General features: G+C 37.9%; 2 protein-coding genes across 5 annotated transcripts; both read left to right on the top strand.

Moving 5' to 3' along the window:
* The first annotated feature begins 10375 nt into the window (after nucleotides 1–10375).
* Nucleotides 10376–59586, top strand: LOC126723127 (hydroquinone glucosyltransferase-like). Of its 4 annotated transcripts, XM_050426415.1 has the most exons (3): nucleotides 10376–10606; nucleotides 48146–48628; nucleotides 58633–59586. In XM_050426415.1, the coding sequence occupies exons 1-3, from the start codon at nucleotides 10477–10479 to the stop codon at nucleotides 59424–59426; spliced, it is 1407 nt and encodes a 468-aa protein (XP_050282372.1). In that variant the 5' UTR covers nucleotides 10376–10476; the 3' UTR covers nucleotides 59427–59586. The 4 variants fall into 4 exon arrangements, with proteins under 4 accessions (XP_050282372.1, XP_050282374.1, XP_050282373.1 ...); XM_050426417.1 differs by lacking the exon at nucleotides 48146–48628 and having other exon boundaries at nucleotides 10382–11479; nucleotides 59023–59586; XM_050426416.1 differs by lacking the exon at nucleotides 48146–48628 and having other exon boundaries at nucleotides 10383–11105; nucleotides 58649–59586.
* A 3074-nt stretch (nucleotides 59587–62660) lies between these two features.
* On the top strand, nucleotides 62661–64273 carry LOC126723126 (hydroquinone glucosyltransferase-like). Its single transcript, XM_050426413.1, has one exon. The coding sequence runs from the start codon at nucleotides 62728–62730 to the stop codon at nucleotides 64138–64140; it is 1413 nt and encodes a 470-aa protein (XP_050282370.1). The 5' UTR covers nucleotides 62661–62727; the 3' UTR covers nucleotides 64141–64273.
* Nucleotides 64274–70634: the final 6361 nt, after the last annotated feature.

The raw sequence follows: 70634 nt of genomic DNA, 5'->3' as shown, positions 1-70634 counted from the left end.
ACACAATCAAATGCGAAAAATCAAGGGTAAAAGCACAAAATCAAGTAGAAAAGAGTGAAAATCAGAAAACCCATACCTGGAACTCGACGATTTTGGGCTGTAAGAATGCAACACAAGAGATTGGAAAAGGGAGCACGGAGTGTTTGGGAGGAAGAGTGTTTAGAGAGAAGATGAACAGTCACAAAAATTCGAGGGAAAAACTGAAAAAGTTTAAAAACTGCTCCTGTTTCTGCAAAACACGCGATTTTCACGACTGGTTCAAGTCGCCACACAGTCGCCAGCTCAAGCCGCCAAAGCAGTCAAGAACAAAATGTTGAAAAAATTTTCTAAGTGTTTTTCGCGACTGGAAGGTCTACCCGCGAGAGAGTCGCGAGCTAAGCCGCGAAAATCTCTGAGTGAATCTCGCGACTGGACCTTCCACTCGCGAACAAATCGCCAAAACTGACCAGCGAAGATGCGACTGAAGCTCGCGACTTGACATACCCGCGACTGAGCCGCCAAAACAGGGCAAAACTGTATTTTTGAAATTTTCAGATTTTTCCAGCAAAATACTTTCCAAAAACACCTAAAACACTCAAAAATCTTTTTGTGCTTGAATTAACAAAGATTGAGCATGTGAAAACACATTTTATCAAGTACAATCACACAAATGAATATGACATTTATCGAACATAAACTTGTGTGTTGTGTGTGGATATCAACAATGAGATAGTCCTTTGTCTAATGTGAAGCTTCAATGATCAATTCAACCAAGGCATACACAATTAGCACTAGATCATGTGACCAATCTCAATTATAGAAATATGAATATATGACCTCCCACATAACATGATAACATAACTTGGAGCTTTTCATTTGACTCCACTTTCTGCCATAACATTTGATCTTTTGAGGCAATCATCTCTCATTGTGAGAGGGGTATATAACATTTTTCTATTGAAGAACAGGCCTTTGGCCTTTTTTGAAAGAAATTTCACTTTTAATACAAGGTCGCTTACCCTTTTTCCTAGTCAAATACTAGAATGTGCGACAGGCTTTTGCAGCTCAATATCTCTTTTCATTTGGAGATTTACATTTGGTGAGCTCTTCTTAGCAAAAACAAAAATAAAGAGTGGGAAGATATATAGACACAAGTCTATGCATGTTTCAAGATCAACATAACCATTCACTAATCATTCATGACAAGTTTGAAGATCTATTTACAACAATCACATAGATTTCAAGATTTTTCCCATAGTGATATGAGTGCATGAAAACAAGCAATGCTCGAAAATGCACAAAGCCATTAGCACAAAGGTACAAGGCAAAACAAGTTTTGAGACAAAACTCAACAACGTCGATCAAGCTTTTTGATTTTCTACTTTTTATGTGGTTTTGGATTTTTACAAACACAAACCAAAGACATAAAAGTAAGATCAAAACAAAAACAAAACAATGCATATAAAGATATGCATGATGCACAAATGCATGACAATGAAGCATCTAATGCATGAAGGGTCCTACAAAGATCGAAAGAATTAGATCAAGGACCAAAGGAGCAAAAGCTCAACCATAGGGACCCTTCCTCATCCAAACAGAACAATTGTTTGGAATGAGTGTCTCATGAGAAGTGAGACGAGGGTTGGAAGAATGAGAACCGGAGATGCACATAGACAAGGAGTTAAGAGCATTAAACACTTTCTTTAACAACATGCTATTATCACTCAAATCCGGTTTATCCTTTTTAGCACAACTTCCAAGAAGCTCAAGTTTTTCTTTTCTTTTGATTCTTTTAAAAGCATGAAACTTAGAGCATTGAGGTCTTAGATGACCAAAGGCACCACAATGGTGACACACAATGTGTTTAGGTCCACTAGGCCTTTTGGGAAGGGATCTAGCAATATGGTTTTGTTCCCTCTTCAACTTATGACATTGAGGTCTTATATGACCAATCACACCACAATGGTGGCAAGTTGGAACAAACTTAGATCCATCCAAAGCCTTAGGTTGAGACCTAAACAGAGGCTTTGACTTAACAGCCTTTCTCTCCACCTTTTGATTTCTTTTATGTGGAGGAATGTACACCGATTTGTCCTTTAAGGTAGAACACACACTAGGCACAAAATCGGGTATCACAACATGATTGCAACAAATATTTTCATCATTTTTAACAATAGGTTCAGCAATCAAACACTTGGCATGCATCTTAAGAGATTCATTTTCACATTTAAGATCATCAACAAGTTTGTTAGACAAAACAAGTTTAGCATCCAAGTCCATATTCAAACATTCAAACTTTTCAGCTTTTCAAGAGAAATTTCAGCAAGTTTTTTATATTTCTCAACCAATTTGTTGGATTCATTGAGCTTAGCAATCAAATCATCCTTTTCACAAAATAACTTGCTCAAATTCTTTTGAAACTTCTTAGCATTTTTCTTCAAGAGTTTGTCAACAACACCCATGGATTCAATTAACATGTCATCACAATTATGAGGATTAGCACTCATAGAGGCATTTTCACAAACACATGGCATGTTACAATCAACAATATCCATAGAAGCATACAAAGCATTATCCATGGCAAAACACACAAGGGGTCAAGGATCACACTTAGGTAATAAAACCAAAACAAGTGTACCCGCTCTGATACCAATTGAAAGTTCAAAAACGTGTACAAAAACACTTTTGAACGTTTAGACCCCCAAAAATTAACTTAACCAACACAAGCAATATGTTAAACAACAAGTGTGCGGAAACTTAACATATGCTATAATGTGAAATAGGTTAAATACTATCTAAGCCATAACATAATAAAATCACAGCAGATAATATAAAGGCAAAGATAGAGAGGAAGGAAGATGCAAACACAGCGATAACACCAGATATGTTATCGAAGAGGAAACCGAAGACCTCGGCGAAAAACCTCTCCGCCGCCCTCCAAGCGGTAATCAATCCACTAGAAAATACAGTTGGGATACAAGGACAGCAATAGACCCTCCAAGCCTAATCTACCCAATGCACCTAAGCCCTCCAAGCTTCTTGCTCCAACGAGGTTGCGCCGAACCTTTTTCTTTTCTAGCTTTCCGGATTCCGCTACTACACCGTAGCATCAACCAATGAATATTGGCTCCTTCCTAACTGCTTCCCAGAACTCCAAACGTCTGTCTCACAGAGATGATAATGGTGAGAACCAGGTTTGGTATAATGGCCTCTCAAGGATTTGACAATGGAGAGGAAGAGAGTGAGGGATTTTGATGAGACTCTAAGGTAGAGATTGTGGGTGAAACAATCTGGTTTTTCTTTAGGGTTTCTCTCTCAAAATTCTCTCTGGAAGCTCTCTTTCAAACGTGGGTTAAAAGGGTATTTATACTGGAGTGAAGAGGAATGCGAAACGTCAGGTTTTTCCAAAACAGGGGTGGCTCGCGGCTTGACCTCGCGGCTTGACTAAGTCGCGAGTTCCAGTCGCGAGTTAACCGTATGGCCAGTTGTCCTGTTTTGTCCTGTAGTGCTCCAGCTAGCATGACTGTTCATCTTCCAGCATGCTTGGCACGTGTGCATCTTCTGGCGGGTTGAAGCCGCGAGTCCAGCCGCGAGTCCCAGCCGCGACACTCTGTTTTCTTGCACACTCTTGAGCAATCTTCACACTATCTCACTCACTACCTTTACAACAATCCCACCTAAATACAGGGTTACTAAATGCTGAATTACAAGCAAATTTGGCACGGAATAAAGCCAATTAGATGGTTGAATAAATTCAACCTTACACTCTAAGTTTCAAGCTCTTAAAAGAATCAAAAGAAAAGAGAAACTCGAGCTTTTTGGAAGTTGTGCTATAAAAGCAAAACCAGATTTGGAGGAAAATGGTAAGTTGTTGAAGAAAGTGTTTGATGTTCTTACCTTCTTATCTATGTGCATCTCCAGTTTTCATTCTTCCAACTCTCGTCTCACTTCTCATGAGACACTAATTCCAAAAAATCGTTCCGTTTGGATGTTTGGATGAGGAAGGGTTCCTATGGTTGGACTTTTGCTCTTTTGGTCATTGATTTAATTCTTTCGTTCTTTGTAGGACCCTTCATGCATTAGATGCTTAATTATCATGTATTTGTGCATCTTGCATTTCTTTATATGCATTGTTTTTGTTGTTGTTTTTTATCTTACTTTTATGTCTTTGTTTTGTGTGTGTAAAAATCCAAAACCACATAAAAAGTGGAAAATTCAAAAAGTTTGATTGTATATGTTTGAGCACTTATCATATGTGAGTTTGGCTTAGTACTTTCGTACTAATGGTGTACTGCATTTACGAGCTTAGCTTGTTATGTATGCACATTTTACACACTTTTGATCAAAACAATTCAAATTTTTGAGAAATGATGCCAAAAACAATTTGAATGAACTTTGACAATTTAGCCTTTGGCTTTGGTACCATACATTTTTAAAAGCTCGAAAATATGTTAAAAATACAAGAGCTATTTAGACCCCCAAATTATAAATTACGGCTCGATAGATTTTACTCTAACTTAGACTAAGTGCGGAATAGAGTAAATGTGAGTGGATAAATAAATAAACTACTCTAAGCCATATTCAATATAACACAGCAGTAATATGAAAACTAAAAGAATAGGAAAGAAGAATGCAAACACAAGATAACACGCCGATGTGTTATTGAAGAGGAAACCAAAGAACTCGGCGAAAAACCTCCTTACTGCCCTCCAAGTGGTAATCAATACACTAGACAATCAGTTGGGATAAATGGGTTAGCAAGAGACCCTCCAAGCCTAATCTACCCGATACACCTAAGCCCTCCAAGCTCCTACTCCAACAAGGCTTCTCGGAACTGTGTCTTGTCTAGCTCTTCGGATCCCGTAATGCTCCGGATTGCATCCGCCAAAAATCTGGCTTCTTCCAATGCTTCCCAACAGCACCAAAACCTCATTTGACACTCTGAAAGAGTGTGGTAAGTGTTTGAGCTATCAACCTCTTAATGGTATGAAAATGGAGAGGTAGGAGTTGAGGAAAATCCACAAGTAATTATGTAGAGAATTATGGGTATAACAATCTCTAACTCTCAAGGTTTGTAGCTAGGGTTTTCTCTCAGAAGCTCTCCTTAACATATGTGGGTAATGTGGGTATATATAGTGTAGGTACAGAAAGTGTGTATAAAAAATGACAATCTGGCAAAACAGAATGTTTTGCGAGTGTCTCGCGGGAAGGCCTTACCTGCAAGACACTCGCAAAAACTAGCTGTTTCCATCCTGTCTTGACTCTTTGCCTTCTAGTCATATGCAGGGCACATGCATCACTTCGCGGGATGCTTAATCACTAGCTACCCGCAAAAACAACTTCAATCTTCAATTAGCCTTGAGTCTTTACACTCTTTTTCTCTCACACACAACCTTTACAAATAAATCCCACATGAAATACAGGTTACACAAGATTGAATAAAATTACAATCAAATTTGGTATGGAATTAAAGCCAACAAATACATAGTTGTAAATTACAACTTTACAATTTTAATACAAATCACTTTCCCATTTTTCTAGTCAAATACTAGTATATGCGATGACTTTTTCAGTTCAAAATATTTTTTCAAGATTGACATTTGTAGAGCTCTTGAAAAAGAAAAAAAATGTGAGGAGATATATAGGCATAAGTCTACGTATTTATCAAGATCAAACAAGACTGTTGACCAATCATTCATGACAAGCTTGAAGATCTATTTACAACACTCAAAACGTAGATTTCTAGATGTCGCTCCTTATCTAGGTTCCCTCGGTGCCTTGATTTCTTCAACGATAACATTCGTACTTGGAACAAAAACCATTTTGGAAATTTATTCCAGCGTAAAAATCGTATTTTAGCTAGAATTCTGGGACTCCAACTGGCTTTGACTAGGAAACCCTCGGCCTTTTTATATTTGCTTGAGCAACAATTGGCACAGGAATATAACACTGTTCTCCATCAAGAATATTTATATTGGCAACTCAAATCTCGAATCATGTGGCTAAACTATAGAGATGCCAATACAAAAATTTTCACCTAAAAACCATTCAACAATGAAGCCAGTTGTGGGTGGCTACTTTAAAAGATGACACAGGATTATGGATGACTGGAGAGCCCTTAACCCAACATATTAATAGTGCTTTTAAAAAATTGTTTCAAGCTACGTCTCCACATCTGCACCCTACATCTAGGAATACGATGCAGTGCAGTCACAATAGTCCTTTTCTTACTCACGCCCAGTCTTTAGCCGTATTCCCCAACCTGCTGAAATCCTTAGGAACAGCTCAGCCTTTTTATATTCGCTTGAGCAACAGCTGACACAGGAATATAACACTGTTCTCCATCAAGAATATTTATATTGGTAACTCAAATCTCGAATAATGTGGCTAAACTATGGAGATGCCAATACAAAATATTTTCACCTAAAAACCATTCAATGACGAAGCCAGTTACGGGTGGCTACTTTAAAAGATGACACGGGATTATGGCTGACTAGAGAGCCCTTAACCCAACATATTAATAATGCTTTTAAAAAATTGTTTCAAGTTACGTCTCCACATCTACACCCTACATCTAGGAATATGATGTAGTGCAGTCACAATAGTCCTTTTCTTACTCACGCCCAGTCTTTAGCCTATATTCCCCAACCTGCTGAAATCCTTAGGAACCTTAGGGATCTCCCTCCTTTAAAGGCACTGGGGCCAGATGGCTATCATGCTCTTTTCTTCCAAACAAATTGGACCAGTTTGGGCCCGAATATAATTCAGGTTATTCAGGAAATTTTTAAGCATCTTACTATACCTCCAAATTGGGGCATCACGAACTTGGTTCTTATTCCAAAAGTTGCACATCCTGAATTGATCACTTAGTTTCATCCAATCAGTCTTTGTAATACCCTCTATAAATTGCTTTTTCGAATCATTGTGCAACGGCTTAAACCTTATATTGTTGAGGTTATAAACCCCTACCAAGCTGGGTTTGTGTTGGGACGTTGAATGAGTGACAATATTATCCTCGTCCAGGAAGTGATTCGAACTTTAAAATCTAGGCGGGGTCGGGCTGGATATATGGCTCTTAAATGGGATCTTGAAAAAGCTTATGATTGGTTAGAATGACCTTTTATCCAGAAAACTCTAGAATTTTTTCAGATGCCACCAACACTCATTACTCTTATAATGAATATGATCTCCTCAACTCGGTTCCATATTCTGTGGAACGCGACTCCTTTCTTGGAAGTGGTGCCAAGTCTGGGAGTTAGACAGGGCGACTCTTTATCCTTGTATCTGTTTATCCTTTGTTTGGAATGGTTGTCGATCAAGTTGGAAGAGGCTATTTGTGGTAAACTCATCCACCCTATAAATTTTAGGGCTAGGTTACGCCTCTTGCATTTATTTTTCGTTGATGATATCTTTCTATTCACAAAGGCCACGATTAGGGATTGCAAAAATTTATGCCAAATTTTACAAAAATTTTGTGATTCATCTGGTCAGCTTATGAGTGTTACCAAATCGAGATTATGGTTTTCCCTTAGTACCCCTAGGCATATAAAAGAGCAAGTGGCTAGGATATTTGGGATTTCCACCACTGACCGCATTGGTACCTCTCTAGGCACGCCCATTTTCACCTCCTGCCGCACAGCACAATCTTATGAATATTTAGTGGATAACATACGATCGCGAATTGAAGGATGACAAGCCAAATATTTATCGATGGTTAGCCGGGCCACCCTTATAAAAGCCTCTATGACTTCCATCCTGATCTACGCCACGCAAACCACACCCTTCCCTCAAAAAATAAGTCACCAAATAGACAAAATGAGTTGTAACTTCCTTTGGGGGGATACTGATCATCATAGTGGCTATCACACGGTTAAATGGGAGACTGTCACGTTACCCAAAGAGGCTGGGGGGTTAGGCATCCCATCCACCTAGCATAGAAACCATACGATTCTCATGAATCAGGCCTGGCGCCTCTATACTAATCCTACTACGCTTTGGGCCCAGGTGCTAAAAGCAAAATACTTTCCACATGCAACTTTGTTTACTAGTCCACGAAATTCAAGAGGGTTTCATATTTGGATCGCTTTCTTGTTAGAAGCACAATTGATTCTTAAAGGCATGAGTTGGATAGTAGGCAATGGGCAAACTATTCGTATTTGGAAGGACCCCTGGCTCCCCCATAGCTCCCTTCGTAATTATATAGAGGGGCCCCTCCTCCCTCATAATGAAGATAGTAGGGTTAATTCATTGCGGACCATTCATTCTTAGTCTTTCGATTCTCTTACCATCTCTCTTCCCCCCCACCCCCCAACTTTAAAACCTTAATCAGGGTATTCCTGTGGCATGGTTAGCTTGACTCATTGATACTTTCTTATGGCCCCACAATTGTAAAGTTGTGATTTACAACTATGTTTTATGTTGGCTTTATTCCATGACAAAAAGTGTTGTAATTGCTTTAATTTTTTCCCTTGTATTTTGTGGGATTTTATTGTATTGGGTTTAGTATTAATTTGGTGAAGACTCAAGCTTAATTGAAGATCAGTGCATTTCACGACTAGCTTGTGAGAAGTTCGTGAGAAGGGTTCCCGCAAAAAGGGCATGTGAGGAGCACATGACTAGAAGCTGTTATTTAATATAGTTAGATTTACGTTATTTTGAATGTATATGAATAATATAATATATTATTTGTATTATACAAATTTAGAAGATTAATGTTTGTTCTTATGTTGTAGCTAGGGCTTTTCATAAGTTAAGTTGAATCGTGTTTGGGCTCAACCCGCAAGGGCTGCAACCAATCAGACCTAATTAGTCGAAGCAAAAATAAACCCACAACCAATTTGACCACTCGAGTGGATGATAGTCTGTTTTGGGCGAAAACAACAAAGCAATAATAGGCGAAATCAACAAAGCACGAGATTTTGATGTATCTCAATGAATTTGGTCTAGATCTTGGCGAGATCTTGATGAATTGGAGGGAGAGAGAGAGAGGGAGGATGAGAGTTAGGAGGACGGTCGATTCGATTTTCATCAAATTTCAAAACCCAAAACCACTACTTGCCTGCACCTCTAGATTTCTAAGGCTGGAGACCTGCCGTTGTCTGCTAGCTACTCAACTCCAGTTAGTTTCAATTTGGATGGCAATAGGTCGGGTGGTCCATTGGGTTGCTGGTTGGTCTGGTTAGTTCTAGTAGTAGCATATAAGAGCATTCACAACAGTGGTGCTATATAGGTATATTGGTATATTCTAGTAGTGGAGCTAAATCTATTTTTTTTAGCTCCACTACTACAGTGTACATCTAAAAATAGATGTGCACTGTTCATGAGAGCAAAAAAAAAAAAAAAAATTTTAATCAACCGGTGATTAAAATAATGCCTCTCTCTCTCTCTCTCTCTCTCTCTCTCTCTCTCAAGCTCACTCTCTCACTTTGATCTCTGACTCTCTCAACTTCGGTCTCTGACTCTCTCAACTCCGGTCTCCCAAGCCGCTGATCCACCCCTTTTGTCGACCTAGCTCGCCGACGTGATCGGAGTGCTTGCTCGTGGTGGGTTTTTTTTTTTTTTTTTTTTTTTTTTTTCTACTACTATGGACTATGGTGGTGGTGGTTGTGGCTGTGGCTGAGGAAAAAGATTTGAGATTTGGTTTTTTTTTTTTTTTTTAGGCTGTGGATTGGTGGTGGTTGTGGTTGTGGCTGATGGTAGAGGTGGTTGTGGTTGGTGCTATGGATTTTTTTTGGGTAGTGGGATATATTATTTTGTTGTAGTGATTATAATATTTTATTGTGATATTTATATTATTTTATTATGTTGAAAGCTAAAATAGATCCACTGCTGCAGCATGTGTGTAGATAAAATAAATAAAATAATTTTTGATAGAGCTAAATAGCTAAATATGTAGTTCCACTGCTGTGGATGCTCTAATAAACCATTATTTAAACAAAATTATTGATTACATTATATAAACAAATTTAGAAAAGTAACGTTAGCACTTACGTCACACTAACGCATGCCGGTGCATTTATGCCAATTAAAAACTAAAAATTAAAATCTTCTTTTGAACTTTCCTGTAGTTTCCAATTATTTGAAACTCTTGTTCAGCCGCCTGAAAAGAAAAAGAAAAAAGAAACTTTCCTGTAGTTTCCAATTATTTGAAACTCTTGTTCAGCCGCCGCCTGAAAAGAAAAAGAAAAAAGAAACTTTCCTGTAGTTTCCAATTATTTGAAACTCTTGTTCAGCCGCCTAAAAAGAAAAAAAAAAAAAAAGCGTACGCATATACAATTCTAAAGAACCCAGTAACAAATGAACTTTAATAAAAAGAATAAATGTCCAAAATTTTAAATTAGAGAAAGAAAAGAACCAAACCAGTTGCATTATTCCTAAGTCCTAAAACACTTATATAAACCATGCAACCTCCTAAGTCCCTACCATAAAAACAAAACATAGTATTCTCTTTCAATCCCCATCTCTTCAAAACATTAATAGAATTATATCTTTGTCCATATGGACCAAAAACCCCACATAGCTCTTTTACCAAGTCCAGGGATGGGGCATCTCATCCCTCTTGTTGAGTTTGCCAAGCTTCTTCTTCATCATCACGACTTCCACATCACATGCATCATTCCCACAACAGGTTCTCCATCCAAAGCGATGAAAGAAGTCCTTCAAGCTCTCCCTACTAGCATAGAGCATGTCTTTCTTCCTCCAGTGAACTTGGAGGACCTCAAAGGAGCAAAGCCTGGACTACAAATTAGACTCACCATGATTCGTTCACTGCCATCGCTTCGTGATGTGTTAACTTCACTAGTTGCAACTACTCGGTTAGTTGCTTTACTGGTTGATCCTTTTGGGATTGATGCTCTTGATGTTGCTAAGGAGCTCAATGTCTCGCCCTACATTTTCTTCCCATCAAATGCTATGGTTTTGTCGTTGGTTTTGAATTTGCCAAAGTTGGATGAGACAGTTTCATGCGAGTATAGAGACCTACCTGAACCAGTGAAACTTCCGGGGTGCATACCTATTCACGGTCGAGATCTTATAGACCCGATTCAAGATCGAACAAGTGAGTGGTACAAATTGTATCTTCGCGGAACAAAACAGATGCGATTAGCTGAGGGTATTGTTATTAATACCTTCATGGAGTTGGATGGAAATGCTATAACAGCTTTGGAAGAAGAAGATAAAAATCTCTCACTTTATACAATTGGACCCATCATTCAAAGTGGTTCAAGCAACCAGGTTGAAGGGTCAGACTGTTTAAGATGGTTGAACAATCAACCAAGTGGCTCTGTACTATTTGTTTGTTTTGGGAGTGGTGCAACCCTCTCATATGACCAAATGAATGAGTTAGCTTTAGGATTGGAATTGAGTAAGCAAAAGTTCTTATGGGTGGTAAGAAGCCCAAATAATGAATTGGCTAATGCTGCATACCTTGCTGACCAAACCCTCGACAACAACCCTCTTGCTTTCTTACCAAAGGGTTTTATAGAGAGGACCAAAGAACAAGGTCTAGTGGTGCCCTATTGGGCACCACAAGCCCAAGTCCTTAGCCACGGTTCCACAGGTGGGTTCTTAAGTCATTGTGGATGGAATTCAACCTTAGAAAGTATCATGCATGGAATACCAATAATTGCATGGCCGCTTTTCGCAGAACAAAGAATGAATGCTGTATTACTAACTGAGGATCTAAAAGTTGCGCTAAGACCAAAAGCTAACGAGAAAGGCCTAGTGGATCGAGAAGAAATTGCAAAAGTTATAAAAGGTCTCATGGTTGGAGAAGAAGGGAAGAAAGTTCATAATCGTATGAAAGATTTAAAGATTGCTGCTGATAAAGCAGTAAGCCCAAATGGATCTTCTACAAAGGCACTCGCTGATATTGCATCCCATTGGACAAATGGACCTGACTTTAGGACATGAAACATTTCTTTCTTAATTTTCTACTTTATTCATCGTTGCTTTTCTGCTTTATTCCTCCGTTGTTTGTCATTATTCATCAGTTGTCTATTCTATAGCACTTTGCTTTTTTTAATAACAAGTATTACTTTTTTTTTTTTTTTTTTTTTCAAGGGATAACAAGTATTACTTTGTGATGTATTGTTTAACAATATCATGTCTTTATCATATAGTTTATTTTGATAGTGCTCATTTTCTAATTTCTACGTGGCCGTTTATGTGACTTGACATATTATCACATACTAATTTTAAAGGGTATATAGTTAAAAAAATTACGTGTGAATAAAGTTCTACTTTGAATAAAAATAATAACAGGGAGTAGTAATTATAATATAGTTGTGCCTAAATTCAAAAGCTTATATCTTTTAGGCTAGGTGGTGGACATGGTATATTAACTACTCAATTAAAGATTTCCCAAGATATTATCCCCATAAAGATTATTAATTTGACCCTTCGGACATGGTGGGTCTAGCTTGAACAGAGAGATGAACTTGTACGTAAGTGTAACGTCTGCAAAAGATGAACTCATAATAAACTAAAAAACAAATCCTTATTTTATTTGAATTCAAAATAAACTAAAACCCTAAACTAATCAAACTACAGATGAAATCGAATTTAATAAGGTGCGATGTCCTCATCATCTGGTCTTTGCAATTTTCAGTTTTGCTTATATTGCAATTTGGACTAAAACGCATGTACTTTTTCATTTTTAATGCATTATAGGAAAAAAGTATTGTAACATTATTCTTGAAATTGGTGAACTATTTTATAATTCGATAAAAATTCAAGGTTTTGCTTCATTTTCCTTATCTTAAATTAAATTTTGTGGAAACTCTAGGAGGATTGAGCTAACATTTTAAGACTTGAAATAAGAAATACTAAATATCTCTTAGTAATATATATTAGATTTCCCCCCCTATTATTTCTAAGAATGATGGCCAAAAATTTTGGAGCACCTAATTGTTCTGTTAAATGAGTAGTCTCTCATTCTAAACACACTAGATAATTACAGGAAGAAACCCATTAAGAATGGTCCCAAGATGTTGATTAGGAGTTTTTTCTTACCTTTAAAGTTACGTCACACTTGAAAATACATGTACATCTAGGCCACTATTTAAACAAATTTTAAAGTTTTACATCTCTTTTTTATCAGATTAAGGCACCAATCAGTTTTTGGTGTACGGAGAGATTGAACCTCGGATCTCTTATTGAACCATTAGAAATTTTACCAGTTGAGTTAACTGGAACTCACAGAAGCAATATGATTATGTGCGAACTATAATGGGAAAAAATTTTCGACGTTTACCACCAATTCACTACCACAAAATGTATTTTTAGCGATGAAAAATTTCATCACTAAAAGTCCAATATTTCGTCGCCTAATACCTTTAGTAACGAATTCTTCTTTTTGGTGACGAAATTTGTTTCATAGCTATAGCTCCATCACTAAAAGTATTACTTTTAGCGACGAAAACTTTCAACAAATTTCGTCACTAAAGATCCGAGTTGTTTTAAAATAAAAACACTTTTAGCGACAAAATTATTTTGTTGCTAAATGTTTTCCTCATTAAAAATACTATTCAGTGATGAAGCTATTTTGTTGCTACATGTACCTTATTTTATTAGATAATTTTTAGCGACGAAATATTTTCATCGCTACAATTATTTTAAGAATATTCGGGTACTTATAGTGACAAATATTTTCATCACTAAAACTATTGTCTGAAAAATTCAGCTATATTTAGTGACAAAAATTTTCGTCGCAGAAAGTGATTTTTATAAATTCAGTTACATTTAGCAACGAAAAATTTCATCGCTAAATGTAGCTAAATGTGATGGAAAAATTTGTCACTAAAGCTATTTATCTGTTTTTGTTTTTTTCCTGTACGTAACTTGTCATTACATTATTAACTCCTCACACTTGAATAACACATTTATGTCAATTACACATCTATAAGAAAATGATCTATACATTCCAAATGTAAAAAATAAAACAAGCATTCTATTCAATCCATCCATACAAATTGTTTCCAACACATTCAATACTACAAGATGCTTTATAACATACAATAATGTAAAATACTAAGGGCTAAAAGAAAATGTCCTCAAATGTCTTCAAGAAGTGCCAAAAGAAAATGCCCACCACTGATTGCATTGGTACCTATCTAGGCACGCCCCTTTTCACCTCCCACTGCACAGCACAATCTTATTAATATTTAAAGGAGAACATAAGATCGCGAATTGAAGGATGGCAAGCCAAATATTTATTGATGGCTGGCCGGGCCACCCTCATAAAAGCCTCTATGACTTCCATCCTGATCTACGCCATGCAAGCCACGCTCCTTCCTCAAAAAATTAGACACCAAATAGACAAAATGAGTTGTAACTTCCTTTAGGGGGATACTGATCATCATAGGGACTGTCACACGGTTAAATGGGAGACTGTCACGTTACCTAAGAAGGCTGGGGGGTTGGGCATCCCATCCACCCAACATAGAAACCGTGCGATTCTCATGAATTAGGCTTGGCGCCTCTATACTAATCCTACTAAGCTTCGGGCCCAGGTGCTAGAAGATAAATACTTTCCACATGCAACTTTGTTTACTAGTCCACGAAATTCAAGAGGGTCTCATATTTGGATCGCTTTCTTGTTAGGAGCACAATTGATTCTTAAAGGCATGAGTTGGATAGTAGACGATGGGCAAACTATTCGTATTTGGAAGGACCCTTAGCTCCCCCACAGCTCCCTTCGTAATTATATAGAGGGGCCCCTCCTCCCTCATGATGAAGACAGTAGGGTTACTTCATTGCGGACCACTCATTCTTGGTCTTTTGACTCTCTTACCATCTCTCTTTCCCCCGAACTTCAAAACCTTGTTCAGGGTATTCTTGTGGTACGGTTTGCTCGACTCGCTGATACTTTCTTATGGCCCCACAATTGTAAAATTGTGATTTACAACTATGTTTTATGTTGGCTTTATTCCATGACAAAAAGTGTTGTAATTGCTTTAATTTTGTTCCTTGTATTTTGTGGGATTTTATTGTATTGGGTTTAGTATTAATTTGGTGAAGACTCAAGCTTAATTGAAGATTAGTGCATTTCGCGACTAGCTCATGAGAAGTTCATGAGAAGGGTTCCCGCAAAAAGAGCATGTGAGGGGCACATGACTGGAAGCTGAAGAGTTGTACTAGGCTGTCGTTTTCACGAGTGTCTCGTGGGTAAGGCCTTCCTGCGAGGTAGTCACGAAACATTCTACCTAGAGGATTATTGAGTGTGACTTTCTTACCCTTCACCTATACTATATATACTCTCATAACCCACAAATTGGAAATAGGGCATTCAGAGAGAAAAACCCTAGATAGGTTTTCTACAACACACACACACACTCATCTTTTAGAGAGAGAGAGCTACCCATCTTTAGTGAGAAATTATTGTAGCCTCTTCTCTTTCGCTCTTCCATTGTCTTACCTTGAGAGGAGATTTGTACCCAAATACAACCCATACTTTTCAGAGTGTAGAGATTGTTTTGGAGCTTAGGAAGCTTTGGAGATTTGCCAAAAGAAGCCGGTGAGGCTTGACAAACGCAATCGGGCATATTGTGGGATCTAGAAAGCTAGACAAGACACGGTTCCGAGAAGCCTTGTTAGAGTAGGAGCTTGGAGGGCTTAAGTACATTGGGTAGATTAGGCTTGGAGTGTCTCTTGCTATTCGTGTATCCCAACTTATTGTCTAGTGGATTGATTTACGGCTTGGAGGGTGGCGGAGAGATTTTTCGTCGAGTTTTTCAGTTTCTTCTTCGATAACACATCAGCATGTCATCTGTCTTCCCTTACTCTTGTGCTTTACTTTTATTGTTTGTTGTTCATGTTTAAGCACTAGAGTAGTTATCGGTTTATTGCACCTCATTTACTCTTGTTCTGCACTTAGATAAGTTAGAGTAAAAGCAATCTAGCTGTAATATTTAATTGGGGGTCTAAACAAACTCTTGTGTTTTTAACACATTATCGAGCTTTCAATAATAATGGTGCTTGTTCAGTTAAATCCGCTTCAAAATTTCTTTTTCACCAACAACATGCACCTTGGAATAAACTGGTGTGGAACTAGATTTGGGGAGATTCTGGCATTTTACCCTTAATTTTTTTAAAAATTGGCAATATGCCCCTGTTTGCAAACTATATAGGAGCATGCCCCTATTTCGATACTCGATTATGCTAAAATCGAGTTCAATTAAATACTCGATTTGTAGAAAATCGAGTTATGCCTGATCAAACTTAAAAAAAAAAATAAAAAAAATTGCATGGAACTCAAGTTTCTGAAACTTGAGTTCCATGCAAAAAAAATTTTATAAGTGTGATCGCCCCATATTCAGGGATCCCTATAGTGGCGTTTTCCTGCAAATTTTTTATAAGTGTGATTGGCCCATATTCAGGGTTCCTTATAGTGGTGTTTTTAAGTCCTATAGTGACGTTTTAAAACCTTATAGCGGCGTTTTCCTGCAAATTTTTTTTTATAAGTGTGATCGCCTTGTTCTGGGAGTCTTATAGTGGCGTTTTTAAGCCCTATAGTGACGTTTTAGAGCCCTATAGCGGCGTTTTACTGCAAAATTTTTATAAGTGTGATTGGCCCATATTCAGGGTTCCTTATAGTGGTGTTTTTAAGCCCTATAGTGACGTTTTAAAGCCTTATAGCGGCGTTTTCCTGCAAAATTTTTTTTGTAAGTGTGATTGCCTTGTTCTGGGAGTCTTATAGTGGCGTTTTTAAGCCCTATAGTGACGTTTTAGAGCCCTATAGCGACGTTTTAGAGCCCTATAGCGGCGTTTTACTGCAAAATTTTTTATAAGTCCCCATACCAGGTTCAAGGGGACCTATAGTGGCGTTTTAAAGCCTTATAGCGGCGTTTTTAAACTCGACTTCCCTAAAATCGTGTTCTATACTTTTTTTTTTTTTAAAATGTTTTAATCAGCATAACTCGATTTTCTACAAATCGAATATTTCATTGAAACTCGATTTTAAGGTAATCGAGTATTGAAACAGGGGCATGTCCCTATATAGTTTCGAAATAGGGGCATATTGCTAAATTTTTTAAAAATTAAGGGCAAAAGGCTAGAATCTCCCTAGATTTGGACACTAACATGCCCCAAAAAGATCCAAATTTTCTTCTGGAAGGCTATGCGTAACCGGCTACCCACCAAATAATTCCTAGCATTTGGGTGTCCCTATGTGGATAACCATTGTCCCCAGTGCTATACCCTGGAAATGACCATTCACATTTTACGAGATTGACCCTGGGCAAAAGAGGTCTGGAGTCAATCCCCAGGAATTTTGCCCCTGTCCTTCTTTTGAATGCCGTTGCAAGACTGGCTACGATGCAATGCAACGACGAATGCTGTTATCCTACCCCATCAACTCCCTTGGCATGTTTATTTTCCTTTCACTTGTTGGAATCTTTGGTTAGCTCGCAATAAGTGGATTTTTAGGAATCAATCTCGATCTAACATAGCCTTATCTACTCCATTGTGCAAGCTGCTACAGAATTTTAATTCCTAGCTGGCACCGCTAGACGGACCCAGGTCAGACTCTCCCAGATTATGCGATTGCATGCGTCCCTAAACCCCTATATTAAAATCAATATTGATGGAAGTTCCCTAGGTAATCCAAGTATAGCCGGTGTTGGGGGAATATTGAGAGATCACTTGGGACAATGGATATTTGGTTTTTCTCTTCACTGGGTCTAGCATCGAATAATATGGTTGAATTAGTCGCGGTCAGGTAGGGCTTGGCAATGGCGTGGACTATGGGTTTTAAGTATATTCAACTTGAACTTGATTCTAAAGTGGTTCTAACATGGTTAACAAATCACAATACGAGTTACCCTACTAATATGATGCCTTTAATTTGTGATTGCAGGAGCCTCTTAGATCAGGACTGGGAAGTGCGGGTGCAGCACATTTATCATGAAGCTAATGAATGTGCGGATGCTTTGGCAAAGCGGGGAACTCACCAACGGAACCTTTTGACTATTTATAGTAATTGTCCAAATTTTGTATATGTATGCTATGTAAGGGATTTGGCTGGCCTTGGAGTGACTAGACTATGTGCCCAAGGCTTAGATGTTGGTGATGTATAAACTTTATATTATATAAATAAGACCTCCCGTTTTCCACCAAAAAAAAAAAAAAATTGTTGGTATGATAAAAAAAAAAAAAGAATATTTGTTGGGAAATTAAAACTTTAGTTGTGTCAAATTAATTAAGTCAACTTAATTAATTTACCACTTGTACTTGCAAGTTTTGTTATGATTATTCAGGCCAAAATGGGCAAATGTCCCTTTCACACAAAAAAATCCAGCATTTTTCCCTTTTTCTCAAACTAATTAGGGAAATTCCCCTGTTTTGAAACTCGATTTTCTAAAAATTGAGTTCTAAATGTAAAACTCAATTTTTGGAACATCGAGTTATAGTGAATGTGTACTTAGGAATTTTTTTTTTTTTTTTTTGGAATTCGAGTACCATGTGAAGTACTCGAGTTCCACTTGAATTTTTTCAAGGAACTTGAGCTCCATGGACTCAAGTACTTCACATGGTACTTGAGTTCATGGAACTCGAGTACATTACATGGAACTCGAGTTCCAATTATTTATTTATTTTTTAGTTTGCTATAACTCGATTGTCCAAAAATTGAGTTTAAAATTGAAACTTGATTTTTAGAAAATCGAGTTTCAAAATAGGGGTATTTCCCTAATTAGTTTGAGAAAGATGGCAAAATGCTAGATTTTTTGTGTGAAATGGGCAAAGCCCATTTTTGCCTGATTATTCACAAAATAAACCAATATCATAAAAAAAAAAATATATATATATATATATATATGTGTGTGTGTGTGTGTGTGTGTATATTTATATGGAAAATAAAGCAAACAAGAGATATGATTACGTGCAAACTCTAATGGGAAAAACTTTCTAAGGTGTACCACTAACTCTCAAGAAAACAAATCCACTATATAGAATTGAGGTTTTACAACATTTATCATAATTTTGCAACTACATTAACTAGTACTTACTAATGTTATTACATACAGATCCAAATCCTTTGACAGTTCTTCCGTGCATTCTATTCATATGGAACGTCTCATCTCTGACTTCAAGAACCTTATTAAAGATTCTCATAGCAACAATTCTCAATGAATTATATGTAAAAACTTTACGTTGATCATTGGTCTTTAGATCTTCTTCTTTGGTTGACAATATGAGAGAACGTGGCTACAATACGCAACTCTCAAAACCTCCATTTGGTTGTTTTTATAATTCCTTTTATACTCTAGCAATTAAGCATGAAATAGTAGAGATTGGATGACACAATGAGCCTTAATTGAATTATAGACCTGTGATTCTTGATTGATTGGCATTTGATAATGCTGAAAATCGTCAGTAAGCCACACAATACTCACGTGCTTGAAACTAGGCCTACAAAACGACAACAGAGAAAACCCTAGGAGAGTACCGGTGTGGTACTAGCCAAAGACCCTTTGAAGGTTAAGTCAAAAAACCTTTTTACAACTCTAGAGTGCCAGAGCTGGGGTGAATTATGCAGACCTTGGTTTATGAGGGTCTTGAAGTTTTTATAGTAGTGTAGGATTGACACTAGCTCCTTGGCTAAGAATATGTTTCCTTGTGGGAAAGAAACTCTTTATTTTGTGTATCTTGCGGAATTCTTTCCTTGTAGGAGTCTTCTTGATTAGGGTTAAACGTGGGGCACAAGATATTTTCTTATATACTTCTGCATGTAGACCAAGTTAAGCTAAACCTGTCAGCTTCATCTCGTCAGCTTCGCTATCTGTCAATGCCTTCTGATTGTTTCTATTCCATACATTGACGACCTTTAGGTGTGTTTGTCAGTCTTTGAGATGGATCATTAGTCTTTTAGAGTCGTTTATGAGCATGTAAGCAAAGTTGTTAGCTACCACAAGTTCGTCAGCTTTACTTTAAGAATTTCTACCCATCAACATTTGTTAAGTATGTGTTGAAAACTTAAAAACTTCAATCTTCTTGAGCTAGTTTGGGTAGAAATCTTAGACATCATCAAACTCTTGAAAACTCATTCTAGATTTGATTTTAGTTCATAGTTTGCCAACTTATAAACTATGTACCTAGCAGTATTTATGCTATAAAATGTTTTTTAGCTCATCTGGTACTTCTAACGTTTTTGTTGGATTTAGACCCCTCTAAAAACACCATATTTAACCAATTTTAAGGCCAAGTTTATTATTAGATTTAGATATGTTATTGATACTTTAGGTTAAATCATCATCAATATCATGCAAGTACGGAAATTTTAAAGAGACATGATATGATGACCTAGGAAACCAATGAAGCAAAACAGTTTCACATGAAAAACTTTGGGGGGGGGGGGGACTTGAATTTGTTAATCCCGAGGTGAACAAATTCACTATTAGATAGAGATTTACATTTAGAATAACGTAAATCTAACTATAGTTACTGAACTAAGTACTAGATCTCACAGACATCTTTGATAGTAATCTTCTACAATGTGAATCTGCAATCCACAACTCTAAGACTACCCTTGTAGGTTTTCTCCAATGTAGACCTCTAGTTTATGATTTCAAGATCACACTTGAAGATTTAGATCTAGCACTCTTGATGACTGGTATGAGGTAGCAACTTTCACAACACTGAATCTTGAGTTTCTTCAAAGAATATCACCAGTAGAAGATCTGAGAGAGTTTTGGGTAAAAAAACCCTAGATACAAAATATGAGGCACACAAGGAACTTTTTCTCTCTTCTAAAAGCTCTCTAGGGTTTGCTTATACAGTCTTAATATTGCAACAAACAGATCACCAATTGAGCTTGGAACGGACAAGTTATGGACCTTTTCACATTTGCTGATTTTTATGATTTTGTGATTTTTGATAGGTTGAACACCAATTGAACACTAATCGACAAGTTGACACAAGTTGCTGGGTTTTTGCAAATCTGGGTTGTGACTTCTATGCCGATGATGGTTGGGTATAAAGTTGATTTGGAAGATTTTAGTTCATGATTTTTGTGATTAAAAATTGATGAAGGAATTTGTGTGGTTGATGGACCTGATGAAGGAATTTGTATGATTCTTTTACAATATTTGTTTGAATCTGTGCATTTGATGCAATGAGTTTAAATACATGTTTGAAATGCTAAGACATTGAATAAATTTTTTTTACCAACCATCTTTTGATCTTATTTTCTCTTTTATATATATATATATATATATATTTTTTTTTTTTTTTTGTTTTTGGAGGAGAGAAACATAAAAGTGGAATAAAACTACAAATTTAGCCATGTTTTTAATTGAGGTGGGTTACGGACCTTTAACTGAGCTAATTTTAGGTGGGCAAAGTTTCAAATTTCAAACCATAGGTAGGCAACTTAAATTTCAGCCAAACCACAGGTAGGTAAGTTGTGATTTTCCCAAAAAAAAAAAAAAAAATGAAAAAAAGATTCACATCTTTCTTTATTTGGGACTTGTGTCTTTGTCTTGGACTTTGGACGTGCACATTCTAACTCAACAAGACTTACAATTTGTCATAGTTTGCCAACATTGCAAACTTAAATCCTAACAGTTTCCAATTAAGATATCTAATGTTCAAATCTCACCACCCTTAACTATCAATTTATTAAAATAAAAATGTGAAAATACTATCTTGATTCCTACATTTTGGGGTCATAGTCAATTGGTCCCTATATTTTGAGAGCAGCCAATTTAGTCCATGTTATTTTCAAGTCACAATCAATTTAGGTCCGTTTGGATTGAGAAAGAGGGAGGGGGAGTAGAGTAGAGTAGAGTAGATTTAGCACAAAATTAGCTTATTTTTAGCAAATTCTACTTTACTCCCCTCTACTCCCCCTCCTTCCCCCCCTTCATCCAAACAAGCCGTTAGTCTCTACCATTAGATAACCAACAAATTCTGTTTGTGTGGCAGATTGAATGTACATGTGGCACAAATTAAATTAAAATATTAACCAGCCATCCTACATATCTATAATGGCTCTACCACGTCAGCTTCTAGCCTCTTTTAGTCCCACGCGACCCACAAGTGACCAACTTATCAACCACCCATCCCCATTCCCAAGGTCGTACGGAAACAGCTCATCTCGCCTAATTCTCACGATCAAAACTACAATGATAATACATACGTCTTCCGAGGAGCAACACCTACAATAAGGGTCTCGGAGGTGGTCTTCTTTAAGTACCTCATATCAGGGTACATTTTGCATCTGCACCATCATTATTCAAAAATTTCATTAATATTCCATAACTTCACAAATGTTTCAAGAGATAATATATTTACTAACAAAAGTTGTTCTACAAAATGGTAAAGAACAGGAGAAGGAAGTTGCATGCTCTTCTAATGGTGGAACCAACAAAAAAGAAAAAGAAAAAGAAATTACGAGTTAATTCCTAATTTATATTATATGCAAGAACCCATCAAAGCACTTAGTAAACCCCTTTATAATTTTCCTCTAAGAAAAAAAGTTAAAAACTTTTTCTCTATCATTATTTTATTTTATTTTATTTTTTTTACAAGATAGAATTTCTACTCTAGGCTAATCTAAGTGTATATGTGTTTGAAGCTCCCTCCTGGAGACTTGAACCCCGGCCCTTTCCCCCTACACCCCCACAAGCACTTATACTTGTGGAGTGACTATCGCACCAAAGGTGTGCGGTGATTTCTCTATCATTATTAAAATGTTATCAAATTTTAAAAATAGGGGAAAAAAAACAACATTAATTTCTACCACAGCAAACAGAGGACAGACATAATGAAAAATTCTCGAAAGTTTAGGAACTTTTGGAAGATTACCCTCCACGGCCGTTGTTGCACTTGTAGCCAAATCCATAGCCATAGTTTATTGATTGTAATGGGGGTTTCGGTCTAGAATTGGCAAGAGATCTTGGTTTGACCAGTGGGGATTGGGGGTTGATAAGTTGGTCGCATGTGATTCACGTGGGACTAAAAGATGTTGAAAGCTGACATGGTTGGAGCACTTAAGACATGTAAGATGACTGGTTCATATTTTAATTTAATTTGTTTTATGTGTGCTTTCCATCTGCCACAGAAGCAGATTCTGTTAATAATTTAATAATAGAAATTAAATTGACTATAACTTCAAAATGTAGAGAGCAAAATGGAGTTTTGGCCAAATAAAAAAAAAATTATGCCATTATTTATTTTAAACAAATGTATTGGTTGCAATATTTAAACAAATTCAGATGATTAACGTTTCTACTTTAGTAGTAGCATGTAACAAGCCGTTATTTAATCAAATTTATTGATTGTCATTATTTAAACAAATTTAGAAGAGTAACGTTTGCACTTACGTCACGCTAACACATGCAGGTGTGTTTATACCAATTAAAAAATAAAAAATAAAAATTTTCTTTTCAACTTTCCAGTGGACAAATGGACCTGAGTTTTAGAACATGAAACATTTCTTTCTTAATTTTCTACTTTAATCATAGTTGCTTTTCTGCTTTATTCATCTGTTGTTTGTCATTAGTTGTCTATTCTATACCACTTTTCTTTTTTTGATAACTAGTATTACTTTGTGATGTATTGTTTAACTGCTATATCATGCCTTTATCATATAGTTTATTTTGATAGTGCTCATTTTCTAATTTCTACGTGGCCGTTTATGTGACTGGAAATAATATCACATAATAATTTTAAAGGGCATATTATTGGAAAAATACGTGTGAGTGAAGTCTTACATTGAATAAAAATAAAATGAAGGAGTAGTTATTATAACATAGTTGGACATAGTGGGGCTAGCTTAGCAATTTGGCTAGCTTGAATAGAAAGATGAACTTGTACGTCAGTGTAACTTCTGCAAAACTAATCCTTATTTAATTGTCTAGTACTTATTTTATTTAAATTCAAAATAAAATAGAACCCTAAACTAATCCATGTAAATCCCTTAATCTAGGAGGATTGAGCTAACATTTTAAGATTTGAAATAAGAAATACTAAATATCTCTTAGTAATATATATTAGATTTTCCCCCTATTATTTCTAAGAATGATGTCCAAAAATTTTGGAGCACCTAATTGTTCCCTTAAATGAGAAGTCTCTCATTCCAAACACACTAGATAATTACAATAAGAAACCCATTAAGATTGGTCCCAAGATGCTAATTAGGAGTTTTTTCTTACCTTTAAAGTTATGTCACACTTGCAAATACATGTACGTCTAGGCCATTATTTAAACAAATTTTGAAGTTTTATGTTTTTAGTTATGTCATAGTAGTAGCATATGAAAGTATATTTGTTGGGAAATTTAAACTCTATTTATGTCAAATTAATTAAGTTAACTCAATTAATTTAACAGTTGTACTTGCAAGTTTTGTTATGATTATTCACAACATAAACCAATATTGAAAAACAAATAAATGTGGAAAGTAAAGCAAACAAGCGGTATGATACCAAGACACTAATCGGTTTTTGGTGTAGGCGAGAATTGGACCCCAGATCTCTTATTCAACCATCAGAGACTTTACTAGTTGAGCCAACTGTAACCCACTCAAGCAATATGATTATGTGCGAACTATAATGGGAAAAAATTTCTGACGTTTACCACCAACTCTCAAGAAAACATATCTACTATATAGAATTGAAGTTTTCCAACATTAATCATAATTTTGCAGCTACATTAAGTAGTACTTAGCAATGTGGCTACATATAGATCCAAATCCTTCGACACTTCTACCGTGCATACTATTCAGATAGAACGTCCTATCTGTGACTTCAAGAACCTTATTCAAGATTCTCACAACAACAATTACTAATGATTTATACGCAACAACTTTACGTTGATCATTGGTCTTTAGAACTTCTTCTTTGGGTGACAATATGAGAGAACTTGGCTACGATACGCAGCTCTCAAAACCTCCATTTGGTTGTCCTTATAATTCCTTTTACACTCTAGCAATTAAGCACGAAATAGTAGAGATTGGATGACACAATGAATCTTAATTGAATTATAGCTAGACATGTGATTCTTGATTGATTGACATGTGTTGATTATGTGTTGAAAACTTAAAAAATTCAATCTTCTTGAGCCATTCTGGGAAAAAATTTTAGACACCATCATACTCTTGAAAACTCATTCTAGATTTAATTTTAGTTCATAGTTTGCTAACTTATAAACTATGGACCTAGGAATATTTATGCCATAAAAATCTTTTTAGCTCAACTAGTACTTCTAATGTTTCTGTTAGGTTTAGACCCCTCTAAAAACACTATATTTAACCAATTTCAAAGCCAAGTTGATTGTTAGATCTGTTATTGATGTTAGGTTCTAAAAGTTTAGAACAATTAGCAAATCGTGAACACAAACTTGTCTAAATATAGATCCTAGAGTCTATAAGTATTATTAGACAATGCTCAAGGTGATACAAGTCAAGATTCAAGAACATACAAGCTGCAGGAAGAAGATTTCATAATCTGCCTGGTTTGACTGATCGAGAGACAGGCTCGACCGATTGAAACACATATCTGCAGAATTCTAATTCAGCCCAAACTCTATTTAAGCATGTTGGGTTTCAAGTAAAACACTACTAGTATATAAAGGAAATCCTAAGCATGTTTTTATAAGGCTTTTCAGAGAGAGAAGAGTGTGCCTTGTAGATCTAGGGTTTGTACCCAAAAAGCTCTCTCATGTCTTCTACCGGTGTTATTCCTTGAAAAATCTCAAGATCCGATGTTGTAGAAGTTGCTGCCTTCTCTAGTCATCAAAGGTGCTGATGATCTAAACCTTCAAGGGTGGTCTTGGAGTCATAAACATGAGAGTTTGTATTTTTTATCACAAGTGTGGGTGCTTGTGTTGCAAAGGCCAATGAAAGAAGTAGTCTGTGGACTCGGAGCTATCATGGGGTCATGATAGTAAGTTTTCTACTCGAGATAGTAATAGGATGTTAGTGATCTAAGTTTTATTATACAAACTTCAATTCTTTCATAGTGATTTTACTTTTTACCTTGAGGATAGCTAGGTTAAATATTCCCCAGGTTTTTTACCAGTTTGGTTTTCCTAGGTGATCATATCATTGTGTTCTTTATTTTCTGCTGCTTTATATGATATGATTTATGTTTGTTTGAACTAGATCTGAATAATAAACCTAAGTATTCACTTGGTTAATTAATTAGGTTAAACAATCTAGTTTACAGGGGTCTAAAAACTTACAAGTGAAATCAGAGAGGGTTAGCTCTTGATGTAGGTTATTATACATAGAGTTAATCCTTGATCCCTGTTATCATGGATAATTTTAAGTGTCTTATTGTTTTTGATTGTGATGTTTTGAATAAAAATGACACTATTGTTTCAGTTGATCTTTTTGAGGCTTGTGAAAGGAACTTGCAGGATTTCAGTCTTTCTCAGAAGATTGGTGTAATCCCTCGAATACACTCTGCTTCACATGGATTTTCACCTACAAAGCTGAAGACTCGTGCTATATGGGTGAGAAAAGATTCTCTAAGGTGAGTGTTGTTTACTTGTCCTTGATTTAATTCTTTCAATTAATTGTGGACTTGTTTTCTTTTAGTTTTTGGTTGTTTTATTTTCTTAGGTTGTTTGATTATTCAGAACTCCAAAAACATTGAAAATTTTCAAAAAGACAAAAATATTTTATTTTGTGTCTAATTTTTTTTTTTTTTTTTGAGGATGACATGAGTTATAATATCTCTCTCTTGATTTAGAACATGCTTGACATTGTGGAGAAACTTTAATAGTATGTATTGCTCAATTAAGTGCATGTTTATTTTGAGATAAATATGATTTTGTATGAGTATGTACTAGTTTGTACATGCACTCATGGGTTAATTAAGAAATTGATATTTCTTGTTTGTGTACCCTCTATAGCTTAGTTTAGCACTGTCATGCATTGTTTTTACATTTTATTCATTAAGCATAATGTGTGCTTTTAGTTTTTGTCATAAATTTTCTTAAACCAAAAGGATTTTAATGTGTTTTGTATTACATATCATGGATGTGTAGTTAAGGTTGGCCATATTATCTTGACATAACATACTTGTGTACCTTGTTTAGCTTGGATAAGCTTATTTCTCTGCACTTTGCTAGTTTTAGCTATGTAGTGCATGTTGTGTGGGAGTGTTTATAGTCTTTGATCATAAGATCTTGATTTTGAAGTCACATGCTTTTGATTGTAAGGACTAAAAAATCCTAAGAGAAATGCATAAATAACCATCTCACCACTGTTTACTAGCTGTTGAGGTACAAATTTTCGGTCCTTAATTCCATCATTTCTCATGTGACATAAAGTAGAAGTGATGTGACAGAAAGTTGGGAAACTTCAGCTAGCTGTCACTTCTTTCTTCTCCAGCACAGCTAGTCAAGAACCAAGAGCAGCCATAACTAGGCCCTCAAAGCTGCTGAAACCACTTGAAATTAGTCTATTTTCATACTAAAAATGTGTATTCTCTAGTTCATGGACCAAGCACATGAACCCTTAATGGGAAAACTTAGGGAAATGTGGTTTGAAGTGCACCAAGGGGATCCCAATAGAGTTCCCAACAAGGGCTCCAAGGTTGACACCTGGCTTGGAGTGATTGAATCTGCCCTAAGGAGTTCTGATTCTAGTTGCAGCATTACCAAGATCATTAGCCTTAAGCATGCTCTAATCCCATCAGCCAAGGCCAATCAGCATTCAATACTAAGTCAGAATCTCACCTGTTATTACCCAAAATAGTAACAACCTTCTAAAAGCTGAGCTTACCACTATTAGCTAAAATCCCAAGAACGATTCTCTAAGGATTTTCTGAGGATTGAAAAAGATTTAGCAGAGATTATTTGCTAATCACCCCCTAAAAACCCAGATATAAATGAAACTCTCCATTAATGCTTAACCAACACACTAAGGAGACCAAGATACACTAAAACATACACAAGGGAAGACTTTTCCTCAACCTCTCTGCTTGAGCCTCCTCTAAGCTTTGAAAAGTTTACTGAGTTCTTAATTTCAAGCCTAGAAACTAAGTCCCCAGCTCCTAGCTCAGAAACACTTCTCATAGCTCTATTCATATACACTTATCTGTCCCCCAATAGAAAGCTCTAGCAGCTTTACTATACACTCTCACTTATTATTCATACTACTCACAACTGACTCTCTCTACTCAGTACTCATTATATATTCATGAGCATGTCTTGGCACCATAATGATCTTGCTGCGCTAGTTGGGATCTCTCTCTCTCTCCCTTCATCTCACACTAAGTTTTTCTTGTTATTTGTCATAATGGAACCTATGATATTTACTTATTCATTTACTATTAATGGTTATGATGTAACTGTTATTATAGAATTCTTCCCTCATATTGTTGTATTAGAAGACTCTTCTCTAGAGCTAACAGATGATGAGTTTAAAAGTGTAGATATTTCCCTTAATCTGTGAAATAGCTAAAAGTTGGAGGTTTATCCTGTTTCATCTCTTTTACTGCTGAGACACTTTACTGCTGGGCCATTTTCTATAGGAACACTTTATTGCTAGGCCAGTTTTTGCAGAAACACTTTACTGCTGGGCTATTTTTTGTAGAAACACTTTATTGCTGGGTTATTTCTTATAGTATACTTTTTAACCAAGCTGACGTGTTCACTGTAGGGATTGTATGTGGGCCACTCTTGTCAATCCCAATCTAGGCCCAAGGAATAAAATATATTGGACTCCTTGGATCTTCACAGATAGCATTTGGGTCGTGCATCAAGCCCATCGTTGAGTTTCGATTTGGACCCCCCAGCCCATCATAAATCTCATTTGTCAGAAAGGAAACTTTTCGCCCCCGACATTTTGGCGACTCCACTAGGGAGTCTACTAAATCCAAGAGTTCACCATGCCTCCTAGGTTGCGGAATAGCCAACAAAAGGGGACTAGAAACACTAGTCTCCTAGCAGCACAAAGCTATCATAGTCAAGCTCCACAAGAAGAACAATCTGACCAACATGAGGTCAACCAAGAAGATTCTGACTGTCGATTCTCTTTCCTCTTGGAAACGATACAAGGAATGTAGTAAGCTCAGTTTGAACTTATTGAATCTTTAAGGGTCTTGAGAGAGACTCAAGGGCCAACACCTCAGCCATTACATGAAGGACCAGATCCTAGAACACAACAAGAAAGAGGATTAGTTGCTAGGAATCCTCAGTCTGGTGAGCAAAATACCTCTCTTCCTCAGTGTGTTACATTATCTGATTTCACTGCTTTGTTGGAAAAGGAAAGGCTTGGCCAACCAAAGAAACTAAGACACTTTTTCCGTAGGCCACCCTACCCAGCTGAGCTACTAAGCAAGCCGTACCTGGAGAAATATGAGAGTCCCACCTTCACTCTTTATGATGGGAGGAAAGGAAATGTGATTGAGCATGTCGACAAGTTCCTTGACTCTATGGGTCCTTTTGCTGGAAATGGTGATCTTTGCCTAAGGGAAATCTCAAAATCTCTTATCGATCGTGCTTATACATGGTACTTCACTCTACAGTCAGGTTCCATTGCCATATGGGATGACATGGTTGAAAGTTTCAGCTCAAAATATTTTCATGGGGAGGAAAAGGTTACCATCCTCACTCTTCACAATACTAAGAAAAATTCCTCTGAAGGACTCCTTGATTTCATTCGACAGTTTCGAGATGCTGCTCTTGATTGTTATGGGTAATTCAAAGAATAAGAACTGGTTCAGATTTGCATTGATAACATGTCTCATGAGTACCGGGCCCATTTGGAGAATCTTGATATTATATAGTTTGCCCAGCTGCTCCAAAAGGCTCATAAGATAGCCGTATCAGTCAAAGCTGAAAAGCCTAAGTCAGAAAAGAAAAATGCCCCTCAAGCTTTTGTAGTTTCCACCAAGGAACCAATGGAGGGAGAGAAGCGAAAAAAGGAAGAAGAGGAAGACTACCCTCCTATTCCATGCACCGATGAAGAAATGAATGTTGTTATCGACAAATGGATGGCTAATGGAGTGCTTAGGCCCTTTCAGCCTAACCGAGAACCTACGCCTGAAGATACGCGAAAGCCCTTTTATTTTCGGTACCATCGATATATAGGTCATGGAACTAGAGGTTGTAGAGCAATCCAGAAAATGTTTCATAGGAATATTTCAGATGGCACTTTAGACCTCACTTATGAGCAAGAGGTCTAGTAGAACCCATTGCCTCAGCATCATGGGGGAAAGCCATAGCTGCTATACTTTTTCATAATGGGGCTGATGAGATTGAGACTGCCAGCGGTACAAGCACGCCTCCCGCAACTATCTCTGCTCTCCAAAGAAGCCCTACCTTTCAAACTTTGTTCAATTAGTTGGGGCTTAAAGATGAGTCAAGGAGACCAGCAACTGAAGCTCTTGTATCCATCGTTGCTAGCTCTGGAACACACTGCCTCACAGCTGAAGCTTGTGCTAGTTGTGCCTTCTTAGAGACTGCTAATGTTATTTCCTTCACTAACGAGGATATGGAGGTACGACACCCTGATCATAGTAAACCATTATATATTGTTGGTCAAATTAATGATGTTCACATAAGAAGGGCACTAGTTGACACTGGTGCATCGCTTAACCTTATTCCAACTAGCACGCTGAAAGCAGCTGGGATCCTACTCAACAGAATAGCTGGGGCTCCCATTGAGGTTTTTGGTTTTGTTGGAACTTATGAATGCGCTATTGGGAGTATACAGTGAGTTCTTAAAGTAGGGTCTATTGTTGCTCCTACCAGATTGCTTGTTATCAATTCACCTGTTTCTTATCATGCTTTACTTGGGAGGCCATGGCTCTACAAGCACAAGCTTGTGCCATCTACTTACCACCAATGTGTTAGAGGGAGGTTCAGTGGTAAGCCTGTACGCATCCCTGCGAATCCTACACCATTTGATTTATCTGAAGCACACTACTTTGAGGCTACTTTCTATGATGAGCTTGCCCTAAGTGGAGAAGATTCTACTTTAAGGCTTGTTGGGATCCCTTACCCAACCAGCAAGACATTGAGAATAATCTAGAAATAGACATGAGGTCTTTTCTTGATCAAAAGAAAAAGAAAAGAGAATGTGGGGAAACCTATAACGGTGCCTCCCAGCCACGTTGTGTACAAGTCCAGCTGCCAGGTGGTCATTTAGGATATCGTTTATGACGGTACGCAAGGCCTAGCTGTCTCAAACAGAATGGTCCCAAACTGAATGAAGCAAACACTACACCAACATGCTATTATACTCAAGAAACAAAAACCTCGGCGGTAGAAGAAAATCTGCACAGTAGCTTGGCAGAACTGTCTAAAGAGCCCCCAACGAAAACCACTTTTTCACCTAATGTGAAGCTGGAAACCATTAATCTTAGTGATGATCCTAATGTCCAGTGACCAACTTCAGTGAATGCAACCTTGCCACCGTTGGAAAAGGCTCAGCTCATTTCACTATTAAAAGAGTACATTGATCTCCTTGCTTAGGAGTACCATGAGATGTCTGGTTTGGATCCTAACCTAGTAGCACATGCTCTTAACATGGAACCAGAGGCAAAGCTAGTAGTATAGCTCATGCATCCCGATGTTGAGGCTCAGGTTATCCAAAGAATTCAAAAACTCCTCATAGCTGGGTTTATCAAGCCTATAACCACACCCAGTAGTATCAGTGACAGATGGCCAATGCTTACAACAAGGCCGTGAAATCCAGGGTTTTTGTCAAAGAACATATGGTTCTAAAGGTAGCAGATCATATTAAGAGGAACCTCTCAGCACCCTCTAAGTCTGCCCCAGGTTGGGAGGACCCCATTGGGAGGACCCCATCTTATAAGGAAAACCAATGATGGCAGTTATTATTTTCTAGCTATGGCAGAAGGTGAAAGTCTCACGTAACCTATCAATGGCAGATGGCTTAAGTTTTACTATGCTCACCTTTCAAGTATATACCAAGTAACTCTATTTTGTATGGTTTTAAACCGCTATTATGTGAATAAGAATTAAGCATTGCCTTTTGCCTCAAAAATGAATTTCCTATATTTACAAGTACTCTAATGCTATTTTCCATACATAAATATGCTTACTCTAAACTGTGAATAAGATTATAGCCCTAATAGTTGGGCATCTTGAGTCAAAATAGTCATGACCACAATAAGTATTTTCAAAATTATGTATATGATTCCCATGACTATATTTTAGCTTGAATATACTATTATTTGATAGATAAATCATTTTTCACAAAATAAATTCATGTACTTGTGCATAAACAAAGACACAGCTTGCATAGCTGGGAAAATATTGAATTAACACATAAAGTTCATATGGCTGGTGCACCTCTGCACAAAACACAGCCTACCTAACTAAATAAATCTAGAATACATAACATGTCTCATTACATCATAATTTAAAAGCAAACTGTCTAAAATACCAAGCTACTAATAATAATGAGAAAGCTAGTCAAATAAGCCATCGCCAAAGGTTTCTACTGAGGAAGAAGCACCTCCAGCTGACGATGACTACATCAATGCATCTTTCTGACTCAACAAAAGTGAAAGCTCAGCTCTCTCTGCTGCAATTTCTTTCTCGAGATCAGCTATCTTTGTTGTGAACTCATCATCTTGAACAATACAAGTCTCGGCAGCAGCTCGAATCTTGTCATGGATAAATTGAACTCCAAACTTCATGAACAATAAGTCTTTAAGAGCATTTTTCCACTCAAGTACTTTTTGCAAGTTTGAACTCTCAAGCTTTGTGCGCTACATGTCTAGCAGCACTGCAACCAAAAATTGAAGTCCCAATTTCCTCAACAAAGCCCCTAACTTGCATCCAGCCATGAAGTGTGGGTGTTTCCTTATAATTGCCACCAGCAGTGGCTGACCTTCTGCTGGAATTTCAGATTGCTGGAACATCACAATATCATCTGAAAAAGGATAAAAGTTAGCTACCACTTTTTCATTCTCTTCATCCTCTGCAAAATTTCTCCAAGAATTCTTGAAGGCTCATTCCCTTGATAGCAGCACCAGAAGACTTAGCCCATAGCTCTGCAAAAAGAGAGGCATGGTTATGTCCCCAGTAGTAATAGAAAAACATTCATACAACCAAATATTATTGAGCATAAAGCTTGCCTTACTAAATAAAAGCAACTCAAAAATATCATACCTAGAGTTTCTTTGCCATGATGAACAGTGGGAGAAACGACATGTTCTTGACTAGGTACACCAGCAATAGTTCCTCCAGTAGTAACAGCAACCTCAGGACTCTTGCCAATAGCAGCCGCTCCAACAACGATATCAGCAGTTGGATTCTTACCAGCCATCTCTACATCCTTATCAGCTGGACCTAGAGAACAAAGGACGTCAGAAGGGGAAATGTGAGAAGAAACCGAAGCGAGGAACAGTAGTTTACCAAAGTCAGCAGTTGTATGCTCGAAGTCATACCCCTCCAATGGTGTCTCTTCACTATCACCAGACTGTTGCAGCCATGGAAACACATGGTTAGCACCAAGAATGAAGACAAAGAAGAAAAGAAAGAGAGAGGAAAAATAGAGAGATTGTAAAAGGATAAGAATTCTGTAAGGATACCTCTTCTGAAGTCTCAAGCATCCGCACTCTGCCAGCACTGGTTTTCCTTCTGTATTGCTTCAACGGTGAGGATGAATTGGTAGATGCAGTAGCTGGGACAATGGACTTAGTGGCTGGAGCTGCACCAGAACCAAACTGGACTACAGTTGGAGGCTTGGGGTTGCCAGCCTTAGACTTCTCAACACCTATTCTTTGTTGCCTTACCTTCTTTGGCTTGTCTTCAGATGAGGGTGATTTGCCACGAGACCTCTTGGGCGCACCGGCTGCTGGGTTAGACTCAAGGGCTTTTGCAATGACATTCTTTTCACTCCACTCTATGGGAACATCACCCCCATAGACCACCCAGCCATTAAGATCAGCCTTTCATTTAGCAAACCCCAAGTTCTGTCTGGTAGCCCAAACTGAAGCTGCCCTTGTATTTGGAATGAGCCGGGTGTTTGAAGAAATTTCCTTTAAAGGAGGACCTATTACCACCCACTCAACTTCTCGGCTATTCACATAACCCTTAAAGGTACTCATCAACCTTTTCCAATACAACTTCATGTTTGGGGTAGCATATCCCTCACGATGTCTACTTGGGACCAAAACTCTTTCTTCCTTGTCGGCCCAATACTCTAGGGTTGTGCCATGCATTAGTGGCTGCATTGCATCACTCAAAGCACAAATTGTGGTGTTAATATCTGGAACATCTTGGTCAAATCCAAACTGTCTTATAACTCTATGCGGACTGTATTGTGTTAAGCCAAACTCATCAGCTCTTGGATATGGAATGAATGAAGGTGATGTGATAAGTAGGAAATTGGGGATTTTCTCATGCTTATTCAACCCAAACTCCTGGGATCCAGGTCTGGCATTCAGAAAAGGATTTGGGCAGCGGAACCCAGCTGCAACGTATGAATAAGGCTTCCAAGCAAAATGCCCTCCATCATCCAGCAGAGTAATGGAAGGGAGATTCCACACTTTCAATCCCATCCATTTCATCAACAAGGGTAAGCCATCTTCAAACCCAAGGAATTGGAGCTCACCATCAAGACCAGCAGGTCCGACCACCTAGTTGGTCGCTTTCACATCACCAACATCTTTACCAACATCAACATAATCTTTCGAGTGCTCCCACATAAAGGTTTGCAACAATACTACATTAATGCTAGACTCAATAATGTGATAGGGTGATCCCTCGAGCTCATCACTACATAATCTATCAAGCTCAGAATATAGAGTGCCTAAACATAAAGTACCTAAAGGTAATGACACACCTCTACATAATACTACGGCTAGAGGAAAAGTAAAAGGCTCCATGAACTGAACCGGGGCAGAGTTGAATACACACTTGCTCATCCATAAGGCTAAAAATGCGGCTCTTCTGATATCAACATTCTTAGACTCTAAATTCATAAATCCAAAAAGAAAATCTAGCTCTATTACCTCCCCAAGATGTAGAGGTACCTTTGAAAGTTTCCAACAGTTTTCCAGCAATCTTAAACTCTTCATCAGATAGCTCTACCGCTAAAGGGTTGATGTCTCCCATACTGGGTAGCAAAAAAATCCTTTCCACGTCCTCTAGGGTGACCGTAATCTCACCCCAAGGAAAAAAGAAGGTATGGGTATCGGTGTGCCAACGTCGCACCATAAAACGGAGTGCTCTCACATCTTTGTACGTATTCCACCCACGGGATAGGACCACGGCTTCAAATATTTTGGCATCCTTCAAAATCTGACAAAACCCTTCATCAGCAACTTCTTGCTCCACCTAGTCGAACCAATCACTAGTTGTACCACAAGGACACAGGAACTGAATTGGGGCTGGCAGAAGTTCCTTCCGCTAAAATCGTAGGTCAAGAATACTAGGAGCAGCTGGGACCCACAATGTCTCGTGGTTGGAGGCTTCACCTTTCAGGATCCATTTCTTTGGCACCCTAGGTGGGCTAACCTCAAGGGCCCCAACTATTGGGAACAGAGGGGATGAACAGTACCATGGGTCCTGTAACGGCAGCAAGGACTCCCCTGGCTCGACCTCAACATTGTCACCCCCAGCGGCTGCCTTAGCTACGCCCCCAGCCATAGCCTCTCTTTCTGGCACAACCACCCCAATAGTACTGACATCACCAGAACCCAATGGTTCTTCTCCTTCAGCCATGACTCACCGAACCAGAGATATTGTTTCTCAAAGAAAAGAGAAAAAGAGCAGAAGAATACCCACGGCCACCACGCGAAGCAAGAAAAAATTGTGGGTCTTTCTCTCACTTTGTTGAAATTAACAAGGGAAGAGAGAAATAATGTAGTTTCTCACTAAACCCTGGCCACTGCCCACTGTCTCTCTCACCCTTGGTTGAAGACAATGAACAGGAATAAGAAAAGGCTCCATTTCTCTTTCTGCTTTGCTGAAAATCTCAGTCACTCTCTCTCTACCTTGGTTGAAGTTGGTGTTACTCTCTCACCCTTGGCCGAAAATAGAAAAAGGAAGAAGAAAAGATGCACTCTCTGCGTTTCTCCCTCTATTTTTTAGTCCAAGCAAAAAATAAAAGAAGAAACAGCTAAGGCCATCCTTTTACTAGTAAACGTGAAGGTTGCAGATGACAAGACATGGGAGAGAGACCAGCATTTAATGCAATAAACCTGGGAAGTAACTAAAGACCCACTATGTGCTGAACGTGGGAAAGTGCTAAACATGGGGGAAGTTGTAGAAGCCCATTATTCACAACTGCCACCAAAATTTCAAACTCACATGTGTGACCAAGCAGAAACTGCTTACACGTGACTCAGGGGGCTAAATGTTGAGGTACGAATTTTCGAGTCATAATTTCATTAGCCCACTCACAAAATACCCACATAAGCCCACACATTATTTTAAAACTCACATAAATATTCCCCATAGATATTGCCCAAGTATTCTCCATGTTATTAGGCCTTCACAACTACTCCATACTCAAAACCCATAAATTGCCTTGGGCCCTCTCACAAATATTACCTTTTATAGCCCACATATTATCCAACTTGGGTTTTCACAAAAATACTCACCATATTGGGCCACAAAATTACACCATCTCTATAAAAAGCCCAAAAGCATTTACCTTGTGGGAAAATCCAAAAAAAACCCGTTGCTAAACGGCACCCTAAAGCCCATTGTTACATGGCACTATTACAAAGTCCGTTGCTACATGGCACTATTACACAGCTCGTTGCTACACGACACCCTAAAGCCCATTGCTACCCGGCACTCTTACAAAGCTCGTTGCTACACAGCACCCTAATGCCTGTTACTACATGGCACTTTTACAAAGCCCGTTGCTATGTGGCACCCTAAAGCCCGTTGCTACAAGGCACTCTTACAAAGCCCGTTGCTACGCGGCACTCTTACAAAGCTTGTTGCTACATGGCGCCCTAAAGCCCGTTGCTACACGGCACTATTACAAAGCCCGTTGCTACACGGCACCCTTGCAAAACCCGTTGCTAAACAGCACTCTTACAAAGCCCATTGCTACATGGCACTCTTACAAATCCCGTTGCTACACGGTACCCTAAAGCCCATTGCTACACAGCATTTTTACAAAGCCTATTGCTACGCGGCACCCTAAAGCCTGTTGCTACACGACACTCTTACAAAGCCCATTGCTACACGGCGCCCTAAAGTCCTTTGCTACACGGCGCCCTAAAGTCCTTTGCTACACGACACCCTTACAAAGCCCGTTGCTACACGGCAATATTTTTACAAAATCCTACAAAGCCTAAATACTAATTTGGCAACTATCTCTAAAAAAGCCCAAATAATAATTTGGCACTATTTTCGTAAAGCCCAAATATTAATTTGGCACTTATCTTACAAAGCCCAAATACTAATTTGGCAACTATCTCTAAAAGCCCAAACAATAATTTGACACTATTTTCATAAAGCCCAAATATTAATTTGGGACTTATCTTGGAAAGCCCAAATACTAATTTGGAAACTATCTCTAAAGCCTAAATAATAATTTGGTACTATTTCTACAAAGGCCTAAATCTATTTTGGCAACTATTTCACAAAGCCCAAAACACTATTTTGGAAAAAACAATTACTTTACACTCAAAACCCAAATGCTATTTTGGCACATATTTACAAAATGCAAATATTATTTTGACACTTGTTTTACATACCAAATCCCACACTAATGGGAAATATAAATATTCATCCCTCAAGAAATACCTCTCTTACAAGATTTATAAAAGCCCATGAATATCACCTATGGAAAAACTATTCATTTTGTAGCGACAACCAAGCCTATGGAAGCTTAAATACAAAGCCCAGCTCACACACAAATGCCAGCAGCAAAAGGTCACGTGGGCTGACCAGCCAAAATCCAACAGAATTAAACAGCTGGAGCCCTTTCCCATAAAGTCCCAACTTGCCTAAATCAGATCAGAAGAGGACATGTGTCCATCAGGGGTTAAACCCTTCTTCTGCAAGCTGAAATTCCATCATTTCTCATGTGACATACAGTTGAAGTGATGTGACAGAAAGCTGGGAAACTTCAGCCAGCTGTCACTTCTTTCTTCTCCAGCACAGCCAGTCAAGAACCAAGAGCAGCCATAACTAGGCCCTCAAAGCTCCTGAAACCACTTGAAATCAGTCTATTTTTATACTAAAAATGTGTATTCTCTGGTTCATGGACCAAGCACATGAACCCCTAATGGGGAAACTTAGGGAAATATGGTTTGGAGGGCACCAAGGGGATCCCAATAGTGTTCCCAATAAGGGCTCTAAGGTTGACACCTAGTTTGGGGTGATCTAATTTGCCCTAGGGAGCTCTGATTCTAGTTGTAGCATAACCAAGATCATTAGCCTTAAGGATGCTCTAATACCATCAGCCAAGCCCAATCAGCATTCAATACTAATTTAGAATCCTAGCTGTTAGTAGCTAAAATCCCAAGAACGATTCTCTAAGGATTTTCTGAGGATTGGGAAAGATTTAGCAGAGATTATTTGCTAATCACCCCCTAAAAACCTAGATATAAATGGAACTCTCCATTAATGCTTAACCAACACACTAAGGAGACCAAGATACACTAAAACATACACAAGGGAAGATTTTTCCTCAACCTCTCTGTTTGAGCCTCATCTAAGCTCTGAAAAAGTTACTGAGTTCTTAGTTTCAAGCCTAGAAACTAAGTCCCCAGCTCCTAGCTCAAAAACACTTCTCATAGCTCTATTCATATACATTTATCTACCCCCAGCAGAAAGCTCCAGCAGCCTTACTATACACTCTCACTTATTACTCATACTACTCACAAATGACTCTCTCTACTCATTACTCACTATATATTCATGAGCATGTCTTGGCACCATAATGATCTTGCTGCGCTAGTTGGGATCTCTCTCTCTCTCCCTTCATCTCACACTATGTTTTCCTCATTATTTGTCATAATGGAACTCATGATATTTACTTATTCATTTACTATTAATGGTTATGATGTAACTATTATTATAGAATTCTTCCCTCATATTGTTGTATTAGAAGACTCTTTTCCAGAGCTAACGAATGATGAGTCTGAAAGTGTAGATATTTCCCTTATTCTGTGAAATAGTTAATAACTGGAGGTTTATCCTGTTTCATCTCTTTTACTACTAGTACACTTTACTACTGGGCCATTTTCTACAAGAACACTTTACTACTGGGCCATATTTTGTAGAAACACTTTACTGCTGGAGGTTCATCCTGTTTCATCTCTTTTACTGTTGGGATACTTTACTGCTAGGCCATTTTCTGCAGGAACACTTTATTGCTGGGCCATTTTCTATAGAGACACTTTACTGCTAGGCCATTTTCTGCAGGAACATTTTACTACTGGGCTATTTTTTGCAGAAACACTTTACTGCTGGGTTATTTCTTATAGTATGCTTTTTAACCAAGCTAACATGTTCGCTGTAGGGATTGTATGTGGGCCACTCTTGTTTGTCCCAATCTAGGCCCAAGGCATAAAATATAGTGGACTCCTTGGATCTTCACCAATAGCCTTTGGGCCGTGCATTAAGCCTATTGTCGAGTTTCAGTTTAGACCCCCCAACCCATTATAAATCTCATTTGTCGGAAAGGAAACTTTTCGCCCACGACACTAGCCAATCACGAACGCCTTAGTGCATATCGTATGATTTTGTGCTCGAGTAAGTGTAGCACATGCACAAAAAGAAAAAAAAGTGTAGCCTTGGAATAAAAATAATAACATAAAATAATAAAAATGGTGTGTACATTATAAGGCTAAAATAAAAAATAATTTTTTTTTTTACATGATTGCAAGCTTGTTTTCTTGAATATGTGAGAGTTATAGGATATAACTCTTTAGGTGATAGTCACTTTCAAACTTATGTGATGAATAATGTAGAAATTGTGATTGATTACTATCTACATATCATCTCACATGTATCTCATGCTTTTACTAGTTTACACACACTTAGCAAGTTATTCTTTGCTAAGCTTTGTACATGAAATTGTGTGTGAATCTAGTTTGGCCATCCAAGATTATGTTTTGTATGATGTTTGATACAAAATATGTTTAAGGGTTGGCAAAAATTGTGTTTTTGATGATTAAAAACCTTGTTTTGAAGTTTTGAGTTGAAAACTCATGTTTTTGAAAAACATTTAAACTCATTCTCATGCATTTCATTCATGAAATTACTTGGGTTGAGTTGTTTTTTGCAGTTTTTCAAAAATTCAAATTTCCAAAATTTCGATCTGTCAAATGTGTTTTTCGACCAATTGAAAATCCCTTGATTTTTAGTCATTGCTCTTTGCCTGACTCGAATGATGTTTGATTGATGCTCGATTGATTGAAACTGGAAAATTTTCAGTTTTTAGATTTTTGACCAATTTTTTTTCATGCATCATTTATGTTTAGGATTCACATGCATTGCATTTTTTCTGTATCCATCACACATAACATGCATACACTTTGCTAAATTGGGTACTCAACTTGATCTAAAAATTGATTGATTAATTTTTTAGTCCTTTGTACATTTTAGTATATGATATTTTTATGTGTGAACTGTAAAAAATATTTTTCTTAAGAGATATGATAGATAATAATGTGCAAATATTTTCTCTACTCCTGCATATATTTATGGGTCACATAGTGTCAAGTTTGCATTTATTGAAAGAGAGATTTTTTTTTTTTTTTTTTTTTTTTTTTTTTTTTTTTTTTTTTTTTTTTTTTTTTAAGTGTATCCTCAACTTATGTTTCTTTTAGTTTTTCCCCACCTCCTAAATTTTCCCCAAAATTGTTTTTTCCCAAAACTTGTTTTGTTTTTCCTATTTTTATTGGGGGGAGAAGCTTGTTTTTAACCTTTGTTGTTCATAGGGGGAGTTGTTGCTCTTCATAGGGGGAGTTGTTTCTGTTTTCTATAGAGTTGAATTATTTTGTGTTCCCTTAATTCTCTATTTTCTTTTTACTTTTGTTGCGTATGTTTTCTATTTACTCTTTGTTTGAGTTGTCTTTGTCAATACATGACAAAAAGGAGGAGAAATAGATGAAATGTGGGAATCATGTTTGTTTTGTTTAAGGGGAGTTGATATTGTTTTTGAAAGGGGAAGAAAATACAATTTTTTGATGTATCTAACGTAGGGGGAGAGTTAGTTTACTTTTGTTTTTATATTTGTGTTTCATAATGTTTATATGCCTGTCTTTCCACACATGTAGTGATGTGTTCTTTTGAGTGTTTTCAGGAAAGACAGGTACATTCTGATCAAGACCTTCTACCTCTTCTTGCAACTTCTAGGTTAGGAATCTTAGATTGGGATTTGTGATGTAATTAAGCATTTTATTGTATTGGGTTGTTCTTGTATTTAAGCATTTCATTTTGTATATAAGTTTTGTCACGAATTGCCAAAGGGGGAGATTGTTAGGTTTTAAAAGTTTAGAACAATTTGCAAAACGTGAACACAAACTTGTCTAGATATAGATCCTAGAGTTTATGAGTATTATTAGACAATGCTCAAGGTGATACAAGTCAAGATTCAAGAACATACGAGCTGCAAGAAGAAGATTTCATAATCTACCTGGTTTGACCGATCGAGACACAGGCTCGATCGATCGAAACACATATCTGCAGAATTCTATTTCAGCCCAAACTCTACTTAAACGTATTGGGTTTCAAGTAAAACACTACTAGTATATAACGGAAACCCTAAGCACATTTTTATAAGGCTTTTCAAAGAGAGAAGAGTGTGCCTCTTTTCTAGATCTAGGGTTTGTACCCAAAAAGCTCTCTCATGTCTTCTATTGGTGTTATTCCTTGAAGAATCTCAAGATTTGGTGTTGTAGAAGTTGCTACCTTCTCTAGTCATCAAAGGTACTAATGATCTAAAACCTTCAAGGGTGGTCTTGGAGTCACAAACAGGAGAGTTTGTATTTGTTATCACAAGTGTGCGTGCTTGTGTTGCAAAGGCCAAGGAAAGAAGTAGTTCATGGACTCGGAGCCATCATGGGTTGTGGTAGTAAGTTTTTTACTCGATGTAGCAATAGGATGTTAGTGGTCTAAGTCTTATTGTACAAACTTCAATTCTTTCATTGTGGTTTTGCCTTTTACCTTGAGGATAGCCAGGTTAAATCCTCCCCAGGTTTTTTACCGGTTTGGTTTTCCTAAGTGATCACATCATTGTGTTCTTTATTTTCTGCTACTTTACATGATATGATTTATATTTGTTTGACCTAGATTTGAATAATAAACCAAAGTATTCACTTGGTTAATTAATTAGGTTAAACAATCTAGTTTACAGGGGTCTAAAAACTTACAATTGATACTTTAGGTTAAGTACATCAACATCAATATCATGCAAGTGCATAAATTTAAAAGAGACACGATATGATGACCAAGAAAACCAATGAAACAAAATAGGTTCACAAGAAAAACGTGGGGGGAGTTGACTTTATTAATCCCAAGGTGAACAAATTCACTATTAGAGAGAGATTTATAGTCAGAATAATGTAAATATAACTATAGTTACCGAATTGAGCACTGAATCCCATAGACATCTTTGATAGTAATCTTCTACAACGTGAATCTCCAACCCACGACTCCAAGACCACCCTTGTGGGTTTTCTCCAACATAGACCTCTACTATACGATTTCAAGATCACACTTGAAGCTTTAGATCTAGCACTCTTGATGACTGGTATGAGGTAGCAACTTCCACAACACCGAATCTTGAGTTTCTTCAAAGAATATCACCAGTAGAAGATTTGAGAGAGTTTCGATACAAAATCCCTAGATATAGAATATGAGGCACATAAGGAACCTTTTTTTTTTCCCTCTTAAAGCTCTCTAGGGTTAGCTTATACTGTGTTTTAAATACTGTAACAAACAGATCACCAATTGAGCTTGGAACGTACAACTTATGGACTGTTTCACGTTTGCTGATTTTTTATGATTATGTGATTTTTGACAAGTTGAACACCAATAAAATAAAATAAAAAATTCACATCTTTCTTCATCCTGGACTTGTGTCTTTGTCCTGGACTTAGGAAGTACATATTTTAACTCAACAAGATTTACAATTAGTCATAGTTTGCCAACACTACAAATTTAAATCCTAATAGTTTCCAATTGAGATATCTAATATTCAAATCTCACCACCCGACTATCAACTTATTAAAATAAAATTTTAAAAAAATTATGCCATTTGAAGAATAACGTTTGCACTTATGTCATGCTAACACATGCCAGTGTGTTCATGTTAATTAAAAAATAAAAATCTTCTTTTCAACTATCCTCTTTTCCAATTATTTCATCTTCTAGGGGGAAAATGGGCTTTTGCCCTTATTGTTTTAAAAATCTAACACAATATCTCTGTTTTGAAACTATTTAGCAGAATGTCCCTGTTTTTGAAACTCGATTTTAACAAAATAAAGTTTTGTATAAAACTCGATATCCTCAAAATTGAGTTATATGTAAATTTTTAAGTAAAACTCAAAATTACTAATGTCAAGTTTCACTTAAATTTTCAAAAAAAAAAAAAAAAAGTGGAAAAATATGCATAGAACTTGACTTTGTTAAAGTCGAGTTCTACTTGTAACTCGATTTTGTTAAAATCGAGTTTCAAAAGATAGACACGGTGCTTAATAGTTTCAAAACAAGGACATTGTGCTAGGGATATATATATATATATATATATAAATTTTTTTTTTTAAATTTTAAATAAGGGCAAAAAGCCCATTTCCCCCCATCTTCTGGTACTGTAACTAAGTCAAATAAGGAAAATGTTTCTCTCCTCTTATATTTTTAATTGGATGTGAATTTTGAAAATCTAACTACTGGATTACATTTTCTTATAGTAATTTTTTGTGCTAAAAAATTATGTATAAAAAATAATTTTATAGATCGAAAAGTAAAAAACACCAAATTTGAACGAAATTTGACATGTGTGTTAAGAACAAATATAACATATAATCCAATGGTTTGATTTTCAAAATTCATATTTAATAAAAATATATAGTAGAAGTTTGGAAAGTTTCACTCCAAATTAGTTTGGAGAAAACATTTTTGGTCAAACAATGGTGTATTAATAAAATCTAATTTATTTGTTGAATAAAAAAAAAAAAATCATACGCATATACTAATTCGAAGAACCTCATTAACAAATGAACTTTAACAAAAAGAATATATGTCCAAAATTTTAAACTAGAGAAAGAAAAGAACCTAACCGGTTGGGTTTAGTCTTTTAGAGCACCCACAATAGATGTGGGATATGTGCCAAATGCTAAATATTTGGCACATATCCCACACCAAACCCAATTTGAGCCCATTTAGCAGATGTGGGATATGTTTTTTTTTTTTTGCAACATTGAACAGTACCGTGACAAATTTTCCACGGTACGGAAGATGTGTGGTATATTATTTATTGTTTGTTTATTGTGTTGATGAGTAGTAAATATTATTTTAATATATAGAATTGAATTATAAAACATTTGATAAATGAGATGTTGTAAAATGATGTGGTAAAATAATAAAGTAGGCATTTGATGTGGTAAAATGGCATAATTTTTGGAACATCTGCTACGGATGCTCTTAATGGGTAAGGGGTTACATCTTTCCCGTCCCTTGCATGGTTTCCAGATGCTGGAAATAATCTATTACTATTATTGCTAAGTCCTAACATCTATATAAACCTCATAAAAAAAAAAAAAAAAAAAAAACATACAGTTGGAGATTAATATTTATTCTTATGTAGCATCTAGGGCTTCCAATAAGTTGAGTTGAATCGTGTTTGGGCTCAACCTGCAACCAATCTGACCTAATCAATTGAAGCAAAAATACACTCGCCACTGGTTGCCACTGACCATGAGTCAACTAGTTTTGGCTCGGGTGGACGATAGTTGGTTTTGGGCAAAAACAACAAAGCAGCAATAGGTGAAATCAACAAAGCATGAGATTTTGATGTATCTCAATGAATTTGGTCTAGATCTTGGTGGAGAGAGAGAGAGAGAGAGAGAGAGAGAGAGAGAGAGAGAGAGAGAGAGAGAGAGAGAGAGAGAGAGAGAGAGAGAGAGAGAGGTTAGGAGGACGATCGGATTGGTTTCCATCAAATTTCAAAACCCAAAACCACTACTCGATCTGCACCTCTTGATTTCTAATGCCGGAGACCCACCGTTGACTGCTAGCTGCTCGAATCCAGTTAGTTTCAATTCAGGTGGCTACAGGTCGAGTGGTTCTGTTGAGTTGCAGGTTGGTCTGGACAGCTCTAGTAGTAGCATATAATAAACCATTATTTAAAAAAAATTATTGATTACATTATGTCTGTTTGGATATCGCTTATTATACTGAAAACTGAAAATACTATAACAAAATAATTTTTAAATATGTGAATAGTGCCGTGAGATTCATTTTTAATGAAAATTTATGTGAAAAAAAAGGTTTTTTTGGTCTTGGAAACAGTATATGAAACTCACTGAAAAAGCATTTCAGTCCCAAAATGCGCTAAAAAAAAAAAAAAAAAAAAAAAAAAAAAAAAACAAAAACGCAAACGCAAACGCAAAATTCTGCCTTTTCTTTTGTATCCAAACCCACCTTCAACCGAATTTAGAAAAGTAACGTTAGCACTTACGTCACACTAACGCATGCCGGTGCGTTTATGCCAATTAAAAACTAAAAATTAAAATCTTCTTTTGAACTTTCCTCTAGTTTCCAATTATTTGATATTCTTGTACAGCCACCTAAGTCAAACAATGGTGAATAAATAAAATCTGTTATTTCTCAAAAAAAAAAAAAAAAAAACTATTTTATTCATTTTCTCAAATTTCATCTGCATCGAAAAGCGTACGCCTATTCCATCAAAAACAGGAAAAAAAAAAGAAAAGAAAAAAAAAAAGCGTACGCATATACTATTTTAAAGAACCCAGTAACAAATGAACTTTGATAAAAAGAATAAATTTTAAATTAGAGAAAGAAAAGAAACAAACCAGTTGGGTTTAGTGGGTGTGGGGTTGCATTTTTGCTGTCCCCCGCATATACTACTTTGAAGAACCCAGTAACAAATGAACTTTAATAAAAAGAATAAATGTCCAAAATTTTAAATTAGAGAAAGAAAAGAACCAAACCAGTTGCATTTTTGCTGTCTCGCGTATAGGCTGCATTTGAGATTAGAGTTTAAAGTCAGCTTATTTTACTATATAGTTTATTTTTTATATTATTTATGAGTTTTACTATATTATTTCAACTAATTTTTACTTTTATTTATCATACTTTTAACAATAAAAATTTAATTTCAACTAAATAAGCTGTTTCAAAACCAATCAATAGTTTCAGGTGACATAAATAATCTAATACTATTATTCCTAAGTCCTAAAACACCTATATAAACCATGCAACCTCGAAGTCCCTACCATGAAAAAAAAACAATAGTATTCTCTTTCAATCCCCATCTCTTCAATTGTATTCTCTTTCAATCGTATAGTAGACCTCTACTATACGATTCCAAGATCACATTTGAAGCTTTAGATCCAGCACTCTTGATGACTAGTATGAGGTAACAACTTTCACAACACTGAATCTTGAGTTTCTTCAATGAATATCACTAGTCGAAGATTTGAGAAAGTTTTGAGTACAAAAATCATAGATATAGAATATGAGGCACATAAGGCACTTTTTTTTTTTTTTTTTTTCTCTTCTAAAAGCTCTCTAGGGTTAGGTTATATTGTCCTATAAATACCATAACAAACAAATCATCAATTGAGCTTGGAACAAACAAGTTATGGCCATTTTCACATTTGCTGATTTTTTATGATTCTATGATTTTCGACAGGTTGAACACCAATAAAAAAAATTAAAAAAAAAATTCACATCTTTCTTCATCTTGGACTTGTATCTTTGTCATGGTTTGCCAATACTACAAACTTAAATCTTAATAGTTTCCAGTTGAGATATCTAATGTTCAAATCTTAGCACCCAACTATCAATTTATTAAAATAAAATTTTTAAAAAATTAAGCCATTAATTAAACAAATGTATTTTTTTAAGAAGATATTAAACAAATGTATTGATTGCAATGTTTAAACAATTTTAGAAGATTAACGTTTCTACTTTAATAGTAGCATATAGTGTGTGTTTGTATTGAGCTTTTGCGTCTACGTTTTGCGTTTCCTGCGTTTCAGTTTTTTTTTTTTTTTTTTAGCCGCACTTGTTGACTTTTTGTCCGTGAACAGTGCATTTGTGTACTGTTTATGGACCAACAAATTACATTTTTCAGCAACTTTTTCATTAAAAATGGGTCCCACGATACTATTCACACATTTAAAAATTATTTTGCTACAGTGTTTTCAGTTTTCAGTTTTCAGTTTCAGCAAAATAAGTTCTATCCAAACACACCCATAATAAGCCATTATTTAAACAAATTTATCGATTCCATTATTTAAACAAATTTAGAAGAATAACGTTTGCACTTACATCATGCTAACACATGCTAGTGTGTTTATGCTAATTAAAAAATAAAATTCTTCTTTTCAACTTTCCTCTTTTCCAATTATTTCATCTTCTGGTATAGTTAACTGAGTCAAATAAGGAAAATGTCTCTCTTCTCTTGTATCTTTTAATCAGGTATGAATTTTGAAAATATAATCATTGGATTATATTTTCTTATCGCAATATTTTGTGCTAAAAAAATTATGTTTAAAAATAATTTTATTAATCGAATAGTAAATAATCTCTACTTTGAACGAAATTTGACATGTGTGTTAAGAACAAATATAACATGCAATCCAACAATTTGATTTTTAAAATTTACATTTAATAAAAAGATATAGAAGAAGTTTAGAAAATTTTACACTAAACTAGTTTGGAGATAACATTTTAGGTCAAACAATGATGTATTAGTAAAATCTAATTTATTCGTTGTATAAAATAATAACAATAATAATAATAATAATAATAATCATGCGCATCTAATACTATTATTCCTAAGTCCTAACGCCTATATAAACCACGCAAGCTCCCAAGTTGCAATTGGTATTCTCTTTCAATTTCCATCTCTTCAAAACATAATTGAATTATATATTTGTCCATATGGAACAAAAACCCCACATAGCTCTTCTACCAAGTCCAGGGATGGGGCATCTCATCCCTCTTGTTGAGTTTGCCAAGCTACTTCTTCATCATCATGACTTCCACGTCACATGCATCATTCCCACAACAGGGTCTCCATCCAAAGCCATGAAAGAAGTCCTTCAAGCTCTCCCTACTAGCATAGAGCATGTCTTTCTTCCTCCAGTAAACTTGGAGGACCTCAAAGGAGCAAAGCCTGGACTGCAAATTAGACTGACCATGACTCGTTCACTGCCATCGCTTTGTGATGTGTTAACTTCACTAGTTGCAACTACTCGGTTAGTTGCTTTACTGGTTGATCCTTTTGGGATTGATGCTCTTGATGTTGCTAAGGAGCTCAATGTCTCGCCCTACATTTTCTTCCCATCAAATGCTATGGTTTTGTCGTTGGTTTTGAATTTGCCAAAGTTGGATGAGACAGTTTCATGCGAGTATAGAGACCTACCTGAACCAGTGAAACTTCCGGGGTGCATACCTATTCACGGTCGAGATCTTATAGACCCGATTCAAGATCGAACAAGTGAGCGGTACAAATTGTATCTTCGCGGAACAAAACAGATGCGATTAGCTGAGGGTATTGATAAGGATAAAAGGAGTCTGGCCTCGGACCGACGGTTCTGTGCGATCTTCCATACATAGAGCCGACGGAGCCATAGCAGACGGTCTCTTAGCATGACGGTCTTAATAGCTGACGGTCTAAAAGCTGAAGGAAATGAGTTGAGGCTGACGGACAAAGTAATATGACTTGCTCCCCACGCTACAAGTAAGGGATTGGCTTGTTTCCCACGCTATAGAATATTCAAGAAACCCCTATAAGGAAAGGATCCCGAAAAATACGCCCAAAAAGGACTCCTATAAGGAAAAGACTTCTACTCTAAGGGAAAAGGGCATGACCCTTGCTACTATAAAAACCTTAACACCCTCATGATCCAAGGTACGCATAATTTTACCCTCTCTAGCACTCTAGAGCAGTGAGAATAGTTCTAACTTGACCTTCGGAGGGTATTTGGCCGGTACCACACCGGTACACTCCGCTAGGTTATTCCTTTTCGTTGTGCAGGTGCCGTTTGCGATCGAGTGAGGAGCGTGTGACTCATTGGTGGTATTGTTTTCAGTATCATCAGTTGGCGCCGTCTGTGGGAAAACGCTTTAGCACGTTCTCGCTTTCAAGACAAGAGAGTTACATGGTACTCACTCGCTCAATGGCGACCAACAACGACATTCAAGAAGAAGAAACTCCTACAACCGCGCTTGAAAGACAGGTGAGGACGCTCGCCGCCGCCGTGGAGCGCCTCACAAAGCAAAATCACGACCTAGAAGAGCAACTGAGACAGAAGAATGCAGCTCCCAACAACCAAGGGGCAGAGCAGGAAGGAACCAGCGCTGACAGGAGAAACCAGGAAGGACCCCAGGCCAGCAACGCCCCGAGCAAACCTGAACGACAGAACACGAGCATCCCCTCCCTCGCGGAAACCACTCCGCCTCTCGTTCTCGCAGAGATGCAAGCCATGAAGGAACAAATGGAGGTCATGATGAATGCTCTTAAGGGACGAGTATCAAGCGACCTTGACGACCTTGTCAACCGAACTGACTCGCCGTTCACCGCCACCGTCAACTCCTACCCCTTACCAAGTAAATTCCGCATGCCGCAGATAGACAGTTATGACGGGGTCAAAGACCCACTGGACCACCTGGAGACCTTCAAAACCCTAATGCACCTTCAAGGAGTAGCGGACGCCATCATGTGTAGGGCCTTCCCTACAACGCTAAAGGGCGCAGCAAGAATTTGGTTCAGTCGACTGACCCCAAACTCCATCAGCACCTTCAAAGAACTCAGCGCTCAGTTTACCGCACACTTCATTGGAGGCCATCGGTACAAGAAGTCTACGGCTTGCTTAATGAGCATGAAGCAGCGAGAAGACGAAACTCTAAGAGCCTACATCTCTCGCTTCAATAAAGAGGCGCTCTCAATCGACGAAACTGACGACAAGATACTTGTCGCGGCATTTACAAATGGTTTGAAGAAGGGCAAGTTCTTGTTTTCCATATACAAAAACGACCCAAAAACCATGTTAGAAGTACTTTATCGCGCCACGAAGTATATGAACGCTGAGGATGCACTGTTAGCGCGAGAAGAAAGGCCCAGGAAGAGAGAACGGCAGGAAGACAGTCGGCAGGACCAGGGCCGAAAGAAGACAAGAACCGCGGACCGAAGAGACGAAAGACGCCCTAAGCCCCTGGGAGGAAGGTTCACGAGCTTCACTCCGCTAACAGCCCCGATAGATCAAGTCCTTATGCAGATCAAGGACGAGGAGTCGCTGACATTCCCAGGAAAGCTGAAAAGCGACCCCAGCAAACGCTCCCGAGATAAGTACTGTCGATTCCACCGTGACCACGGCCACGACACAGCTGATTGCTATGACCTCAAGCAGCAGATTGAAGCCCTTATCAGACAAGGAAAGCTGCAGAGGTTCGTTAGTAAGGAGAGAGCGGATCCTCCCGCGCAAGACCAACACCCCCGACGGGACAATGAGCGGCCAAGGCCCCCGATTGGGGATATAAGGATGATTGTAGGGGGAACGACCGCCGCCGGGTCATCCAAGAAAGCCCGCAAGACCTATCTTCGGATGGTACAAAATGTTCAACTAACGGGGGCCGTGCCAAAAATGACACGAAGAGAAGGCCCCGTAGTCGGATTCTCGGAAGAAGACGCACGACGCCTTCACCATCCACATGACGACGCACTCGTCGTCAGCTTACGCGTAGGAGATTACAATATGCACCGGGTGCTGGTCGACAACGGCAGTTCAGCAGATATCTTATACTACACCGCGTTCCAGCAGATGAGGATCGATAGGGGGCGACTGATCCCGACAAATGCCCCACTTGTCGGCTTCGGCGGGAGCCGAGTATTCCCACTAGGCGCGGTCACCTTATCCGTAATTGTGGGTGATTACCCCCAACAGATAGCCAGGGACGTGACATTCTTGGTTGTTGATTGCTCATCCGCCTACAACGCTATCCTCGGGCGACCCACGCTCAACTCATGGAAGGCAGTAACCTCCACCTACCACCTGATGATTAAGTTCCCAACTGACTACGGAGTAGGGGAGTTGCGTGGGAATCAGATGGCCGCGCGCGAATGTTACATAGCCATGATGGAAATGGAGGATCAGGTTCAGACTTTAAGTATAGAAGAGCACCGGACGGTAACGGAGCCGGTTGAGAAGCTAGAAGAAATACCCCTTGACAGTTCCGATCCTGGCCGAACGACCAAAATTGGAACGCTCGCTAACCCCACGACCCGTCAAGAGCTCATAACATTCCTTAGACGCAATCAAGACGTATTCGCATGGGGTCATGAAGATATGCCAGGAATAGATCCTTCAATCATGGTGCACAAGCTGAATGTGTCGCCCGCCTTTTCACCCGTCAAACAAAAGAAGAGGGTGTTTGCCCCGGAGCGAGACCGAGCCATAGCAGAGGAAGTCAGAAAGCTACGGGAAGCAAGCTTCATCAGGGAAGTGTACTATCCCGACTGGTTAGCAAATGTAGTAATGGTGAAGAAAGCAAGCGGGAAATGGCGGATGTGTGTGGACTTCACCGACCTTAACAAAGCCTGCCCCAAGGATAGCTACCCCCTACCGAGGGTCGATGTCCTAGTAGACTCCACGGCCCGACACCAGATGCTGAGCTTCATGGACGCTTTCTCGGGATACAACCAAATCCGAATGCACGAAGCCGACCAGGAGAAAACGTCGTTCGTAACCAGCCAAGGCCTATTCTGTTACAAGGTCATGCCCTTCGGCCTAAAGAACGTAGGCGCAACGTACCAAAGGCTCATGAACAAAATGTTCGCGCAACAGATTGGGAGGAATGTCCAGGTCTACGTGGACGACATGCTAGTTAAGAGCCGGAGGGAGGAAGATCATCTAGGAGATCTCAAGGAAACATTTGATACACTCCGCTCCTACAATATGAAGCTCAACCTAGGGAAATGCGCCTTTGGAGTAACGGCAGGAAAATTCTTGGGATTCATGGTGTCTCAAAGGGGAATCGAGGCGAACCCGGATAAAATCCGAGCCATTATGGAAATGACACCGCCGAGAAGTGTAAAGGAGGTACAGAGCCTGAATGGAAAAATAGCGGCACTTAACAGGTTCGTGTCGAGAGCAACGGACAAGTGTTTGCCCTTCTTCCGGACATTGAAAAAATCCTTTGAATGGACCGACGAATGCCAGCAAGCATTCGAAGAATTGAAGATTTACCTCTCCTCTCCTCCGTTGTTGAGCCCGTCACAGCCGGGAGAAGAGCTTTTTCTCTATCTGGCCGTCTCCCCCGCAGCTGTTAGCGCAGCCTTGATGAGAGAAGAAGAAAGGATGCAGAAACCCGTATACTACGCAAGCCGAGCGCTTCGTGGCGCCGAGGAAAGGTACCCGCCGATGGAAAAACTTGCCTTCGCATTAGTTACGGCAGCCCGAAAGCTCAAACCGTACTTCCAAGCTCATACGGTAAATGTCCTGACTGACAAACCTTTACGGCGAGCAATGAGCAGCCCCGAGGCCGCGGGCCGACTGGCATTATGGGCGATCGAGCTAAGCGAATTTGACATTCAGTATCGTCCGCGGACCGCCATCAAGGGACAGGCTGTCGCCGACTTTATAGCTGAGTTCACCCATGACGAGGACCAGGGGGCAGCAGAGTCCCCTCAATGGAGCATACATACGGACGGATCATCCAACAGGCAAGCCGCAGGGGCCGGCATTGTGTTGCTATCACCTGAAGGAGACACCATTGAATGTATGGTCCGTCTAAACTTTCCCGCCACCAACAATGAATCAGAATATGAGGCTCTGATAGCAGGACTCGACCTTGCCAAAGCAGCAGGAGCCGCAAGGGTAGTCGTCTACTGCGATTCACAGGTTATCACCAACCAGATAAATGGAGACTACGAGTGCAAGAGCGAAAAGATGAAGAAATACCTTGATGAAGTAAGGACAAGAGTGGGCGACCTAGAAGCCAAAATCATCCAGATTCCCAGAGAGGAAAACGAGCGAGCAGACCGTCTCGCGAAGGCCGCCTCAGCAGAACGAATGGTCGTCCCTGGTAATGTACTCTCCTTTGTACAGCTTTCCCCGCTAATAGATCTCAGCAATATGCAGGAAATATGCTCCGACAGCGGCTGGGCAGCGCCGTTGGTTTCATACCTAAAAAGCGGGGTCTTACCGGATGAAAAGGAAGCCGCAAGGAAGCTTAAAGTCCAGGCGGCAAGGTTCGTCCTGATAAAAGACGTCCTATACAAGAGAGGTTTCTCCCGACCATATCTAAGATGCTTGGGTGCGGAAGAAGCAGACTACGTCATGAGAGAAGTACATGAAGGAATCTGCGGAAACCACTCAGGGTCCAGATCATTGGTACACAAGCTTGTACGAGCAGGGTATTATTGGCCCACCATGCAGAAGGACGCCGAAGCCTATGTCAGGGCCTGCGACAAATGCCAACGGTTCAGCAATATGATTAGACAGCCGACCGAAGAGCTGACCCCAATAACAGCCCCATGGCCGTTCGCACAATGGGGATTAGACATTATGGGACCTTTCCCTACAGCTATGCGGCAGCTGAAATTCCTGGTAGTAGGCATCGACTATTTCACGAAATGGGTGGAAGCTGAAGCTTTAGCCACGATTACGGAGAAGAACGTTCGCAACTTCGTTTGGAGATGCATCGTATGCAGGTTTGGCATTCCTAGAGTCTTTGTCTCGGATAACGGGAGACAGTTCGACAACGACCATTTCCGGGACTTTTGCTCACAGTTGGGAATAAAGAACCACTACTCCTCCCCCGCCCACCCTCAAGCTAATGGACAGGTCGAAGTCACAAACCGATCCTTGCTCAAGATCATCAAGACTCGGCTCGAGGGGGCAAAGGGTATATGGCCCGAAGAATTGCCAAGTGTACTATGGGCATACAGGACGACGGCAAGAACACCCACAGGAGAGACACCGTTTCGCCTGACGTACGGAAGCGAAGCAGTCATCCCGGCCGAAGTTGGACTCGCAAGCTACAGGGTACACAACCACGATGAGAGCAGAAACGATGAGGCTATGCGACTACAGCTTGACCTAGTGGACGAGATCAGGGCAGCAGCAGAACAGAGGCTCGCTAGGTACCAGGATCGCATGGCCAAATCCTACAACTCTCGGGTCCGACACAGAGACTTCCAAGTCGGAGACCTTGTTCTTAGAAAAGTCATGGGCGCCGCTAGGGACCCTACCCAAGGGAAACTCGGCCCCAATTGGAAAGGTCCTTACCGAGTCTTGTCATGGCAGAGAAAAGGTACTTACCACCTTGAAACATTGGAGGGACAGAAACTACCACATCCTTGGAACACCGAGCACCTACGGAAGTACTACCAATAGGAGCAGCAGCATGAAGACCAACTCTTTTTTTTAACTCCTCAGATTTATCGTTTATTTTAGTTTTTTCGCAACAACTTTTTTAGCCCAAGGGGCAGGATTTGTTTTTAATTACTTTTATTTAAATGCATGGCAATAAGAGGAGTTTTATTCAGAAATTGCTGAAGTGTATTTTCCTTCCGACAGCCCACTGAGTTTGCAGCCCAAAAACGACTAAGTCCTCAAAACTGACGGACCAAAAAGATGTCAAATGACATCAAGGCCAAGGCCAAGAAACCGACGGCCCAAAAAAGGGCTAAAAGCCAAAAGGCTGACGGAATAACCATCGTAGAAAGTCCTCAAAACTGACGGACCAAAAAGATGTCAAATGACGTCAAGGCCAAGGCCAAGAAACCGACGGCCCAAAAAAAAGGCTAAAAGCCAAAAGGCTGACGGAATAACCATCGTAGAAAGTCCTCAAAACTGACGGACCAAAAAGATGTCAAATGACGTCAAGGCCAAGAAACTGACGGCCCGAAAAGGCCAACAGCCAAAGGGCTGACGGTCCAATAGATGGAAATATTATATAACAGACGGTCAAAATGTTGACGATCTTACCAAAAACAAAAAATAATAACTACTTACAAATAAGTCTCTCCAACCCACAAGCTTGTAAAGATGACGAGCTAATCGAAAAAGGCTAAATAAAAAAAAAAGAGATAACGGTCTCATTAAAATTAGTCATAATCAATGTATATGTTTAAAGTAACGGACAACGGGGAGTAAATAGAGTTACAAGTAAAAAGCCCAACAAAACATAAGGGCACTTAAATACATTGTTCAAAAATTACAATTAACAACAAGGATTAAGCGGCAGGAACGTCCTTGGAGACCCCGTCAGCTTTATCCTTAGCAATGTGATCTGAAGACTCAGCAGGAGTAGGAGCAGCAGGCTGGGCCAAAACGACCCCAGCGTCGCTAAGCAAAAAATCAAAACTGAGGGGTTCGTCATCTCTGTCAGCAGCAGGAGTCATGGGCACGGAGGCATCCATGGTGATTCTAGAAAGATCCAGCTCCGGATAAGCTGACGCTACTTGCTTCAGACAATCATCAAAACCTGTGCCGTAATAGTCAGCACAGGAATCAATGAAGGACTGGGTGGTCTTGAACTTTTCCACTGCGTCAGTCCCAGCCGTCAGTACTTGCGCGCGCAGAGACTCAACCTCCTCCTCAAGTTTCTTTTGAAGGCCCTCAGTTTCTCCTAATTTCTCCTTCACCTCCTTCAGCTCTGTGTTTAGGAGACGGACGGCCTCCTTGTATTGCGCCTGCTGGTCCATCAGGGTGGAATTGTGCCTCCTCACCCGAGAGACGACGCCTTCTTTGGCCACGCATCGGTCCTGAAGAGCTTTGACACGGACCAAGGCCTGATGGAAACACGACCGTCAGCTATTAAGCAAGGAAAATATCAGATTGATCAAAGTAGGAAACGTACCCGTGCAATATCGAAGAAAGCCGACGCTCCAAGGTCCTCCGTACCAAGCTGGGCACAAGGATCCAGATCCGTCTGTTTAATGAGGGATTCCACCCCCTCGACAGCGTAATCCTTGTGAGTCAGCAAGGAACGGGGGCCCTCAATGACGGGGCCAGAAGAGGTCATCACCCCTTTCCCAGCACCATGGCCAGACTTGGAGGGCGACTTCTTGGAAGGAACGTCCATAAGGCTGACGGTTGGCTTCTTAGAAGGAGGATCATCCTTTCCGTCAGCTTTTCTCTTGATCGGACCCTTCAAAGAAGAATGAGGGGTTGACGTTCCCTCTTTCCCCTTGGCCTTATCCTCTTCCTTCTTACGGGCAGCAGCGGCCCTCACTCTCTGTTTCGCAGCCTCCATCTCTGCACGAAGTGAGGTGACGGATAAGTGATAACAGACAAAATAAAATACCAACGGATTAAAATACTACATTTACTTACGCTTTCTTGAAAATTCTTCCAACTTCCGAGCTTCAACCGTCGGCTCCGGACCACCGCAATACAAATGTAGAGTGTCCAAGGTTATCAAATCCCTACACCTACGTTGCTCAAGTGGGATGGTAAGTATCCGACGGATGAAATCTCTTTGTTCGTCAGACACCTCCGGACGAGCGACGGCTGAAACAAAAGAAAATAAACGGTGTTAAAGAGACGGTTAAAGTTCCCTGAAAGATGAAAAGCGACGGAAAAAAGAAAGAGACGGGGGCAACCTGACTCCTTAATATAAGCCCAGGTGTTATCAAAATAACCCCCGGGCAACTTATCCCATTCATCTGGGCGACACACCCAGTCCGTCCCTTTAACGAAGAAAAATCTATTTTTCCAGTTCCTATTCGAATCCGGCATATCAAACACTAATCTTAGGTTCTTTTCACGAGGTGCAAAGTGATATGTCCCCTTGGCGGATACTTTATGCTGAGGACGGTAGCAGTAAAAGAACTCGTCTATCGAAAGTTGACGGTTCCCCCCACTCAAGCGACCCCAAAGAACCTCAGCTCCAATAAAGATCCTCCAGGCATTCGGAGAGATCTGGTTGACGGATAATCCTAAGAAATCCGCCAGCTGACGGTGTAAAGCCGTCAGTGGAAGTCTAAGGCCAGCCGCGAACATGGCATCATACATCCCCACATCAGCCGTCCTCCCTGTATAACACCTCTCATTCTTTTTAGGGAGACGGAGGGGAATGTGATCTGGGATCTGGAAGCGAATACGCAACTCAGAAAAAACTCTGTTGCTCATCTTGGGGAGAAATTTATTGACGGCCCACTCCTCTAGAAGGATGAAGGGACGATTACCTCCGGAACTCCCTGAAGTTCCCTCACTGGACTCTTCGTCATCCTCATCCTCATTACCATCACTACTAACCTCGCTACCGTCATCCCTATCTCCGTCACTATAGATCTCTTCGTCACCTTCCTCCCAGTTCCCGTCATCAACAACCTCCTCGTCGATCCCCTCGACCTCAACCTCACTTGACACCTTTCCCCTAACTCCCTCAACACGGTCCTCTACATCAACACTAAAGGATTGGGTGGACGCTTCTTTTCCTGACGACTCCAAAAAGCCGTCGGACTCTTGACCTGAGCCAAAGACTTCGTCGTAGCCCGCTCCGTCGCGGACTGACGACTGATCACTCGACGCGTCACTTGACATCTGACTACCTACAAGTGACGGATACACCCTAAGTTCCTAGACCGACGTTCTCAATAAAAGAAATTCTTGGGCAAAAAGTAAAAATAAAAAAGAAGCAAAAAGAGAGGAAGAAGAACTTACAGGTGAAATAGATCTTGAATAAATGGAACAAAGTGTGACGGTACTGGTAAGAGCTGACGGAGCAAAACGTAAGCGAGAGTGACGGTTTCTCTGATAAAAAGATCTGCGAAGTTAAAATGACAAAATGAAGCAAAGCGTGATATTTATATAAGGGAAAAAACGCACGGAATGCGAGGCGACGTCCGTGCCCAGAAACGAGGCCAACGACCGCTCGCCACGTAACCTTGCATTAAATAGCTCGCAGCTCGAGGAGGCATTTGTAGTTCTTTTTCTGTTTCAAAAAATAACTCAACATGCTGACGGTTGTAAGCGTCGAACATGTAGAGTAGGGGGCAACTGATAAGGATAAAAGGAGTCTGGCCTCGGACCGACGGTTCTGTGCGATCTTCCATACATAGAGCCGACGGAGCCATAGCAGACGGTCTCTTAGCATGACGGTCTTAATAGCTGACGGTCTAAAAGCTGAAGGAAATGAGTTGAGGCTGACGGACAAAGTAATATGACTTGCTCCCCACGCTACAAGTAAGGGATTGGCTTGTTTCCCACGCTATAGAATATTCAAGAAACCCCTATAAGGAAAGGATCCCGAAAAATACGCCCAAAAAGGACTCCTATAAGGAAAAGACTTCTACTCTAAGGGAAAAGGGCATGACCCTTGCTACTATAAAAACCTTAACACCCTCATGATCCAAGGTACGCATAATTTTACCCTCTCTAGCACTCTAGAGCAGTGAGAATAGTTCTAACTTGACCTTCGGAGGGTATTTGGCCGGTACCACACCGGTACACTCCGCTAGGTTATTCCTTTTCGTTGTGCAGGTGCCGTTTGCGATCGAGTGAGGAGCGTGCGACTCATTGGTGGTATTGTTTTCAGTATCATCAGGTATTGTTATTAATACCTTCATGGAGTTGGATGGAAATGCTATAACAGCTTTGGAAGAAGAAGCTAAAAATCTCTCACTTTATACAATTGGACCCATCATTCAAAGTGGTTCAAGCAACCAGGTTGAAGGGTCAGACTGTTTGAGATGGTTGAACAATCAACCAAGTGGCTCTGTCCTATTTGTTTGTTTTGGGAGTGGTGGAACCCTCTCATATGACCAAATGAATGAGTTAGCTTTAGGATTGGAATTGAGTAAGCAAAAGTTCTTATGGGTGGTAAGAAGCCCAAATAATGAATTGGCTAATGCTGCATACCTTGCTGACCAAACCCTCGACAACAACCCTCTTGCTTTCTTACCGAAAGGTTTTATAGAGAGGACCAAAGAACAAGGTCTAGTGGTGCCCTCTTGGGCACCACAAGCCCAAGTCCTTAGCCACAATTCAACAGGTGGGTTCTTAAGTCACTATGGTTGGAATTCAACCTTGGAGAGTATCATGCAGGGCATACCAATAATTGCATGGCCGCTTTTCGCTGAACAAAGAATGAATGCAATATTACTAACTGAGGTTCTCAAAGTTGCACTGAGACCAAAAGCTAACGAGAAAGGCCTAGTGGATCAGGAAGAAATCGCAAAAGTTATAAAAGGTCTCATGGTTGGAGAAGAAGGGAAGAAAGTTCATAACCATATGAAAAATTTAAAGATTGCTGCTGAGAAAGCACTAAGCCCAAATGGGTCTTCTACAAAGGGACTCACTGATTTAGCATCCCAATGGACAAATCAACCTGACTCTTAGAACATGAAACATTTCTTTCTTAATTTTATACTTTATCCATGATTGTTTTTCTGCTTTATTCCTCTCTTGTTTTTCATTATTCACTAGTTGTCTACTGACTCTGTTGAGTCTATTCTATATCACTTTGCTTTTTTGATAACAAGTCTCACTTTGCGTTGTATTTTTTAACTGTCTCATGTCTTTATTATATCGTTTATTTCATAGTGCTCATTTTCTATTTTTTAACTATATCATGTCACAATCCTAATTCTTAAGCTTATTCTCGGCTACTCCTCATCAAGTTACTACACAAAAACTACATAAAACTTTCGACAGTTGTCAGCACGGGAACTACCGCATTTAGCCCACTTAACTACAGAACGAAAGGCTCTAGCCACCTAGCAGCCTCCACTAATAATGCCCTCAACCATTTTTCCACGCATTATCCCCAATTCCTCATAACATATATAAATCACTCTACAAACAATCTAGAAATAATAAGCATTGAGACTTAGATTTTTGGGATGTTGGTTAGAAGTCTTGTCTTTTCAATTTTCTTTTTTCTTTAGATTGCTATTAGGAAAAAAGGGTTGCACTTTTTCATTTTCATAGATGGAGTATCCATTTGGTAAAAATTATTTTTGCCAACTTATTTTATTATTCAGTTTATTTTTGTTACTATTCATGGTTCCACTGTATTTTTTGGTACTATTCATGGCCCTTCTGTACTATTTCAGTTAACTTTTACCTTTATCTACAATACTTTCAGAAAAAAGTTTTCAGTTTCAGCAAAATAAGCGAATCTCAAACGAACCCTAAATTAGGAAAAAGATTAGCTAAAAACTTTCTTGTAGCCATTAGCTACAACTCCTAATAAAAATTTTAACATAACTATATATATTGAAAATCTAACCACTAAATTGCAAGTTATTCATGTTTTTAACATGAATATCAAATTTCGTGTTAGTTGTATACTACTTAATATTTGATTTATAAACATATTTTTTATATATATAATTTTAGACTACAAAAACTTAGAATTTAAACATGTAATCGATGTCATAGTTATTAATCTTTAATTTTCTAGAAATTTCACAAGTATGGGCCTAATAATGTTTATGTTACTTATTTTGACATGGTTTGTGCTATAAACTTATTTTTTATGGACCTAATAATATTTATGTTACTAAGAATTTTCTAATTCAACTAGTACCTTCTAATGTTTCCAATAAAGACGTTAAAGAATTAGATCTCTCAAGCAAGCATAGTTGATTCCAAAGATTTTGAACACAAGTGGTAGGTTGTATTGTCCACAATCTTACTTTTATGAAGATTCATCTTAGTTGGCAAAACATTCGATTATGCTCTGTGAGATGTTAAAATTCGTGTGGAGTTGTGACTTTAGTTGGGTAAATGTTCTAACAATTTATGGCTTGATTGGATGAAGGGGGGAAGGAGTGGGAGTGAAGGGGAGTATAGTAGTGTTGGCTAAAAATAAGCTAATTTTGTGCTAAATCTATTCTACTCTACTTAACTTCCCCTCCCTCCCCCTTAATCCAAACGGACCGTTAGTTTCATTCCATTGTTGATCTAACGATGAGGGTTCGTGATAGACCACAGACTTTGGAGTTATTTGTGATCACTGCTTGGTTCGTTTGGAATTATAGGTATAAGAGTAGGGTTAACGAATTGGTGGTATCTCAAAATGAGATTGTTGCTTTAGGCAGAAAGTACCGCTCAAACTTCAAACAATCTAAATGTGTGTTTGGAAAAAATTAAAAAGCCAACTTATTCTCATTTTTGCTACTGTTCATGGGCCCTACTGCACTTTTTTGTACTATTTATGAATTCCACTGTACTATTTTAACTAATTTTTATATTTATCTACAATATTTTAAGCAAAAAAATTTTAGTTTCAGCAAAATAAGTGAATCCCAAACAGAACCTAACCTGGTACATGCGAAGTCGACTTACTATGTCAAGAAGTAATGGATTATGCTCTTTGGTGACTCCTGCAAAACAAATTTTGATAAGGCAATATTTGAGGAATTTGATGAAGATGTAGTGGTTAAGAACAATGGTGGTGATGTTATAGCCTCTTTGTTTGAAAGGATTCCAAACCATCTCTAGTGGTTACTCAGGAGTTGTTATCAGCAAGAAGAGCAATGCAGTTTATTTAAGAGAATGGCTTCCATGAGTCCACCTTTGAAGGTGATTCGAAAATTGTTATAAACTCTTTGCAACACATTGATATGCTCTAATTTTATTTCCTTCACTCATATTTATAGGAAAAGCAATACAGTAGCACATGCTCTAGCTTTGAAAGCAAGGTCTTCTTTTCCTTGTTCGGAAGGAGTTTGCTCATCTAAAGATAAATAATGTTTTATTTTTGCTAATTTACCTGCTATTTAATAAAACTTTTGATGGTCTATTTCTAAAATAAAGAAAAAGAAAAAGAATTTAAATCTTTCCAATCCTAACTATCAATTTATAAAATAATATATATATATATATATATATATATATATGGGTAAAATACTATTTTGGTTTTTAAACTTTACAAAAAAAAATTTTTTAGTCCTTAAACTTAAAAAAATTCTTTTTTCATCTCTAAACTTTGTAAAATGTTTTTTCAATAATTTAGAGACAAAAATAACGATGAAAAAAGAAACTTTTTAACAGTTTAGGGATAAAAACAAACTTTTGGTAAAATTTAAAGACATGTATAAAATATTTTCAATAGTTTAATTAAAGACGAAAGATGAATTTTTCAATAGTTTAGAGATGAAAAATAAACTTTTGATAAAATTTAAACAAATATGTTCATTTGATTATATATTTTAAAAAATTTAGAAGTTTTTTTTTTTTTTGGTGAAAAAATTAAGAAGATTAAGGTTTGTACTTACATTACAGTAGTGCAGTACGTAACATATACATTTTTTACACAAATTTGGATGAGTAATGCTTGTAGTTACGTCACACTAACGCACGCAATGACGTCTATGTGCCAATTAAAAAATATATATATCTTCTTTTGAACATGTCCCTCTAGTTTCCAATTATTTCATCTTCACAGGCAACAAACAGTCAAATTACCATACGCGTATAGTCAGCCAACAACCCCATAAGCATTTACTCAAAAAAAACAACCCCATAAGCAAATGAATTTTAACAAAAAATAAAAAAAATGACCGAGACTTTGAATTAGTGAGAGAAAGAACCAACCAAGTCCAAACACCTATATAAACACCATGCGACCTCCCCAAAATACCAATAAGAAAACATAGTATTCTCTTTGAAAGGCCATCACTTCAAAATCCACATGGAACAAAAACCACACATAGCTATTCTACCAAGTCCAGGAATAGGGCATCTCATCCCTCTTGTTGAGTTTGCCAAGCTTCTTCTTCTTCTTCACCACGACTTCCACATCACATGCATCATTCCCACAATTGGGTCTCCATCCAAAGCCATGAAAGAAGTCCTTCAAGCCCTCCCTACTAGCATCGACCATGTCTTTCTTCCACCAGTGAGCTTAGAGGAACTTGAAGGAGTAAAGCCTGGAATCCAAATTACTCTCACCATGACTCGTTCACTACCACCTCTTCGTGATGTGTTAACGTCACTGGTTGCAACTACTCGGTTAGTTGCTTTGGTGGTCGATCTTTTTGGGACGGATGCTCTTGATGTTGCTAAGGAACTCAATGTCTCACCCTACATTTTCTACCCAACAAATGCTATGGTTGTGTCGTCGGTTTTGCATTTGCCAAAGTTGGATGAGACAGTTTCATGCGAGTATAGAGACCTACCTGAACCAGTGAAACTTCCGGGGTGCGTGCCTATTCACGGTCGAGATCTTCTAGACCCGATTCAAGATCGAACAACTGAATTTTACAAATTTTTTCTTCGCGGCGCAAAATGGATGCGATTAGTTGAGGGTATTATTGTTAATACCTTCATGGAATTGGATGGAAGTGTTATAAAAGCATTGGAAGATGAAGAAGTTAAGAGTGGCACAATTTATGCAATTGGACCCATCATTCAAAGTGGTTCAACTAAACAGGTTGAAGGGTCAGACTGTTTAAGATGGTTGGACAGTCAACCACGTGACTCAGTCCTATTTGTTTGCTTTGGGAGTGTTGGGACCCTCTCTTATGACCAAATGAAAGAGCTAGCTTTAGGATTGGAATTGAGTAAGCAAAAGTTCTTATGGGTGGTAAGAAGCCCAAATAATGAATTGGTTCAAGCTGCATATTTTAGTGACCAAACCCTTGACAACAACCCTCTTTCCTTCTTACCAGAAGGGTTTATAGAGAGGACTAAAGAACAAGGCCTAGTGGTGCCCTCTTGGGCACCACAAGCACAAGTCCTTAGCCACGGTTCCACGGGTGGGTTCTTAAGTCACTGTGGTTGGAATTCGACCCTAGAGAGTATAATGCAAGGTATACCATTAATTGCATGGCCACTTTTCGCAGAACAAAGAATGAATGCGGTATTATTAACTGAGGATCTAAAAGTGGCATTAAGACCAAAAGCTAACGAAAAAAACCTAGTGGATCGAGAGGAAATTGCAAAAGTTATAAAGAGTCTTATGGTAGGAGAAGATGGGAAGAAAATTCATAGCCGTATGAAAGACCTAAAGATTGCTGCTGAGAAAGCACTTAGTCCAAATGGGTCTTCTACAAAGGCACTAGCTGATTTAGCATTACATTGGACAAATCAACCTAACTCTTAGGACATGAAACTCTTCTTTTTTTATTTTTAACTTTCTTCATCGTTGCTGTTCTGCTTTTCTCCTCTATTGTTTGCCATTATTCATTAGTTGTCTATTCTGTATCACTTTTGACACCCTGTGACGTATTGTTTAACTGCTTCACGTCTTTATTATATCGTTTATTTCATAGTGCTCATTTTCTAATTTCTATGTGACCACACATTATAATACATCTTAATTTTATGGTACAAGATTGAAGAAGGTGGGGCTCTCTCAAGCAGAAAGATTAACATGTACGTCAGTGTATACGTTTTTCTCAAAAAAAAAGAAAAAAAAAAAAGAAAACGTCAGTGTATACGTAACTTTTTTTGATTCAAACAATTATTGACACAACTTGAATAATTATTTAATAAAGACTAATACCCATCTATTTTATTGATCTAATTTTATAATGATTTAAAATATTCAATAGGTTAATATAATTTAAAATATTTTATAGGATCAGTAGCATCAAAATCCCTCAAACCGTAGTAAACACCGCTACCAAAACTTCTGCAAATTTGGCAGGCGCCCACCCTCTGATATCGTTATTAATATTAAAGGAATTAGTTTTTTCAAAAACAAATTCTTAAATTTACTAAATTTTGTGTTTTAACAATTAAATCCTTCCTTCCCGTTAGGGTTTTAAGCCCTGGTATTAGTAACAAAGTTAATCAATTCTTAGCCATTTAATTAATTAGATTAATTACGTTTTAGACTTGAATTGAATAACATTACACAAACATGGATCACATAGAAACACCAAATGATGACCTGGGAGAACCAATAAAACAAAAAATTTTACAATGTAATCTTGAAGGATTTAACTGTCAATCCACATGGAAAAAATCCACTAGAAAAGAATAGAAGTTTAAACTAAAGATTTAATCATAAATCTAAAACTACTTTATGTAGTGCTTATTAATGTGGTCACATCAACTCTTTTATTCCGGATTTGTTGCACACAAACTCCTTGTCATAACTCTGAGATTACCTCTCAAAAGTTTGTTCCATTAACTTGATTGTAAATTAAATTGGATGCAACAACTTCACTTGATCACCTAATCCTTTGCTTGAACAAAGGTCTTTGGTTAATACTTCAAGAGAGCTTGAAAAATTCTAATTCTATGTACGCTACATTGCTCTTGGAAAGCATGCTCTATACTTTCTTATATAGTAAACTTTAAGATGCAAGTTCCCTAGAGCATAGGGTTGAGAGAAACTGCTGAGAATCCAATATGCATGAGTTCGACTTGTCGAGCTAGTGCTGAGAATCGTTGTAGTAGTAGTTCAGTTTCTGCCATCGTCGAAAGGAAAATTGTAACAACTCAGACCTGTATTCAACCATAAGGTTGAATTTAATCAACCATCTTATTGGCTTTATTCCGTGCTAAATTTGCTTGTATTACAACATTTAGTAACCCTGTATTTAGGTGGGTTTGTTGTAAGGGTAGTGAGTGAGATAGAGTATCAATTGCTCAAGAGTGTGCAAGAAAACAGAGACTTGTGGCTTGATCTCGCGGGTGACTTGAGGCTGCAAGCCGCCAGATGCAGCACACGTGCCAAGCATGCTAGAAGGTGAACAGTCATGCTAGCTGGAGCACTACAGGACAAAATAGGACAACTGGCCATACGGTTATCTCGCGACTGGGTCTCACGACTCAATCAAGCCGCGAGCCACCCCTGTTTTGAAAAACCTGACGTTTCACATTCTCCTCTTTCCTCAGTATAAATATCCCTTATACCCACAAATGAAAAAGAGCTTCCAGAGAGAATTTTGAGAGAGAAACCCTAGAGTAAAGCAAGATTGATTCACCTACAATCTATACATTAGAGTCTCTTCAAATTCCTCAACTCTCTTCCTCTCCATTGTCAAATCCTTGAGAGGCATTTTACCAAAATCTTGTTCTCACCATATTCATCACTGTGAGAGGGCTGTTTGGTGTTTTGGGAAACAGTTAGGAAGGAACCAATTTACATTGGTTGATGCTATGGTCTAGTAGCGAAATCCGGGAAGCTAGAAAAGAAAAAAGTTCGCCACAACTTCGTTGGAGTAAGAAGCTTGGAGGGCTTAGGTACACTGGGTAGATTAGGCTTGGAGGGTCTATTGTTGTCCATGTATCCCAACTACATTTTCTAGTGGATTGTTTACCGCTTGGAGGGCGCAGAGAGGTTTTATGCCGAGGGCTTCAGTTTCCTCTTTGATAACACATCGCGTGTTGTCTTTGTGTTTGCATCTTCCTTCCCTTTATCTTTGCCTTTTATTATCTGCTGTGGGTTGTGATTTTAATTTGGTTTAGATAGTTTTTCCAATTCTATATTATAGCTTATGTTCATTTTCCGCACACTAGTTGTTTGACATAAAGCTTGAATTGGTTAATTTGTAAATTGGGGTTTAAACGTTCAAGGGTGTTTATACACATATTTGAACTTTCATCAACAATTTCCTTTCCCCATAAAACCTGTTGCCACCCTAAACCCGCTCTCAACACATAAAACTTATGCACAATTTCTTAAGTGATATATCTTAGATCCTCTAACTACATTCAAATACAATGTTGCATTAAAATAAGTTGTCCTTGAAAACATCATTATGTGTGTATTGTATTGGTCAATTCATATCATATGTCTGAATTCAATTAAAAATTTTAAAATACAGTACTAAAAATCCTATTTCTAAAGTTTTCCGATACAGCACTTAAAATATAGCACTTACCAGAAGGGTTTATAGAGAGGACCAAAGAGCAAGGCCTAGTGGTGCCCTCTTGGGCACCACGAGCACAAGTCCTTAGCCACGGTTCCACTGGTGGTTTCTTAAGTCACTGTGGTTGGAATTCGACCCTAGAGTATCATGCAAGGTATACCGTTAATTGCATCGCCACTTTTCGTAGAACAAAGAATGAATGCGGTATTATTAATTAAGGATCTAAAAGTGTCACTGAGACCAAAAGCTAACAAAAAAAAAATCTGGTGGATCGAGAGGAAATTGCAATAGTTATAAAGAGTCTTATGGTCAGACAAGAATGAAAGAAAATTCATAACCGTATGAAAGACCTAAAGATTGCTGCTGAGAAAGCACTTAGCCCAAATGGGTCTCCTACAAAGGCACTAGCTGATTTAGCATCACATTGGACAAATCAACCTTACTCTTAGGACATGAAACTCTTCTTTTTTAATTTTTAACTTTCTTCATCGTTGCTTTTCTACTTTTCTTCTCTATTGTTTGCCATTATTCATTAGTTGTCTATTCTGTATTCTTTTGTCACTTTTTGACACTTCTGTTCTCTATTGTTTGCCATTATTCATTAGTTCTCTTCTACATCACTTTTGACCATGTGAAACCTACTAACTATATAAAAAGAGGCGATAGCTCTAGCTACAGGACATTTGGTTTATTCAACCTTTGGCTTTTTAACAAGCCAAAATGGTGAGTTTGGTGAGAAAGAAAAATTTTTAACATTAAAAAAATATTATGTCTACAATATTTTTACAATAAATCTTAAATAACAAGTTATTATTTATTATTATTAGTGGATAAAATAAACTTAGTATTTAATACTATTACCACAACTAAAAATAAAGGTATTGCAAAAAAAAAAAGTACTACATCCACAACATTTTTTACAATATTTTAATAACAAATCTTAGGTGGTAAATTGTTATTCTAATTTAAACTTTTCAATGAAATTACTTTTTGTCTACCAATAACAACTTATAACAATCTACTACTTATAATTTGTAATGAAAATGTTGTGGGCTTAGCATTTCTCTTGAGAAAAATGTTAAAATATCTTATTGACATCGTAATATTTTCACAACTAGTGAGGTGTCAATTCATTATAAGTCAAAGTAAAATATAACAAAATTATAAAGGTATTATGAAAATGTTGTGCCATTTTTTGTGTTTCTAGAAAATGTTTTTTATTACTCGATTTTTGTTGAGCCAAAATTCACTATTTCACTCACAGTTTTCTTAGGTTGATTTTTTGCAATTTTTTCTTTTTACACCATTTTAAGTAAAAACATATAGTTTTGCACACTCAAAAAAACAAAAAACAAAAACTTAGGATTAAAATACTTTTCATCCTTTATGTTTGGGGTAATTCGCAATTCCTCCTTAAACTTTAAAATTAAGCTATTTCACCCTTAATATTTTGGAAAAGAACAAATATGCCATATTGTTATTCTCTTAATTAAACCTTAATGAAAGCTTATGCTTCTTAAAATATTCCATTTTGTAATGTCTAAAATACTCCTACTAAATTTTAACATTCCAAAAATTTTCTTCACGTATTTTGGTTTTCGATGGTAGTAATGCTTAGAAAGTTGGAATGGTTATATAAGGTATTTTATTTTCTTGCCTTTTTTCTTTTTTTTTTTTTCCCCTAAAATGGGTGTTCATTAAAAACTAATTAAACTAAAGATTGCACCTAGACTCATGTAGAATGATAAGAAGAAAGTATGAATGAAAAAATTTTCATTGTGTATTGTTGAAGGTATTTGATGAAAAGTTTTAATCGTAGCATATGACATCATTCATTGCAAAATTTTAAATATTGTGACAAGATCTTAGCAAAACATAGTTGCTTATTGTTGGAAGATGATGATATTTGTTATCATTCTTAGAAGTTTTTAATGAGTGGATATTACCTTTAGCAAATAGGTATCAAATATCTTATATGAATGAGATTAACTTTATATGACATACATTTTTTATGTATATAGTTTCATACTTCTTCAAATAAAAATTCTATCTTAATTTTTTTACTTAGGAGGTAGCACGTGCAAGCCACACTAGTATTGTTGACTGCTTCTTGTGTTTATTATATCGTTTATTTCATAGTGCTCATTTTCTAATTTCTATGTGACCACAAATTATAATACATCTTAATTTTAAAGTACAAGATTGGAGAAGACGGGGCTCTGCCATGTCCCAAGCAGAAGGATTAATTAACTTGTACGTCAGTATATACGTAACTTCTTTTGGCTCAAACAATTATTGACACAACTAGATTAATTATTTAATAAAGACTACACTCGTCTATGATCAAATTTTATAACGATTTAAGATATTCAATAGGTTAACATGATTTAAAATATTTTATTATATGAATGAGATTAACTTTATATGACATACATTTTTTATGTATATAGTTTCATACTTCTTCAAATAAAATTTCTAGCTGAATTTTTTTACTTAGGAGGTAGCACATGCAAGCCACACTAGTATTGTTGACTGCTTCATGTCTTTATTATATCGTTTATTTCATAGTGCTCATTTTCTAATTTCTATGTGATCACACATTATAATACATCTTAATTTTAAAGTACAAGATTGGAGAAGGCGGGGCTCTTCCAGGTCCCAAGCAGAAGGATTAACTTGTACGTCAGTATATACGTAACTTCTTTTGGCTCAAACAATTATTGACACAACTAGATTAATTATTTAATAAAGACTAATACTCATCTATTTTGTTGATCAAATTTTATAATGATTTAAGATATTCAATAGGTTAACATAATTTAAAATATTTCATAGGATAAGTTGCGTCAAAATCTCTTAAACTGTAGTAAACACCACTACCAAAACTTCTGCAAAATTGGCAGACCCTCACCCTCTAATATCGTTATTAATTTTAAAGGAATTTGTTTTTTCAAAAACAAAATCTTAAATTTACTAACTTTTGTGTTTAAACAATTAAATCCTTCCTTCCAGTTAGGGTTTTAATCCCTGGTATTAGTAACAAATTTAATCAATTCTTAGTTATGTAATTAATTAGATTAATTACGTTTTAAATCTGAATTGAATAACATCCCACAAGCATGGATCACATAGAAAGACCAAATTATGACCTGGAAGAACCAATAAAACAAAAAGTTTTACAATGAAAACTTGGGAGGATTTAACTGTCAATCCTCATGGAAAAAATCTATTATAATAGAATAGAAGTTTGAATGGAAGATTTAATCATAAATCTAAAACTACCTACTGTAGTGCTTACTAAATTGCTAATGTAGTTACATCAACTCTTCTATTTCTGAATTGTTGCAAACGAACTCCTTGTCATTACTCTGAGATTACCTCTCAAAAATTTGTCCTAGTAATTAACTTGATATTAAATTGGATGCAACAACTTCACTTGATCACCGAATCCTTTGCTTGAACATAGGTCTTTGGTTGATACTTCTAGAGAGCTTGGAAAATTCTAAATTTGTGTGCAATACACTGCTCTCGGAAAACATGCTCTATAATTTCTTAGATAGTAGACTTTAAGATGCAAGTTCCCTAGATCATAGGGTTGGGAGAAACTGCTGAGAATCCAATATGTACGAGTTCAACTTGTTGAGCTAGTGTCAAGAATCTGTGTAGTAGTAGTTCAGATTCCGCCACCATCGAAGGGAAAATTGTAACAACTCAAACCTATACTCCAACAATTTCATTTCTGCACAAAACCTGTTGCCACCCTAAACCTGTT

This window comes from Quercus robur, chromosome 4 (genome assembly GCF_932294415.1).
Source record: "Quercus robur chromosome 4, dhQueRobu3.1, whole genome shotgun sequence".
In the NCBI taxonomy this organism is placed as follows: domain Eukaryota; kingdom Viridiplantae; phylum Streptophyta; class Magnoliopsida; order Fagales; family Fagaceae; genus Quercus; species Quercus robur.
The sequence above is the reverse complement of the archived record's forward strand: the minus strand, read 5'-3'. Positions and strand labels throughout refer to the sequence as shown.

Bases quoted from the DNA above. Each gene is read 5' to 3' on its own strand.
- LOC126723127 (XM_050426415.1), top strand. From the start codon at position 10,477: ATGGACCAAAAACCCCACATAGCTCTTTTACCAAGTCCAGGGATGGGG. The intron at 10,607-48,145 runs GTTCTCCATCCA...TTCCCACAACAG, and splicing joins ATGCATCATTCCCACAACAG to GGTCTCCATCCAAAGCCATG. The intron at 48,629-58,632 runs GTATTGATAAGG...CAGTATCATCAG, and splicing joins ACAGATGCGATTAGCTGAGG to GTATTGTTATTAATACCTTC.
- LOC126723126 (XM_050426413.1), top strand. From the start codon at position 62,728: ATGGAACAAAAACCACACATAGCTATTCTACCAAGTCCAGGAATAGGG.